The 72089-nt window shown below is 42.7% G+C and overlaps 3 protein-coding genes across 3 annotated transcripts; 1 reads left to right on the top strand and 2 right to left on the bottom strand.

Annotated features, from left to right (window-relative positions):
• Positions 1-733: 733 nt before the first annotated feature.
• On the bottom strand, positions 734-6619 carry pln2 (phospholamban 2). Its single transcript, XM_080422317.1, has 2 exons — positions 6484-6619; positions 734-1774 (listed from the first exon to the last, which is right to left on the bottom strand). Exon 2 carries the CDS (start codon positions 1338-1340, stop codon positions 1179-1181), a length of 162 nt encoding a protein of 53 aa, XP_080278443.1. The 5' UTR covers positions 1341-1774; positions 6484-6619; the 3' UTR covers positions 734-1178.
• A 29802-nt stretch (positions 6620-36421) lies between these two features.
• Positions 36422-36787, top strand: LOC308080432 (huntingtin-interacting protein K-like; the record flags this gene model as incomplete). The annotated part of the gene is made up of 1 exon (XM_080422316.1): positions 36422-36787. The coding sequence occupies one exon, from the start codon at positions 36422-36424 to the stop codon at positions 36785-36787; it is 366 nt and encodes a 121-aa protein (XP_080278442.1).
• A 6636-nt stretch (positions 36788-43423) lies between these two features.
• On the bottom strand, positions 43424-62037 carry LOC308080247 (protein NLRC3-like; the record flags this gene model as incomplete). The annotated part of the gene is made up of 6 exons (XM_080422023.1): positions 61995-62037; positions 58882-60652; positions 58617-58787; positions 58017-58169; positions 49998-50044; positions 43424-43980 (listed from the first exon to the last, which is right to left on the bottom strand). The coding sequence occupies exons 2-6, from the start codon at positions 60588-60590 to the stop codon at positions 43424-43426; spliced, it is 2637 nt and encodes an 878-aa protein (XP_080278149.1). The 5' UTR covers positions 60591-60652; positions 61995-62037.
• Between the last annotated feature and the right edge of the window lie 10052 nt (positions 62038-72089).

The raw sequence follows: 72089 nt of genomic DNA, 5'->3' as shown, positions 1-72089 counted from the left end.
ATTGGCAGGATCTGAGAAAAAATATGAATCTAATTAATCATGATAAAAATAATGAATAAAACAGTTTCCCTAATGAGTGATCATCACACCATGCAATAAAACAATCAAACTGACCTTTAGAGAGGCTAAGGTAATAAATAAAGACAAAATCCCGTATGTGGATTGGAACTCATCCAGAGTGTGTTTATCTCCAACTCTGGTGTCTTGAATGTGTTTCATTTGAAGCGGATTTGTACTTAGTTACGTGCCGACGTCACACACCAAAAATAGCAGATCTGCAAGCTTGTAGATCTGCTATTTTTGATGTGGAGCAACTGTCGTATACATAAGTAGAATTCACACTTGCATAGAAACCAAACGTCCACCATGCACTCGGCCAAAGGGAAATCCATTTTTTTTTTTTATCGTGGAAAGATTGTGCAAATCTTTGAATATATATATTTTTAAAGCGAACATTTGGTCAAATGTTTTGTTCCAGTGGACCTCCAGAAGCAAAGATTTGAGTTACGACTTTTCACGATTTTTCAAAAATAGCAGATCTACAAGCTCGTGGCGCGGCACTCGGTGCCGCGCCACGAGCTTGTAGATCTGCTATTTTTGAATAGCCAACTGAATGTGAGAAATCTAAGATGACACAGATGCTTTCCCGGTCTTAATGGGTTAACTTTCCTCATACAGGCATTTCAGGTTAAATAGGAGAGCAACAAGGCATGTTTTACTACAACGCCAACGCGGTCAAACCGTCCATTAACCACTTAAACCCTTTATATTTAGTTGAACAGAGGCGCCCCCCCCCCCCCCCCCATAGGGCTCTTTACATGGCACCTTCCTGTTTTCCCTCTACAACTAAATTATCTTTGCCAAAAATCGCCAAATCCACAAGCTCACAATGCGCTGCAACGGGATGCGCTGTGAGGATTAAAGGGACATTCCACCGCGCCTCAAGCTAAACCAGGCACATGCAACTGAATAAAGAAGGCGCTGGGCTGGAGCAACTCGGATGATTGGTGCCTTTTTTATTTTAATAGCATTAAGGGTGCAAAGCACAGAGAGAAAGAAAAAAAACGACAACTTTTCAACGTCAGATTACATCTTCGTCAGGTGACGTGAGCTTGTAGATCGGCTATTTTCGCCCCAAATGTCCCCCCCCCCCTCCCCCCTCCCCAAAGTTCACGTGCTCAGCTGCTGAGCAGGACGATGATATAAATGAGTAAGAGGCAGATGAGGATGAGGGTGAAGTTGACAAACAGCTCCTGCAGGTTCCTCTTGGTCTGAGGGCTGACCTCGATCTGGGACGCCCGGCGGATGGCGTTCTTGGTCATGTGCTGCACGCGCTCCATGTTCAACGCCTCCGCGCTCGCTCGCTTGCTCTAGCGGTGGGTGGGTGGGTCGGGGCGGTGATGCAGTTGAGTTGTACAGGAGGCGGTCGGATGGACAGGTTGAGGAAGATGAGTTGTTTCCGGGGTCACATGCACTGGGCCCTCTTTTTATTGGGTGTTCTGACGCAGGGTGATGTATATAGGATACGTTTTTTCCGGGTGCTCTGACGCAGGGTGATGTCTAGGATCGGTTTTGGCAGGTGAAGTGGGATTACTCAACGGGATTACGCTGGACTTGGCTGGTTGTTGAATGGAATGGATCCAAGACGGATTAGTGGACTTGGTTTGATAACGTGTTGTCCTGGGTGGTCGTTAAAAACAGACGTGATAAGGTGGCAGCTGGCTTGGCTTGGCTTGGCTTGGCTTGGGTTGAGTTAACTCCTTTCTCTTTCGGTCTGGGAAAGGGATAAAAGATAGAACAAGAATGAATAAATGGATGGATAAATGAATGGCTGGATGGATGGATGATACCTTATTGGTGTATAAGACACCGAAACATAATTATGCAAAATGTACTTCTCAGTAACTGAAATGTTATGTTAAATGTAAATTAACATTTAACACTTTAACAAGCATACCTGGCTGATTTAAACCACTTAAACCCTACATACTTTTTGTTCCCGCAGAGGTCTACACTTTGTGGAAAATAGCAGAAAGCATTATTAGTTTGATTATAGAACGCGTACAGAAGGTATCACAATTGCTCATGATCACGACACCAACACCAGTAGCTGTCCCATGATCATGATGAAAATAGTCAACCATTCGTCACAGATAGCAGATCAACAAGCTCACAACATGTCGCACAATGAGATTTGGTCTAGATCAAGGGTTCCCGAATTTCCAGGCCACGACTCCCCCCCAAAAAATAATCATATTTGAACTGGGGACCCCCCACCCTGACAAGCACTTGGAATTGCAGATAGATACCCTGTATACACGTATACTGTATGTTGGTTTGTTTACTGTTGGGTGAGAAAACAATGGGGACCCCCCCAAAATAATTTGGGGGCCCCGAACCCCAGTTTGGGAACCACTGGTGTAGAGGGGGGAAAAAGGAGCAGACCAAGTATAGAGCCCTGAGGCACCTCGGTCAGCTAAGTATATACTGTTTCAATGGATAATAAAAACAGGCTAATACCAGTTCTACCAAGTTATACATCAATTGACCTTATAGTAACATGAAGTACAATCTGGGAACCCAGATCCAACTGAAAATGAAAAACAGCGACCTCTGCTGTTTGTTCTATGTCTGTTCAGAATCTGTTCTTGAGAGATTACATGAAGTATAATATAGTGTCTCTAGATGTGTCCGACAATACAACCTGCCTGTTTATGACCATAAGTGGAATGACAACAGACGTTTCAGCCGCTCCACCACACGCACGATGACAGCTTCTTATCATAATGCATAGATAATAAGCATAAGAGTGGTGGGAAAAGTACTCAAATGTCTTACTTGAGTAAAAGGATCAATACTGCAATGTGAAAGCACTCTGTCGCAAGTAGAAGTCCGGAATTTAAAAATTTACTTGAGTAAAAGTACAAAAGTATTGTCATAAAAATGTACTGAAACTTAAGTATCAAAAGTAGAAGTACTAAAATGTTTGAAAATAGCCGATCTACAAGCTTGTAGATCGGCTATTTTATAATGTAATAATTTACATCTGCAAAGTAACTAGTAACTAAAGTTTTCAAATAATTGTAGTGGAGTAAAAGTACAATATTTGCCTCTTAGATGTAGTGGAGTAGAAGTAAATTAAAAGTATAGACAATTGGAAATACTCCAGTAAAGTAAAAAAAATTACCTCAAAATTGAACTTAAGTACAGTACTTGAGTAAATGTACTTAGTTACTTTACACCACTGATAAGCATAGCTCTGGTTGAGTGGACCTGTAATGAAGTGCTGAGCAACGCATAATGCATCGTTAGAGTCTCCATAAGCCTTCATAAGGTCTTGTGAAATCTCATGTCAACGGTTATCGTGCATTGCGCATGTATCTCTCCGTTTGTAGATAGGCTTACTGTACGTATAAGTCATTTTTATAAGATTAAAACAAATAATAATACATTTCTTACACATAAAAGCACTCTTACTGTACTTGAAGCTGTCATAAAGGTGTTACATACATGGCAACCACTCTCCATCCATTATGTTTACACAATGCAGTGGTGGAAGACGTACTCACATTTTCAACTGAAGTAAAAGTACCAATGCCACAATATAGAAATACTCTGATACAAGTAAAAGTTCTGTATTCACATTTTACTTGAGTAAAAGTTCAAACCAATTGAACATAAAGTATCAAAAGTAAAAGCACTCATTATGCATAAAGCCCCATTTCAGGTTTCAAAATGTATAAAAAATATGTTGAAGATAGCAGATCTACAAGCTCACGTCGTCTATTTTCAAACAGCCAAAGTTTAAATAGGGCTGAAGTGGTTAATGTATGTTTTTTTTTATAATAATCTAAATCTGCAAAGTAACTATAGTATCTAAAGCTGTCAAATAATTGTAGTGGAGTAAAAAGTACAATAGTTGCGTCTGAGATGTAGTGGAGTAGAAATATCCAAAAATTGAAATACTCAAGTAAAGTAAAAGATTCAGTATTTGAGTGAATATACTTTAAATGTTACATTACACCACTGCCATTATGTTTACAGAAGGCACCATGGTGTTCAAAAACTCTTTATAGCCTTTCATCTGAAATGGGTATATAGTGAATATGAGCAACTGTGAACCAGACCAAATAATGTCAATAATGCTTAATGAATGCATAATGAAGGCTTATAGGAACTCTTGTAACTCAATATAATAATATAATTATAATAATAATAATAATAATAAATACACTTTATTTGCTATACAAATACAGTTTATTATTTATTATTATTATTATTAATATGGCCTCTCTGTAATGATTCATGAAGGTGTCTCTAATGCATGGGCTTCATATAAAGTATGTTGTTGAAAGATTATGAATGGTCTTTCTTCTCACAATAAGATCACATACTGTTTTAGAAGTGGAAAATTCCAAACTGCTAAAAGAGACAGTTATCAATGATGGCATTTTATTTTATTTTTATATTTCCACGATGTGTTGTGAGTGTTTAGATTTAATTTATTTTCTTTCTTATTTTTTGTGAACATATTTATTTTTTATTTGCTGATGGTGGAATGGTCATGTTGCAGTCAGTACTACTGTATTACTGCAAGTGAAGCATGCGTCTAATAATTGCCTGGTGGCAAAACACCAATCCAGAAAAATTCAAAGTGAAACAGCAGAGTTTTAAAATAGCTCACAGAGCCTCGTGTTAAGCCTGTTTACAATACAGTCTGTGAGCTCTAAGCCATCTACCACTAGAGACCGCATTGTGTGTGTGTCATAAGACAGTGAGATACCAGTCATTCCATAACTGTGTGTCTAATCACTGCGCGTCAACACCAGTAGCTGTCCCTTTTAACACCGATGGAGACACATGCCACATGCACAGACGTGCGCACACACACACACACACACACACACACACACACACACACACACACACACAACCTCTTTGTTTGCAAAGAGACAGACAGACAAATTGATGTAGAAATACACAAAGATATTTGACTTCTGTTAATGAAATGTGTTCATTTTGTTGTCCATCGTCAATGACTCCTCATCTCTAGCGGTGATGACGTTCAGCTACAGGGACTTAGGTATTGTAGTTTAAATAAACTTCAATATACTACAGTAAGTTCCATTAAGCTGAATGTAAGTGCAGTCTTGGCCAACTGTCTGGTAATAATTGCATTTCATTTCTGTAGCGCCGTTCATGTTGCAACAACATTGTACGTATGTCACTCTTGGATATCTTTACTGTAAAATGTCTCTATTGATGTCCTGTGAGACTGCAAGCTGTCACCCTTCACTTGTCCCTGTTGTATACTGTCCAACTTTTTTCTTTGGAAAGAGCTAAAATAGCACATTTAAAAGCTCACAATACGTCGCATCACAATATGTTTTGAGCTTGTAGATTGGCTATTTTCTCTTAAAAATGTGTGTTTAAAATAGGAATCGCATTGAACAAATGGATAGCACAAGGTATCCCTTGTGTGTCTGCTCAGTGGTGGAAGAAGTACTCACATATTTTACTTAAGTAAAAGTAGCGATGCCGCAATAAAAACTGTTACAAGTAACAGGCCTTTGTTCAAACTGGACTTGAGTAAAAGTGCAAAAGTATTGGCATGAAAATACACTTAAAGTACCAACTGGAAATACTCCAGTAAAGTAAAAAAAAATACCTCAAAAATGCACTTAAGTAAATGTACTTAGTTACTTTACACCCACTGTGTGTAATGCATTGCTTTTAGTGGCGATGCAGTGTCTGAACCGTCTGGACTCTTTCACTTTCAACATATTCTATAACCAGATGATTAACTGACATATGAACTACACAGCCTCACTGGATGACGTTCAAAGGAACTAAACTGACCAACTAACTAACTTATTAACCACCAGTTTAGCCCATTTAGAACCGGGAACGAAGAATCAGTGTCATTTTTAGATTTCTTTGGGCTGTTAAAAAATAGCAGAACTACAAGCTCGTAGCCGCGCTATGAGCTTGTAGATCTGCATTTTTTCTTTCTTTTTTTTTATCGTGGAAAATGTGTGCAAATCTTTAAATATATATTTTTGAAAGCTAACACTTTTAACTCTGTTAAAACTTCTGAGGGTCCCTGGAACTAAATATTTTGAGATGGGGGTCCACGCGGCCAAATACATTTTAAAAATAAATAAATTGGGATTCAGAAGACGTTTCTAAAATCCCCAGAACCAAAGATTTGAGTTACAAATGTTCGCTTTGAAAAATATATATTGAAAGATTTGCACAAAATAGAAATCTAAAACATGACACACAGATGCGTTCCCGGTCTTTATGGGGTTAACAAAGAACCTAACCCAGCTCACCAACTAAGTGATAACATTACTGCACAGTCAGTTCCTATACACATCAAATCCAGAGTGTTAATGTGAACTCTGAAAAGCACGTCAGAGTTGTGTTAACACTGGATGTTTAATGTGTAACGTTAAAAAAATAATAATGGTGCTCCTTTACCTTTCAAAGTGAGAGTAGAGTTGTTTGATGACGATGAATGTATGTCAGATAGTTGATGTTGTCTGAGGGTGAATGACTCCTCTATTGAGGAGAGGAGAGGAGGAGAAACAGAAGAGGAGGAGAGGAGAGAACGAGAGAGGAGGGGAGGAAAGAAGCAAGGGAGGAAGAGAGGGAGGGAGGTCATTGCAGTGAGAGGAATGGGCAATGTGTGTGTGTGTGTGTGTGTGTGTGTGTGTGTGTGTGTGTGTGTGTGTGTGTGTGTGTGTGTGTGTGTGTCAGTGTGTGTCAGTGTGTGTGTGTGTGCGTGCGTGTGTGCGTGCGTGCGTGTGCACGCACACCCAACAAGTGAACCGATTCCATTCCAGTCTTATACAGCTTACTTTGTATTCCATTGTTAGCCTAAGCTCTCTGCATGATAAAACAAGCGCAATCACCTACAATACTGTGATATATTATTAACACAATATAGTAACACCTATAAGTAACTATTACAGCCTATGGCAGGTAGCATAATACATATACTTATGTGACTACAGTAAATATTACTAGCCCGTAGCACTTGCCGTAGCACTTGACGACCTTGCAGGCTTATGCAAAGGTTAAAATGTAATCTATGTTATATAGACAGATGCCAGGTTCATTTGTTGACCTGGCATCCTACAGTTTGTATAGTTTCAATGTACGGCATATTTATTTTTTGATATTTTTCTGTTTAGACTGATAAACGTTATTGGTTTACCTATGATCCTAGATTACCGTTATTATGCATGTGATGTATTACCTCGTGTTTACCTTGCTTACTGTAAATCGCTCTGGAATAAGAGCGTCTGCTAAATGTCTAAATTGTAAATCTAACTTGTATAATGTAGAGAACCTGACTATCAGAACTTTGACTGTGTAGATAACATTACATATGTGCTGTTGCTGCTCTCTTATTTTTAGCGGTGCCAGCCGCTCTACATTTGACTGTGTGTGTCCGTCCGTCCGTCCGTCCGTCCGACGGCCAATATGCAACACATGCGCCACTTCAAGATGTAATCGACACGGTGATAACAGCGAGAGACGTTGCGGACAAGCCGTAAAATCCAGACTGCTCACCAAAGAGCTGTGTGGAATTTCCCATTATCTCTCCCCCATCCTGACATCAAAGATGAAGACAACAGATCAGGAAAGGGGGGGGAGAAAGCCAGGCCAACCAAATGGCCACATACACACACACACACACACAACTTCCCCCCTCTCTCTCTCTCACACTCTTTCTCCCTCTTTTTGAGCGCATGGAAAATTATGTTTTCACCACAAAGAAGACATTACACGTGACCTCATGGAGAGACATGTGGACAATAATGGACAATAATGTGAAAATGTAGTACTATGCTGTATTTCCAAATGTATGCCTGGTGTTTAGAAGTGACCGGGGCCTGACCCAAGGGGGGCCCATGGCTGACCTGGGTCATAAAATTCACGGAAGGGTTCTGCTTCCCCTCCCGGTGACTCAGAGTCAGCAAATCCCACAGCAGATAAGGATTTAGCATAGTAATGACATTTGACCACACTTCAAAGACATTTTAGGGTATATAGATCCCACACTGACCACACTCTTCGCTAAAAGCCGCCAAGGGATGAACCACCCCCTGGCTCTCCCATCACCAACCAACCAGCCTTCCTAGGGCTCTTCAACACGGAACCACCAAGGAGGAGGTCGAGGTCCAGGCCACTGCAACCCGCAGCCGCGGCAAGAGCAGAGACTGATCAGAAGGCCTCCGCTCCACTCATCTCCATCGCACACGCACCCGAGCCGTGAAATGCGCCCTTCTCCAAGAGGACATCACCGCGGTCAACTCGGCGACCCGGCCTCCGCCACCGTCGACGCCAACTCAGTATTACCTTTACACTGAGATTCCCGAACTCTGAAACCACTCGCTAGAACCAGTGCCAAGTTGGGCTTAGAGCGCGGCTGTGTACCTTTCTCCCGAACCCAGAGTCTCCGGACTCAGGCCCCTATCCAGGGTCTAAAGGTGTGTTGAACCATTTTGATTTGTGCATTAATCTTAAGGCGACGTTACTGTGTTTACCAGAGAATATCTGTTATAGTTGAGCATAGCTCAGAAGGTTTTACAATAATGCATCTCCAATGCGATTCCTTCTTTTACTCTCTGTGACTTTTTCTCTCTCCTGTTTTCTTATCTCCCCACATTAACTCCATACACAACATAAGTTTCTGTTTCCCAAGCGTTGCTTTATAAATACTTGTAACGGTGAAGTCTGAATAAACCCAATTTTATTGTGACAAGGAAAGTAATGATGTGTGGTGTCTTTTGTCCGACCAGTTAAAATGTATCTCTCTCTGATTAAACAGACATTTATATAAACCTGTCCAAGAACTCACGTTACATTACAGTGACGTAAGATTCAATAATAATAATATATACATATATACCTATATGTATGTATTATTATATTGTAATTGATTCATAAATTATATTTATATGGTTTATGAGCTAATTACGTCCTGTGTTCATATGCTGCGATCTCATCCAGTGTCATGATCATTACAGGTGGTGCCCCGTTATGCGAGGCAGGTTTTTGTCTTTAAGCAGAGAGAAAATACTAGACTGTGTTGACAAATGATACCAAACATCTACGTTTGAAAACAAACGTGGGGAGCAGTAAGAGAAAAAACCAACAGAACGCGCACCGCGCTTGGATAGGATGTATGTCAGCAAAATTACCGTGCCCTCTTTTTAACTAAACCCTGAGTCCCACTGCAGGCAGTGTGTGCGTCAGGCAATAGAAAAAAATAGAGTGTTATTTCCCCCCGGAGATAATAAAAGAAAAAGTATTCTTTTAATGTGAGTCCAGCACTCAAAAGGTTGAAAAATATTCTTTTTAAACTAGCTACTTAGAAAGAGCCTTTCCCTTTTAAATTCTGACAAAGTTTTTACCAATGGCCAATTTATGAATAAACACCGACACTCGATGGTAATTAACTCGAGCCGGTAATTATAATAAGAAGAGAAAGCGAGATTAGTTAACACAAATCTAAGCTAAACCAAGGTAAAATTACGTCAAAACTGGACTGAGATTTATTAACTTTTGTAAGCTTGTTATAATCTCTAGTATCCTCTTAGACCGTTTATTAAATCGTCTATGAGACGAGGATCTCAAAGTGAACCGCTACTGTAATGCTTCAGCTCACTTAGAATCCTAAAAAGCTAACAGATCAGATAAAGAAAAAGAAAAATACTCGTACTTTTATTTTTCAAACTGGTCCGTAATTTAACTGGTTTCGTGACGATTGCTGAGTGAAAGACTGGGATCGTGTTTGGCCACAGATAGACTAAGAAGCAAAAGACAGCGACAGAGCTGTGTGTTTTTTTTTTCTCTGGTCAGAATAACAGAGCCCATTCACAAATTCTCCAGCAAACGCCATCTTGAATTACGTAAGCAGACCCCGCCCGTTGGCAACGTGACAGCACGTACCACGGACACTAGGAGCGTAGGACTCCTCCTCCACCAACTCTGAGCTCCACAGAAGCCAGGGAAAGCGGGCTCCCTTTGTGCGGGTACTTCTTGGAGTAACGCTCCAAGTATCACGCACACTGCACTGTCGATCAAGCGACAGACACCCTTATGAGTTAATAACTATAAGTAAGCCGTTGTTAATTTTGGTATCCTCTGAGACAGTTTAATACAGTCTCATGAGAAGGGGAAATTCGAGTGAATCACTATTATAGCGCTTAATAGTCACTTAAAATCCCAGTAAAAGCTTACAGATCAGACGAAGAGAAAGGGAATAACCACAGTCGTATCCTTTTTCTCTTCAAACTGATCCGTAATTTAACTTGTGCCGACATTGCTGTCTGAAGGAAAGTCGTGTTTTTAACACAAAACAGCGCCAGGCCTGTACAACCTGCTGACTGATCCTCTCGTGACAATTCAGTTGGCGCCATTTTGGATTGCGTAAACACACCCCTCCCCCGTTGATAACGTCACAGCACGGGCAGAGGCTTTGTGGAGCTAAGAACTCCACCCCCACTACAGTCGAGCTCCAGTGAGAAATTCACTTGAGATAAAGATCTGTTGTGGTGACGTTGTGTGAAGACAGACTGGTATCCAGTGTTATATTTGGAGGTTGTAGCGATAAACGGTGCGTTCGAATCGGCGAGAGTTTGACTGTGAGTTGACAAACAAAACCGGAGTGACAAAAGTTTCATCTGGGTCATTTGATTGACAAATCACAGACAGAGCCTGGTTGATCCAAACCCAACGGACCATATTAATTTTCTGAGTTAAAGTTTGAGCTCGTTTTAAAGTAAAGGGTTAATAAGTTAACTGCTTAATTCGGAAAGTTAATCTTAGTTCAGAATTGGAAACAGATTATTAATTTTTGTTCCTTTGTAAGAGGAAACACAATAAGTCTGAAGATTGCAGAGTATTTTCGGCTATAATTCCCGGAAATTTTTCAATGTTCCGGTTTCTAAAGATACTCTGCAGATTGTTCACGTTTATTCTGAAATTTCTATAAATGGATAAAATTATTTTTAAAAAAAAATAAAAAAATAAAAAATTGATTTTTTTTTTTTTTTTTTTTTTTTTTTTTAGAATTTGGATTAAACAATTTTTTTTTTGGATTAATTTTTAGAGATTGAATTTAGTTAAAGTTTAAAAAAAAAAAAAAAAAAAACTTTTTCTCACTTCTCTCTGATTAGTTTTTCCAAATTTTAAAGAAAGGTTTTGTTTCCTCTCTTCTAATCTCGGTTATTTTGGGGAAAACCCAAAGGAACCTTCAAAGACTTTTCTCTCAATCAAAGATACTTTACTATTCGAACCGAATAAACGTTTATTTAAAAAAATAAAATAAACTAAACTAAGGAACCTGGGATTAATAATCCCTCTTAAATTTGTAGGTCTCAAACAAAGCTAAACACCTCAAAATAATTATCAGGGAAACCTTGTCTCATCTTCACACGGCCTACTAAGTACAATTCCACTGTTACTTCACCAGTATTGCTGCATGTACCACTCCTTCTAGTTTTGTCCAAAGTAATAGCTAACACTAGCTGAACGTATTTGGACCAAATACCAAACCCTAGTAGTCGCTCCTTTCGCCCTGTCCATTAAGATGGCCTCTGTGAAACAGGTCGATGAGCTACAGGACAAGGTAAAGGATTTGGAAAGTAAAGCTGCTTTGCTGACAACAGCTGAGCAGGAAATAGTACAGCTAAAAAACCAAATTGCCACGATGGAATTAGCCGTAAAACAAACTCCACCTTACCCCAGCGCAGGGCCTGGACAATCAGGTCCCGCTGACGCGAGGATAATTCAGCTAGAAACAGAGGCGCTCGACCTTCAAGACCGCCTCTCTGAAGGACAATTAGTGAAAACTAGACTAACCCAAGCACTCCTGGATGTTCAAACTGATAACACTGACTTTCAAAGTCAAATTAGCAACCTGCGGAATGACGTAAACGTCGCCCAGGGTACGGTAACTGTCAGAGAACGCCTCATGGGGTCCTTAAGGGCGGAAATAGATGGTTTTACACAGGAAAGGCAGGCATGGCATAAATACATCTCAGAAACGGACAATCTAATTGCAAAATTGAGACATGATCTGGAAGTCTCCACACACCAGGTCACTAGCCTAAAAATTGAAAGCCAAATTGCCAGCCATGACTTGACTAGACTAGCACATAGGGACACTGTTCTCCCGCCAGGGAGAGAAGTACTTCCCCCGTCAGGCGGAGCCCCGACTCCCCTACCGGGGATCCACCCTATGTACACTAGCCCAGGTCACGCTCTGCTAAATGGTAGTCAAACCTTTCCAAATACGGGGAGCCACCCTCCACCCTTTGTAACACCAACTGTCCAAAGGTATGAGGCGCCCCTCCCCTCCGGGCAAGCCGGCCTGAGCCTGCCGGGGCAAACCCAGCCAGTGCCACACGGTACAGGTACTCCCCCAAGGTCAGGAAACGGAACGGTGTCACCACGCGCTAACCCAGCCGGTCGACACCTAACCACTGACAATCTGAAAAAACTTGCTAAATTTATCCCTCGCTTTAACCCCACAACAGATGGGGACGTGGATACCTACACCTATTTGGAGGACATTGACTACCATTTAGAAGAATATGCCCCTGTCACGTCTGAAACCAAATTAAGACTCATTACGCTAACCTCCAACCGAGAGGTCAGCAGTTTTGTTAGACGGCAGACAGAACAAACCCGCCAAGACTGGCAGGCTATACGTGCGGCAATTATCGAGGAATTTGCCGACCACCAAAGCAAGAGTGGTATTACCGCCGCCATAGGCGTTCGCCATTCAAAGGACGAACCTATTAACGTATACTATGCAAAACTGCGTAGAGCGTACTTTGGCGATCAAAATCTACCCAATATGGAAGAAAACGAATACTTTAAAGCCTTGTTCTTAAGTAATTTGCATCCTTCCATTAAAAAGCAAATTCCCCTTGGGGTCGAACCGAGACATACGCAAGCTAACAAGCTCCGCAACCTGGCCCGAGAAGCGTTCGATAGAGATCGCACTAAACCCCAAGACCATACGGTATGCCCAATAGAAAGCCTTGAACTTGAGGGGGGGCACCCTCGCACAGACAGGTCCAACAACGGACCGGGTGACTACCCCTCACATCAAGAGCAAAACGATTGGGAACAATATGAAAGGCAAGACGGCCGTGATCAGTATAGGAGAAGCGACCGCCAGTCTCCCTTCTGGAGCCGACCTCGCTCCCCCTCATACGACCGCGATCGTCCCTCCTCCCAAGATCGTAGTCCAGACCGCGGTCGCGCGCTCTCACGGTATAACTCTGGGACAAGACCTGGATTCCCTGAGTTGGTACAACAGCTCCCAGCTGAAGTCCCCAGAGAATCACGATGGCAAAGCCCAGCCCGTGACGACAAGAATTTGAGAGAACCTAATCACTTTGTTCCAACGTATGCTTCATATGACACCACTTCACAATAGTTCGTGTTTCATCTAAAACATCAGGGGGGTCCGGTATATTTTTAACTTTTTGCGCATAGGTTTCTCAAACTTTGTGTCAAATGTTGAATAATGGTTTGCATTATCATTCATAAAACGTGACCAACCTAAGGGGGGGCACGACGATACATACGTCAGGGTTACCACGCCAGACGTGGTGGCCCACAATGACAGCAACCCCGACCTTTATCTTGACACCAACAAGGCCCAAGCCTGTTGGACGTATGACTACCTTCCCACCACAAGGTGGGATGACCGCCGTGTGTGTTGTATTTTGTTTTGAAAAAAAAAAACCTTTATATACATTTTTGCTTTGACATTTTATTCTTACACTTTTATAGACATTTTTCTTTTGCATTTTAGTTTACTTTAAGTCAAAGGTAATTTTGGGTGCAATACCCGCCCAAACGGGCTCTTGTTTTACTGTTATAAAAATCCCAGCATGCGATCTTCCCCTTTCCTCCGGAAAGGCAAGCAAACTAAAACTTTAGCGCATACTGAGTGTGGCCCTACTCAAAACCACCTGTTAGGTTTCAAAGAAAACCCTGTAGGTTCAGTTAGATGTTGGGCTAATGTCTCATTGGCACTATGTTTTTGTTTTTTTATTCTTTCTCTGTTTTTCTCTTCTACTGGGCCCCCATAGAGATTCAGAACCCCATGTAATACCCTGTAAACACTGGCCTTGGCCAGAGTTAACTCCCCCGGTTCTAGGACACAGACGGTCCTGATATCAGCATGGTTTTATTGATTTCTTTTTGGCCCCATTAGAACCTTCTTAGCCAACAGCCAAGCCCGGCGGGCTAAGAACCCCATAGAGAAAGAACACCTTTTTTTCCCTCTCTCTCTCTCTGTCCTTTCACCTCTGTGCCTTTACGTAGGATGCATGCCACTAGACTATAGCAGTGTCGCCTTAGGGTTATTGCCAAGTCTAATGGTGGCCGCCCTAGAAGGCCAGATGGAATGTGTGCCACGCTGTGTGTTCTCTCCCTGTTATCCAGTCGCTGAAATTCTGGTACGCCAGCAGAAGACCCTGGACCTGCGGTCCGACCTTCGCTGGCCTAAATGGGGGTTTGTAATCGACACGGTGATAACAGCGAGAGACGTTGCGGACAAGCCGTAAAATCCAGACTGCTCACCAAAGAGCTGTGTGGAATTTCCCATTATCTCTCCCCCATCCTGACATCAAAGATGAAGACAACAGATCAGGAAAGGGGGGGGAGAAAGCCAGGCCAACCAAATGGCCACATACACACACACACACACACAACTTCCCCCCTCTCTCTCTCTCACACTCTTTCTCCCTCTTTTTGAGCGCATGGAAAATTATGTTTTCACCACAAAGAAGACATTACACGTGACCTCATGGAGAGACATGTGGACAATAATGGACAATAATGTGAAAATGTAGTACTATGCTGTATTTCCAAATGTATGCCTGGTGTTTAGAAGTGACCGGGGCCTGACCCAAGGGGGGCCCATGGCTGACCTGGGTCATAAAATTCACGGAAGGGTTCTGCTTCCCCTCCCGGTGACTCAGAGTCAGCAAATCCCACAGCAGATAAGGATTTAGCATAGTAATGACATTTGACCACACTTCAAAGACATTTTAGGGTATATAGATCCCACACTGACCACACTCTTCGCTAAAAGCCGCCAAGGGATGAACCACCCCCTGGCTCTCCCATCACCAACCAACCAGCCTTCCTAGGGCTCTTCAACACGGAACCACCAAGGAGGAGGTCGAGGTCCAGGCCACTGCAACCCGCAGCCGCGGCAAGAGCAGAGACTGATCAGAAGGCCTCCGCTCCACTCATCTCCATCGCACACGCACCCGAGCCGTGAAATGCGCCCTTCTCCAAGAGGACATCACCGCGGTCAACTCGGCGACCCGGCCTCCGCCACCGTCGACGCCAACTCAGTATTACCTTTACACTGAGATTCCCGAACTCTGAAACCACTCGCTAGAACCAGTGCCAAGTTGGGCTTAGAGCGCGGCTGTGTACCTTTCTCCCGAACCCAGAGTCTCCGGACTCAGGCCCCTATCCAGGGTCTAAAGGTGTGTTGAACCATTTTGATTTGTGCATTAATCTTAAGGCGACGTTACTGTGTTTACCAGAGAATATCTGTTATAGTTGAGCATAGCTCAGAAGGTTTTACAATAATGCATCTCCAATGCGATTCCTTCTTTTACTCTCTGTGACTTTTTCTCTCTCCTGTTTTCTTATCTCCCCACATTAACTCCATACACAACATAAGTTTCTGTTTCCCAAGCGTTGCTTTATAAATACTTGTAACGGTGAAGTCTGAATAAACCCAATTTTATTGTGACAAGGAAAGTAATGATGTGTGGTGTCTTTTGTCCGACCAGTTAAAATGTATCTCTCTCTGATTAAACAGACATTTATATAAACCTGTCCAAGAACTCACGTTACATTACAGTGACGTAAGATTCAATAATAATAATATATACATATATACCTATATGTATGTATTATTATATTGTAATTGATTCATAAATTATATTTATATGGTTTATGAGCTAATTACGTCCTGTGTTCATATGCTGCGATCTCATCCAGTGTCATGATCATTACAAAGACATACACACACACACACACACACACACACACACACACACACACACACACACACACACACACACACACACACACACACACAAGCCAGCACTGCACACGTGCGCGCGCACGCACACACGCACGTACACACACACACACACACACACACACACACACACACACACACACACACACACACAGAACATGCGGTCCTACAAGGCGCACCATTGCAACACATGCAGCACTTAAAGACACGCACACACACACACACACACACACAGGCTGGCGCGCACGTGTGCACGCGCGCACACACACACACACACACACACACACACACACACACACAGACACACACACACAGACACAGACACAGACACACACACACACTAAAACGACCGATCTTCAATGTGAGTAAAAATTATTAAAAGTAAATAAAGGGAGTACAAATATTTAAAAGTAAATACCTTGAGTACAAATAATTAAGAGTACTTAAATTGAGTAAAAATACTTAAAAGTACTGACAATGAGTAAAAATACTTAGAAGTTGAAAAAAAGCGTAAAAATACTTAAAAGTTGATAAAAAAGAGTAAAAATACTTAAAAGGTGTAAAAAATAGTAAAAAATACTTAAAAGTAAATAAAGTGATTAAAAATGCTTTAAAGTAAACACATTGAGTAACAATACTTAAGAGTACTTAAATTGAGTAGATTTGTACCGCCTGAATGACAGCGCACACACTCATCAAACAGAGTAGGCACCGCTTACTCACACTGGGTGTGATTTTTAACGTACTGACAGAAATCATTACTGAAATCATATGGCCACAAATTATCCATCTGTTTCATTTTAGATATGTATATAGCAACATACGTTTTTTTCAGAAAACTCTTGGGATTTAGAACAGTGGTTTAGAACAGTGGTTCTCAAAAAAAGCAGATCTACAAGCTCACAAAGCGTCACTTTGTGCTGCGCTGCGAGTTGCGCTGCGCGCTTGTACATCTGCTGTTTTTGAGGGGGAAAAAACCTTGAAAGGGTTTGAAAAATGTGGATTTCTTTAAACATAAATCTTCTCTTCTTGGGGTCCCTGGCACAAAACTGATTTAGAAGGTCTTATGGGTTGAGATAAATCTACTCAGCAGGCACTAATTCGTTCCAGTATTCTTATTTGTAATGGTATATTCTTTATTCATATAATCGTCAGCTAACTACGGTTTACAAAGCAAAATACTAAAGTGCTTGGATTCAGACCTGTCACTGTCTGTCCATGGCAGTAAATCACTTATTGAACTGAATGTGAGCTGGATGCTGCAGAATGTGGGGGCAATCTAATGTCATTTGGCAAAGTACAGCTGTGTGTGTGTGTGTGTGTGTGTGTGTGTGTGTGTGTGTGTGTGTGTGTGTGTGTGTGTGTGTGTGTGTGTGTGTGTGTGTGTGTGTGTGTGTGTGTGTGTGTGTGTGTGTGTGTGTGTGAGAGTGTGCGTGTGTGTGTGTGTGTGTGTGTGTGTGTGTGTGTGTGTGTGTCTCTCTCTCTCTCTCTCTCACTCGGGAAGGATCAAGAAAAAGCATCCAAAAAAAGTTAAACCATTTCTGAACATTATACGCCTGCCTTATATGGTGATTTAGTGTGTAAACATGCTATTAATCTGCCTTATATGGTGATTTAGTGTGTAAACATGCTATTAATCTGCCTTATATGGTGAATTAGTGTGTAAACATGCTGTCATACTATCAGAATATAGAGCTATTTAACACTTATTTTAATCAAAGAAAATCACTTACCGTACCTTTAATGTCGCAGAATGCATAGCATAACATAATATAATGCATAATAACATAACAATACATAACATCGCAACATAATATAACAATAATTGTTCGGTATTGGGTATTAGATATAGTTCATGCATGCTCATTTGCAGAAATAACAGTAGTATAACAACGTAACTTAACATAACATTGTCAATATCTGGGATGTTTCTGTATGCTGATTACATTCTTTGTTCATTATAGTCCTAATTTGACAGCCATTAAACTCCACCTACAGTATAACCAGTGTTTTACAATCACAATTTGATGTGAAAACTGAAGAATTCTCAACATGTTTAAAAACATTAAAGACAAAAGTTATACGCGTGTGACTGGAGCTGAGAACAGCAGCAGCTGTGAAATGTGTGCAACATCTTGCAGCGCAATTACAATATGGAGATGGAAATTAAAGCTGCACTTTGTAACTATCCTTGATTTGTACCCGTTTATCTGCGCAAGTGCTGCCATTTTTTTTGCATTGAGCTAATAGAGTCTGCCTGCTTGCTCAGGGGAAACATTGAATCTTGACCTTAAAGGGATAGTTCACCCAATAAATTACTTTTTTTCTATCGATTAGTCACCCCATGGAGACTTGAATTCATTGTTTTTTTTTGTTGTTTTTTTTGTCGCATTCCTAAGCCAATAATTTGATGACCAGCGGACCAGTAGGGAGCGGTTCCGGTAGGAGACACAAAGGAGACTCTTTGTGTCTCCTACCGGAACCGCTGCCGGTCATCAAATTATTGGCTTAGGAATGCGACAAAAAACTAAATAAAATCACACCCAGTGTGAAGTGGGCGGTGTGGTCACAGTGGTCATCACAGTGATGGAAGTTCACTTAAAGAAAAGTAATATTGTGGACCAACCATTGTACACCCCTAACTAAAAAAAAAACGTAAATATGTTTTTTTTAAGTGCATAGTCCTATTTATAGGGCTATGCACATGTGTCATGTTTCACTAGCCAATCACAGTCCTGAATAGACTGTGATTGGCCAATCACGGTGCAGGGTTAGGGGGGTACACTGGTGGCCAATCACAGCGCAGGGTTGGGGGGGGGTGCAATCGATGTCGATGTCCAAACCTCACATATAGGGGCGGTTTCACCGCCCAAAAATCTCCCTGAATTCAAGGCTTCATGGGGTTTGTAATTGATCGAAAATAAGTAATTTTATGGGTGAACTATTCCATAATTATGATAATCAAAATATGTCAGATTTAAAATGTAATCTATGTTATTTAGACAGATGCCAGGTTCATTTGTTACATTACAGGTGAGACAAACCTGTCAAGGTGAGACATGACCTTTGACACGATCTAAATGTCACACAACCACCTAAATGTATAAGTTATATTGTAAAACATACTGACAGATTGGACAACATTTTATTTTATTCATAAAAAAAAGTGACATAGTGCCGCTTTAACCACTTAAACCCTATATTATTGACCAGAGTCCCAGGGGGTCTAGGTCTATACATGGTCTCCTTTTTTCCCTCTGCGCCAAATATATATATATATATATATATACTATTATATACCATACCATGAATGTTCCCCCCCAGAATAGGGACAGTGTCTATAGTTAGTTTATTCCTGAGAGACATTTGAAACGCTATGCTACTGTGTTCAAGTGATGTTGAGTTGTATACAATAGTTCTAGTCTAGATCTTTTTTTATCTGTTCTGTGATGTGAAGTAGTGGTTCCACTCTCTCTCTCTCTCTCTCTCTCTCTCTCTCTCTCTCTCTCTCTCTGGGCCCCATTCTCAGGCCAAAAATTCCCCGTTAAATCGGGATAATGGACCTGCGCCGCCCCAATAGGTTATTCTAGCACCTGCTCTACCCGTCACCATTATGCCGACGCCGTTATTTGCGCGTGGAGGTGTGCCCGTGGGCGTGTTGTTGCTATATCCCCCACATTGCAATTCTACAGACACACATGGGTACGGCTTGGGGACGGGGGATAGTGGATTCTAGAAGCACCCGCTGGTTTATAAAATCACCCGTCAAGTGCACACAGACACTACAATGGCTTTGTGCGTTGGACCATGAGCCGTGTTGCCAGCCTTGGAGAGAAATAAGCAACCGCAGTCGCAGGTCTATGAAAACAAAAAGAAGCAACTCTAAGGCCACATGAGCACTTCAAACTACTAACTAGAGCTTTCATATCCCCTAAATATTTCAGCCCGGCTCGACTAATAATTGACAAATTAGACCCAGCCCAGCCCGTCAGTCATTTTTCTAAAGAAGCCTTATTTCTCATTAAATCTTGGTAATATATGAATGATCTGTGTGTGAAATGCGCTCTTTCTTTATACAAACCCATGCTCGCTCACTCTACCGCAAATGCCTCTCTCTCTTTGTACAACCCCATGCTCACTCTACCGCAAATGTGCTCTCTCTCTTCATATAAACCGATGCTCACTCTACCGCATATGCGCTATCTCTCTCTATACAACCCCATGCTCACTCTACCGCAAATGTGCTCTCTCTCTTCATATAAACCGATGCTCACTCTACCGCAAATGCGCTCTCTCTCTTCATACAAACCCATGGTCACTCTACCACAAACGCCACCACCACTCCCAGCGGGGTCATTTTGATTCTATGACGGCTGCCGTCTAGTTATCATCAGTGCCAGTGTTGTGAGGAAAAACAACTAACAAGCAACCAGGTCTAGGAAAACCAGCCCAAAAGAAGCGAGTCAAGCGACTATGGGCCACATGAGCACTCTAACATATACATCAGCTATTTGAAAATAGCAGATCTACAAGCTCACAACGCCTCCCATGCAAACGCTACGTTCATGACCCCCCAAAATAACCATATTTGAACTGGGGACCCCCCCATTTTGTTTGACTCGGTTCCACAGATAAATATTGTGAAAATAGCAGATCTACAAGCTCGCCAGGCGTTGGGTGCTCCATTGTGGTCTCGACCCACAGGTTGAGAACCACTGCATTAAAAGCTCCAAGCAAGTTACATGTCTAGTATGTTGTTGACCACGTAATGTAATGTTTTTGGTTTAGTGATAGGCTACTCCGTGGCGCGCGCGCGCCTCATTGTATGCTGCCCAAAATAACAGATCTGTAACTGTCGACACGACATGACGCAGCGCCGTTGATAGCTTGTATGTCTGTTATTTTGGGTAGGCGACGCACATACGCATCGCAGCAATGTGTCTGGGTTTGAGAGGCTTTGATTGATGTAAACTTAAAGTTTAGCTCTGTTCGGGATTACTGAACAAAGGTGGATGATGAAAGATAACGGGGACAATATGGATGTAAGTTAACTTTAACTGCGTCACTTCAGAGGAAACTATGGAGCAACTTCAGAGATGTTTACACACCCCTGGAATCCATTAGAACGGTGGAAATAGAACGATAACAGCCAACGTGAGTACATAGGCTAGACCTTTCCTAAAACTGTCCAATTTATTATACCCATGTGCTACTGTTTGTCTGTGTACCACGTAGGAGCGTTGTCGCAACATGATGTAATTAATTATTTGGGAGCAGCCAGTGTGTACCAATAGTATACATATTTTAAATGGCTTTCATATACTATTCCGGATCTGACTAATATGACAAGCTTATTGTGAACACAATAGGCTACAAATTAATATAAAAATGTATTTGGATAAAAAATTAAAAAAAAAGGAAAACAAGCCCAATGTGGCTTATAATAATCAGACCAGGCAACAGTGCAGACAGGTAGATATGCTAGAGCATATATTGGATCGGGATGACGGCTAGCGCAGTCTTCTCTTAAAGGCAATGGCTTCTGGCACGGTGATTGGTTTTATCATTGTAACGCCCAAACCACACCTATGCATAATGTAACGGGTAGCTCAGGTGTTTGGCGGGTGAGGGGGGTGCCATAGAATACCGAATTTTGTGGGGAAACGCCTCTTGCCTAGTCCGAAATCCCTAATTAGTGGTTTGTTCAAATTCCCCCGTGAATAGGGCCCTCTCTCTCTCTCTCTCTCATTGCACAGATAAACTGATCTCACACATTTATGAGTTTTGTTGAGCTAGAACACTTCTGGCAGCATTAATACAGCAATTTCCCTGCACCAAAATGAACGGTAGTGACTAGTGATATTGTTTTGTTAAAACTAAACGTTTTTTGTTCAAGTTAAAGCTCTATAGTGTTCAGAAACAGGGGGACTCCCCATCTGTCCAGCTCTTTAGTGAACAGAAAATACATTCTCAGGGCAAAATTATGCTTTTAGTTTTTAGCGCTCTTGTTCTAAATTTTGTCACTTTTCGGTGATTGCTCTGTTTTCTTTCACTTTCTTCACACCATTTGGTGCCCCCCCCCCCCCAAGGTTGGTGCCCTGTGCTTCAGCACCTAAAGCCCTTCCGTTAAGCTGGCACTGTTTATAGTGCTCCAGTTCCAATTGGCTCTATGCACACGAGCCTTTTTGGAAAGAAATTGGGCCCCTTCTTTACTTCCTGCACAGGTGTTACCAATCATAGATATATATAAGAAAGGCTAGATGGCTCAAGGGGGCGTCGCAAGCGTAGCTCAACCGCGGCCATCTTGCGACAGTCAGCTCGCTCATTCATATCATTATGTTATATACTTATAATTATAATGTATATGAAAATAAAATTAAGTATGCAGAACTACATCTTTGGTGTTTACAACACACCAAACCGTTTGAAAATCGCATGAAAATTGAGCACGCTATGGTTATTTCAATAGTACATGTACCATAGACATAATGTTATGAATGAGCGAGCTGACTGTCGCAAGATGGCCGCCATGTGGCAACGGCGTACTCCATTGGCCAGCAGCGCAGGTGAGTCATCGAGTGTTTATATATATATCTATGTTACCAATGATACTAATGAAGGCTCTGTTCCATTCTGGTCAAACAGAGTCAGGGTGCTGATATTGTGCATGTTGGCTCACTGGAAACACTCTGCTACACCAGTGGGTCTCAACGTGGAGTCCAGGGACCCTCATGGTTCCTTGGGGGAGGGTTCTAAATGTCCCCTTAAAAAAGGTGTGTAACTCTGAGAGTGTACAAATGGAACCAAATGGACCCGTAATTTGGTCCATTTGGTTCCATTTGTACACTCTCAAGAGTTAAAAGGTTTGCGAACCACTGTGCTACAGGAAATGGAACAGAGCCTTCATTAGTATATCATTGGTAAAACCTGTGAAGGAAGTAAGGAAGAGGCCCAATTTCTTTCCAATATGGCTGCTGTGCATAGAGCAGCCTATCATGTCTGCTAATGTGTTTGTTTTGTTTCAACGCTTCCAATTTCACCCTGTATGTATATTGGCGGAATCCGCTGTCTATTGAACGCGCTAAAAGTGTGATTTTAGACCCGTTTCATGCACCATGCAATGAGAATGAACGAATGCATGCTTTCTTGCTCATGGAGCACAGAGGCATCAGATGGTGATCAACAATATGTGCTATACAGTACAGATGTCCAAAACTGTTACGCTTCAGGATTCAAATGAAAAAACATCAAAAGCAGCAGATCTACAAGCTCGAAACGCGTCGCTTCGCGCCGCGTTTCGAGCTTGTAGATCTGTTACTTTTGATGCTTTTGTGTGTCGCTGTAGTGTGATCAAGATCATCAAGCAGGGTGTTAATTTACAACAAAAACACAAACAGTCAAAATATGGAGATAAGAGGATATATTGTACGGGTCACTGTACAGTAATGTACAATCCCAAAGTTCAACATTGCTCAAAATGTTCTCTGTTCATCGAATTAACGTTGATTCTGCTGAGCAGTGCTACAGCTAAGCAGGCTTTATATCATCAGAGCAGAGGCTGCTTGCATATCCAGCTAAAAATATGACCATTTTAAAAAAAAAGAAGCTGTTTAAAAGATTCCTTTTCTTTTTATTTTTTCCTTTTTTTTTTCTTTCGGAGGCTGAGAGAGCAGCTCTTCAACCTTACATGGTGATACACTGAACTACTCAGAGAGAGAGAGAGAGAGAGAGAGAGAGAGAGAGAGGGAGAGGGGGAGAGGGAGAGAATGTGTGTGAAGTTGCCAGTAGCAGCAGCAAGTGTTCCAGAGCAAACACAGCTGATAGTGGTAGACCTCATGTATTCTCTGTCTGTCTGTCTGTCTGTCTGTCTGTCTCTCTCTGTGTGCTTTTCTGTCTGTCTGTCTGTCTGTCTGTCTGTCTGTCTGTCTGTCTGTCTGTCTGTCTGTCTCTCTGTGTGTTTTTCTGTCTGTCTGTCTGTCTGTCTGTCTGTCTGTCTGTCTGTCTGTCTCTCTCTGTGTGTCTGTCTGTGTGTCTGTCTGTCTGTCTGTCTGTCTGTCTGTCTGTCTGTCTGTCTGTCTGTCTGTCTGTCTGTCTGTCTGTCTGTCTGTCTGTCTGTCTCTCTCTGTGTGTCTGTCTGTGTGTCTGTCTGTCTGTCTGTCTGTCTGTCTGTCTGTCTGTCTGTCTGTCTGTCTGTCTGTCTGTCTGTCTGTCTGTCTGTCTGTCTGTCTGTCTGTCTGTCTGTCTGTCTCTCTCTCTCTCTCTCTCTGCATCTCATTTAATCACTCTCACAAATTAACGCCCTACTACTTGATCACACTACAGCGTCACACAAAAGTAACAAAAGTAGCAGATCTACAAGCTTGTAGATCTACAACTTTTGCCATTTTTTTATTTTGAATCCTGAAAAAAAACTAAATCAGTTTTGAACATAATAAGAGGTTAATTTCCACCTGACAGAGACGATATTCTATCTTCATAACATGTCCCTGTGCACTCACAACTGTCTGTTATCCTCCAATCACATTTGTCAACGTGATATCAATCCTACACCTCATACTGCAACTCTCTCTCTCTCTCTCTCTCTCTCTCTCTGTGTGTGTGTGTGGTGTGTGTGTGGGGGGGGGTGTGGGGGGGTGTTTGTGGGTGTTGGTGAACAAGCGTCTAACACTGATAAGCTTCTGGGGAACAGACAGACAGACAGACAGATGCAGGAGTGTAACAGAACAGCTGCGTGACAGCTGCCTGTCTCACTCTCGTCAGACGTGTCTGTCTGTGCGTCCGTGTGGCTTGTCTGTCTGACGGTGTCACAAAGTGGGACTGTAGATCGGCATAAAGTTAATCTCATCAAAGACTTATCAAAGACTAATACAATGTCGTTTGATCTGCGTTTGCAATAACCACACACCATACCATTTTGTTTAATTAATCCAGAACACAAACAGATTGCTGTAATTTAAAGTTTTCTATGACCAGCAATGTGTGAGTGATAATTCTGTGTTTCAAATATAATTGTATTCCATGGCAAGTTGGCAACGTCGCTCTTCCATGGGCAGAGAGGGAGAGAGCGTAAGATTGCACCGGGGATAATGGCTTGCGCAGTCTTCTCTTAAAGGCAATGGCATCTGGCACGGTGATTGGTTTTATTATTGTAACGCCCAAACCACACCTATGCATAATGTAACGGGTAGCGCAGGTGTTTTAGGGATAAGACCGGTGTCCACGGGAACGCCCCTTGCGCAATGCTAAATCCCCAAATAGTGGGTTTAGCCACTTGGAAGTTGGGGCCAAGATAGGGCCCTAGTGTTTAAGGCAGCTTTTATGATATTTGGAATCATACACAAAGAGGCCCTTGTACGAGAGCAGCCGATGATACACACCTTCATCAACCTTTCTGATGCTGCATGAAGGACCTTGTCTCTGGTACTCTTACCTGTACCAGACCATTATGGCTGTCAAGTGTTCTGGTCTTGTACTGTACCTACCTACTCAGTCTTCTTGGTGAGACTGGTGCAGGTATTGTTTGCGCTACAGTCTACATGATAAGATATACTACCTTTTATTGTTGAAGGAAAGTATGTAATCTTTATAAAAAGACAGGGATTTATGAACATCATCATCTGTTTGTTATTTAGTATGAATTCTGCTGTGGGCTGTTTGACATATGGATATTGTTTCTTTACTTTTTCAAAATGTTTACCACAGATGATACAACGATTTTAATCCAATGTTTGTTCATCACATAACATTCTGGTAAAAAAAAAAAAAGGGGAGAGAAAGATACACTTCAGAATGTGTACAGTATCTACAGTATGTTGTACGTACACTACAGTTAGACACTACTGCTCTAGTAACCATATTGTTGCCAGTGATACTATAGGCTCCGTTCCATTCTGGTGAAACAGAGTCAGGGTGCGGCTACGGGACAGGCTCTGTTACTCTAAATGAAACTTTAAGCTAAGTCACTCCCCAGCAAGCGAATTAGCTACTTGATTTGGCAAGGTCCTTCTCATCTTTTCACATTTCAAAATATTTGCAATGATACCTGTCAGTTTATGAAGAAACCCATAGCACAGGCAATAAGATACAGATAGAGCAGGTGGAGCCAAATTAAACTAATCGGTGTGATACTGTAGATTTCATTAGGACTGTTTCATGTTTTCCCCATTTGGGACACCATATACGTTTAGTGACATAGCTCCATGAGTATTAAAGCTACACCTTTCCAACAAGATATCATAAGTCTTGCTATGACAATCCATGTCGGAGTCACTACAAAGTAAAGAAAATATTCTACATAGATTTATATTTTCCGCCCATTGTAGGTATGTTTTCAAATGGCTGTATCTCCTATTTCCATTCAGATATTGACATTTGTTTTTTTCTAGAATGTAGAGGAATGTCCTGGCTTCAAGTATTACAAGTTTTAAATCTATCTGAGCTTCCATTGTGACTCTACATGATGGCCAGGCTTTATTTTTAGTTTGGGGGTGTATAACAAATTATGTATATGTATACACATTTCAGCACTTTTGCAGTAACATATTTTTATACAAGAACCCATGTTATGTATGGGAGGCCTTAGAGATGAGGAAAAACAATGTAATATTTGGTTCTACCTCCGGTAGGGGTATCTCGAAACTAAAGCCCTTTTTGGCTGTTTTGCCCTATCTGTGTCATTTTATAGATTTTAGCGTTGGCTATTCAAAAATAGCAGATATACAAGCTCACAGCACGTCACTTCGTGCCGCGCTGTGAGCCTGTACATCTACTATTTTTGAACATTTTAGAATTTTTTTGAAGGTGTTTGAAAAATGTTGAACCATTTAGAAGGCATTTGTAGAATCGGCCTCAGGTCTTAATGAGTTAAAAGTAATGGAGAGGCACAGTGTCAACCTCTCCCCATGGCAGCCTTACACTCCTACTGAGCTGTTTCCCTTATTCACCTTGTTCTTGGCCCTTCTCCAGGGCCACGCCATTTGCCCTGTTCTGCTGCTTCAGTCAATGTCTGGTCAGTGTGTTGCCAGATTTTGCAAGAGAAAAAAACGGCAGGTCTATGAAAACAAGCCCCAAAAAGTTGTACCACTTTATATCGGCTAAATAGCAGATCTGCAAGCTCACAACGTGTCACATCGCGACACGTTGTGAGCTTGTAGACCCCCCCCCCCCGCCATACTCCCCTATGGTGGGCGTGGCCAGAAATAAGGTGAATATACTCTGCAGACTCCACCCTTCCATTTCTAATCAAGCAACCACAGTAGCCTGCAATAGCAATCCACGATCCAACGAATCAGTTAACAGGATTAACAGGCACCCCCCGCCCTCCCCCCTGTATGCTATGTAAGCATAGCATACATTTCAATATGAATGTGTACCAGTGGCGGAACAACTGAAAGTCGGGCCGGTAGGCACGGCACACTGACCAGGCCCCTGCCCTGCGTGCGCGTGTGCCCAGCCCGTGCGCGAAAATGTGCGGGTTTTGGGTGGATTGTGTTCGTTTTAGTGTTACTTTATTTCGGTTTTAGGGTTAGGATGAGCATCCAACAGTGTATTGGGGTGCCTCCAATATATTTGCAGTTCCATGTAAGCTGGTGAATCTCTGGTAAAGTTGCTGAGAGGCGGCCGCGGAGAGGCGGAGAGGCGGAGCACGCAAAGCGCGTCTAATTCTAATAAAATAAAGGTCCATGTGATCTGACGGCCCGGGCCTCCGGAGTCCCGGGCCCGTAGGTGGCAGCCTACCTGGCCTATACACGAATCCACGGAGCGCTGCCCTGGGCGCAGCCATTGCTGCGGTGTCAACGCTCCGCGGACGCGACACCGCAGCAATGGCCGCCTACAGGCAGCTACAGGCAGCGCGTCTGTGGATTCGTCTATACCGGATGCTTCGCCACTGATGTGTACTGCTGCTGAACATAGAGAAAACTAGTCTGCAAGAGGCTGCTCAGTCACTGTCTGTCTGTCTGTCTGTCTGTCTGTCTGTCTGTCTGTCTGCCTGTCTGCCTGCCTGCCTGCCTGCCTGCCTGCCTGCCTGCCTGCCTGCCTGCCTGCCTGCCTGCCTGCCTGCCTGCCTGCCTGCTTGCCTGCCTACCAGAATAGTTGTCCAGTAGTGGGGATGATAAAAGCTCTCACTCTGGTCAGCGTTTTAAAAGTATAATCCAATTTAGAAGCACTGGTTTCCAGCTGAGAGCATCGAGCTCTTTGATTCTGCTCATGATGTGGAACATCATGATATCTACGGTTAGACACGTCGTCCATTTGTGTGTCAGAGAAAGCGGGTAGTGAAGCCAGACATGTTTGAGAACCACTGTCCATAGCAGTACATCACATGTGAGTTGGTCACTGCAGACTAATGTCATTTGGCAAAGCGTATCTCTCTCTCTCTCTCTCTCTCTCTCTATCTCTCTCTCTCTATCTCTCGCTCTCTCTCTCTCTCTCTCTCTCTCTCGCTCTCGCTCTCTGTGTGTGTGTGTGTGTGTGTGTGTGTGTGTGTGTGTGTCAGGTCCGTCCATGTATGGTATAAGGTCATGATCCCATAGCTCAGGGGCATGTTGTGGAATGCACAATTGTCCGATGAACATCAGTTATGAATAGAATGAGAGGGAGGGAGAGACTGCACTGGTGAAGGTTATATTTAGCATCCTCTGCAACAACAACAACCATGGTATTCATTCATGCCTTTTAGTAACACACTGCACCAGCAAATGCTCTTATTAACCTAAGACCTGAGGCCGATTCTTCAAATGCCTTCTAGATCAGTAGTTCTCAAGGACCACAGATTTATGTATATTTGGCCGCGGACATCTGACATCTTTTTGTGCGAGGGACCCCCAGAAGAGAAGATTTGTGTTAAAAAAAAAATATATATATATTCAAACACTTTCAAGGGCTTGTAGATCTGCTATTTAAAATCTAAAATTATTCGTCCTTATTCTGGGCATGTTATTACAAAAGGGAGAATATATGTCACTTAATAACATGAACTTCTACCCATTTACATAAAGGCTTTTGCATCGCACCATACACGTTGTGAGCTTAAAGGAGGACTTATTTTCTATCAATTGCACACCCTATGAAGCCTTGAATCCATGGATTCTTTTTAGTTTTTGTCGCATTCCTAAGCTAATAATTTGATTCCCGTCTCCTACTGGCTAATGTATCCGGTAGGAGACACAAAGTAGATTTTTTTTTTTACTTTACTTGAGTATTTCCCATTTTCAGTACTTTTACTTCTACTCCACTACATCTCAGAGGCAAATATTGTACTTTTACTCCACTACAATTATTTGAAAACTTTAGTTACTTTTCAGATATAGATGATGATATTATGAAACATACATCAACCACTTTAGCCCTATTTTATACCAAGGCTATTTGAAAATAGCAGATCTACAAGCTCACAACGTGTCGCATCGCGTCGCATCGCTTGTAGATCTGCTATTTTCAAACATTTTTGTACTTTTACTTTTGGTACTTTAAGTACATTTTGATACCAATACTTTTATACTTTTACTCAAGTTCATTTTTATTTCCGGTCTTTATTTCCGGTCTTTTACTTGTAGCGGAGTACTTCTACATTGCCGTATTGATACTTTTACTTAAGTTAAACATTTTAGTACTTTTTCCACCACTCTAAGGGACAGTGCCATTATTACGCAGACCATAGTTTGCAAGTCAATAGAACACTTGTGTAGCAGAAATGTACATATTGGAACGCTTTGTCCTGCTGAAGTGTCCTTGTACAAGACAATGTCATCGTCACTGTGGCTCTGGATCAGCACCGGCTAAATGCCAGGAAATGTCAACCTACTAAATGAAGTGGCTCTAAAGCCCGCTGCGTTACATGTTTTTTTGGGGGGGTTTTTGGACACCCAGTTGTATTGTTATGAAGATATTACCAAGTCATTAAGTCATGTGTTATTTCTATCCTGTCCAGTGAGCCTGGCTTTTATTACTGCTGATTGTTTGCTAGCATGTGAGGAATGCACAGCAGGTGGGTGTGTGCCTGACTGTGTACCAGTGGTGGAAAAAGTACTTTTTTTTTTTTTACTTAAATAAAAGTATCAATACTGCAATATAAAAAGACTCTGTTACAAGTAAAAGTGTTCATTATGCAGAATGTCCCATTTCACAAGTTTTCAAATGTACAAATTGTAACGCGACTCATTGTGAGCTTGTAATCTGCTATTTTCAAATGGCCGAAATGTACATAGGGTTGAAGTGGTTAGTTAATGTATATGTTTTGTAATAATAATCAAAATCTACAAAGTAACTTGTAACTCAAGTTTTCAAATAATTGTAGTGCAGTAAAAAGTACAATATTTGCCTCTGAGATGCAGTGGAGTAGAAGTAAAAGTGCTAAAAACTGGAAATACTCCAGTAAAGTAAGTAAAAATACCTCAAAATTGTACTTAAGTGCAGTACTTGAGTAAATATACTCAGTTACTTTACACCACTGCTGTGTACTATAGTGTCCGACTCTGCCAGCAAATGCACTGGCTGCACCGTGCTGCCAGACGAACGGCCGCAAGCCCAAAGAAGAGAGCGAAACCAGTCAAAGGCGCTCGACCTCCTCAATTAGAGCATTTTAATTGCAGCTTGTTATCGTAATTTGAGCTTTTTCATTTTACGGCAACTTCTTTTGAGAAAGGCGACAGACATTGATGTTTATCAAGTGATATTAGTCACATTCCTGCTGAGCAGTGGCGTAACTAAGTATATTTACTCAAGTACTGTACTTAAGTAGAATTCCACTGCATCTCATAGGCAAATATTGCCTACTTTTACTCCACTACAATTATTTGAAAACTTTAGTTACTTTTCAGATATAAATTATTATATTATAAAACATACATTAACCACTTCAGCCCTATTTTATACCTAGGCCAATTGAAAATAGCCGATCTACAAGCTCACAACGCGTCGCGATGCGACGTGTTGTGAGCTTGTAGATCTGCTATTTTCAAACATTTTAGCACTTTTGCTTTTGGTACTTTAAGTACATTTTGATACCAATACTTTTTTTTGCTCGCATACGCGTCACCTGATGGGCAATCAGGAGAAACCAACGCAGCCAGTCTTGGTATATCAACACCACCCACATGTGTGGCATTCCCTTCTATAGCCTAATACTATGTGAGCCAAACCCCGGCTCTGGGCATTTACAGTACAGGGGCCAGCGTGGCCAGATTTTGCGAGAGAAATAAGCAACGAGGTCTATGAAAACAAGCCCAAAAAAAGAAAGCGACTATAGGCCATATGAGCACTCTAACCCGATATACATTGGCTATTTGAAAATAGCCGATCTACAAGCTCAGAACGCGTCGCGGCGCATTGTGAGCTTGTAGATCTGCTATTTTCAAAGAAAAATCTTGAAGGTGAAAATTGTGGAATATTTTTTGAAACATTTTAACAACAAATCTTGCATGGGGGTCCCTGTCACAACATATTTTCAGATGGGGGGGGGGGGGGGGTCTGTGGACAAATACATATTAATTTGGGGGGTCCTTGACATGAAAATGTTTGAGAACCACTGGTTTAAACAACATTAAACCAAAACCAAAAACTCACCTCTTCAAACTCCACCTTAGCCCGTAGCACTTACCGTAGCACTTGCCCTAGCCAGTGAGCCCTTTCAGGCTTATGCAAAGGCTAAAATGTCATTTAGATAGCATGTTATAGATGCCAGGTCATTTGTAGACCTGGCATCGTATAGTGTGTATAGTTTCAATGTACAGATCATTTTTTATATTGTACTGTTTAGACTGATGATAGGTTCTTGGTTTACCTATGATCCTCGATTACGGTTTCTATGCATTTGATGCATTACCAATACCTAGCTGTTTTCCTTGCTTACTGTAAGTCGCTCTGGATTAAGAGCGTCTGCTAAAGGCCTAAATTGTAAATGAGGAGGCAAACAAACTGCAACCCGCAACTACCACTATTTACACAAGCTACTTAAAACAAGCCCAAAGTTGCTTATAATAAGCAGACATGGCAACGCTGTACAGGGCTGTGAGCCATGAGCCACGGCGTGGCTCCCACACAGCATGCATTAGGCTTAGCAGCACAAGCACCCAATCGCCCCTGCTGCTTTGTCACGTCTCCGACAATAATCTCCCTCAAAACCACCACACCTGATTTCTAAAATAAATCAAGGTGCTAATCTCCCCAATGACATATCTCTTAAAATAAAATAAAACACCACAAAGCCACAACAACACCTGATCAGGCTCAGCTCCCAGAATGTACATACGTAAGTCCAGGCACACTTATAGTATGTATGTGTGCCTGAATGCTTAACATTTCTGTGTTTACTGCCCCCCCCCCCCCCCCTCCCCGTTAAGTCAGTGTTGACGGTTAGATTTGACGGATATGTTTAAACTGCACTTATACTATATAAACACAAAAAAACATACATCATCAATTATCTAAACCAATGGCAAACATGACTAACTGCAGTGAATATAACACAGACTCTGCGAACAGAGACCTACAGTATGGACACAGAACATGTGTTAGACTGGAAAACCAGACGAATCTGCCAGTCCTGGTGTCAGTATCCTGTATCCTTTCTTTTAGGTTAGTTTTGAGTTTGGACACCCCATAACTCTTGGACCCCCCCCCCCCCATAACTCTGAGGGCCCGTAAGGGTCTGTTTGGTTCCATTTGGTTCCAGAGTTACAGACCTTTATAAATGGGTCCATTTGTTTTTTTTAAACTACAGTATCAATAACTCAGCTGGGGACCCCCCGGAACAACCCACTTCAAGGACACCTGGGGGTCCCCGGACCCCACTTTGAGAACCGACCGGCCATTTGGGTGTACCCCTGTATAATATATCAAGTTTATTTATATAGCACTTTTCAAAAACAGGTTTACAAAGTGCTTCGCATACGATACATTAAACAGGAAATATAAAGGCGATTCAATGATGGAAATGTAAAAACAAAGGAACAATACAAAAATAATAAGACCAAAAATAAGAGTGAAAGCAGAAAACTAGCTGACCACTCCTTCTAGCTAAAAGCCAATCTATAGTAATGAGTTTTTAAAAGACTCATGGACACTGAAGTGGCCTCGTCTAATTTGCAGCGGAAGTTGTTTCCACAGAAATGGAGCCCAAGCAGCGAATGCCCTGTCACCTACTGTCACAAGCCTCGTCTGAGGGGGGGGGGGGGGTCAATATCTCCTGGTCAGTGGTGTAAAGTAACTAAGTACTTTTACTCAAGTACTGTACTTGAGTGCAATGTTGAGGTATTTTTGACTTTACTGGAGTATTTCCCATTTTCAATACTTTTACTTCAACTCCACTACATCTCAGAGGCAAATATTGTACTTTTACTCCACTACAATAATACTTAGTAACTTTAGTTACTAGTTACTTTGCAGATATACATTATTACATTATGAAACATACATTAACCACTTCAGCCCTATTTTATACCTAGGCTATTTGAAAATAGCAGATCTACAAGCTCACAACGCGTCGCCATGCGACGCGTTGTGAGCTTGTAGATCGGCTATTTTCAATCATTTTTTTGTACTTTTACTTTTGGTACTTTAAGTACATTCTGATACCAATACTTTTGTACTTTTACTCAAGTACATTTTGAATTCCGGACTTTTACTTGTAACGGAGTACTTCTAACGTGCAGCATTGCTACTTTCACTTAAGTAAAACATTTGAGTACTTTTTCCACCACTGCTCCTGGTTCTTGTAAGGACTCTAGCTGCTGTGTTTTCAATGAGTTGAAGGCGATTGACCGATTTTTTTGGGGGGAGTCCAGAAAAAAGAGAGTTACATTAGTCCAAGTGGTTTGTGACAAAGGCATGAATGTACACACGCCACCTGTTACAGAAGCAGAAAATCCAGATGGCGACGCGGTGGCTCAGACCCCCAATGCGGTGCACAAAGACCCTTGCTCTATGTCACATAACTCCACCGTATAGTGCGGTCCCCATGCATATCATGTCTCAGGCCTGGAGTAATCCCACAGAATCCCCACCCTATGGCGACATGATAAACACCATTATGCATGCTCACTGCATGATGCTACGGGTTAGATATGTGCATGGGCAGTGGTGGAAAAAGTACTCAAATGTTTTACTTAAGTAAAAGTATCAATACCGCAATGTTAGAAGTACTCTGCTTCAAGGAAAAGTCTGGAATTCAAAATTCACCTGAGTAAAAGTACAAAAGTATCGGTATCAAAATGTACTTAAAGTATCAAAAGTAAAAAGTACTAAAATGTTTGAAAATAGATCTACATGCTCACAACGCGTCGCGATGCGACGCATTGTGAACTTGTGAGCTTGTAGATCTGCTATTTTCAAATAGCCTAGGTATAAAATAGGGCTAAAGTATATAATATATATAATAATGTGTACAGTATCTGCAAAGTAACTAGTGACTAAAGTTTTCAAATAATTGTAGTGGAGTAAAAGTGCAATATTTGCCACTGAGATGTAGTGGAGTAGAAGTAAAAGTATAGACAATTGGAAATAGTCCAGGAAAGTAAAAGTACCTCAAAATTGTACTTAAGTACAGTACTGCAGGCCTGCTATTTTTTTGCCAAATGTTTCGCTCCAAAATAGGGGGCACCCATGGGAGCAGTTATAGGGCTTAGTCTCGCTCAGGGACACTTCAACACAGAAGCCAAGTTCCCATAATCTTTACTTCTGCCTCCTTGCCTACTCTCCCTCCTCTGTCCTCCAGCCGTGACCTAGAAACGGTTCGTGTCCCAAGCCAGTCATAATTCACTTCTTGAGGAGCCGAGAGAGGAGGAGAGAGGAGGCTAACCAAGGTGCTTGGGGGCGAGGATACGAGGATACGATAAGTGTATCCTGTGTGTACGTTTTTTTTTTGTCAGCAGGAGTGACATGAGAGACTCAGAGCCTGTACAGCAGGGGCGCGGCCACCGCGTTCTGATTCAAATCAACAGCCAATGAAGAAAAGGGGGCGGGATCCACATGCGGTGGGTGTTGCATGTAGATAGGAGCGACGGGAAGCAATTTCTCCTTGAGAAATTGCGGCCGCCATTGTTGTGTACTGCTGTTTGCCTCTCATCGGACTGTTTAGACGAGTTGCACAGCTCTCGGACCGGTAAGAGGCGCGTCCGCTCAGATTCTGAGCGTAAGCTACATCCCGCGCACAAATACCAAGGCTCTGGCCCAGAAGTTCCTCGCTCCTCCCGTTTGTATGCGAGAGCTGTCGAAAACTTCTGGGAACTCAGATTAAGTTATTGGATACTGCAAACAATGGTCTCCTCGGGCTGTAAACTAAACTAAACATAGCTTCAAAACGACTCTGCACTGAGTGAGGAGCGTTCTCATTCTCAGGAGTAATCCATTTTGGGCAGGAACCCCTATTTGTAACTATACGAGGACACATTTTGTGTAAGTGCAAAAGCGTATCCGTGGCAAATACTATTATTATTTTTATTTCTTTTTACACCGCCCCTCATGAATCAACACCCACTAACTACTGCCGGCAGTCCTGTTCAGATATGAACGGGTTGTATGCATGTAGGTCTTTTTGTGCTGCTGTCGTATATTCATCTGCTCAATATGTTTTCATTAAAACTAACAGTAATTGATATAGTTATGCAGCTGCAGCCCATTTGAAGTAATGAAACGTGTGTGTGTGTGTGTGTGTGTGTGTGTGTGTGTGTGTGTGTGTGTGTGTGTGTGTGTGTGTGTGTGTGTGTGTGTGTGTGTGTGTGTGTGTGTGTGTGTGTGTGTGTGTGTGTGTGTGTGTGTGTGTGTGTGTGTGTGTGGGTGGGTGGGTGGGTGGGTGGGTGGGTGGGTGGGCGGGCGGGCGGGCGTTTGTGTGTGGTGTCCTGCTACAGACTACATCATTTCATCGGTGCCAAAATTAATATAAAATGTTGATGAAAAGATACAAGAGCCAAATTATATGAAATGTTCATTATGGAAATATGGGATTTGTTTTAACAACTAACCAGCAACACTCTCAAAAGACGTGTTACAGCTGATTTTATACAGTTGTTGTTTTTTTCATGAGTTTTGAGTGAACTTTTGTTATTTTGCCCTTTGGGTGTGGATGAGGGGGGAATTTAGAAAATGATGTCCCCCGCCCCCCATCCATAATTCGTAATGACGGGCCTGACTACACCACATTGCCCAAATATGGACACATCTGCATCACAGGTGACGTCACGCCTTGACATAGTCAAGTCAAGCCCCGTCCAGTCCAGGTCCAGCCATTCCTCACTAGCACTTGCTTAGACTCAAACATCATTCAGCCATCTGCCTGATATCGACACCGTGTTTGTTCTAGACTTCAGTGGCGTAATTATGGCGGCCAAGGGAGGTCCAGACTCGGACCCGGAAGCTGAGGGACATTGCACCGGAAAACCCCCCGAGAAGCCTCGCAAACATGACAGTGGAGCCTCCGATTTGGAGAGAGTCACCGACTATGCAGAGGAGAAGGAGATCTCCAGTTCCGACTTGGAGAATGCCATGTCAGTCATTGTAGACGGGAGATCACAGGAACAGCACGCCAAACAGGAGAGGGAAAAGGAGCTGGCCAAGGTCACCGTCAGGAGAGAGGACGTAGAGCTAATGATGGCAGAGATGGCGATTTCCAGGGCCGTGGCAGAGCGCAGTCTGAGGGAGCACAGGGGGAATGCGGTGGAGGCTCTGGTTGCCCTGACAAACTGAACTCAGATATAGAACACAGCAGCCATATTGGAAAGAAATTGGGTCTCTGTGGTTTTCAAACTTTTTTAATTCAAGGACCCCCATAACCAGTGTTGTGCTAATTTTGGAAGGGGAGCGCACCTCTGAAGCCCGCAGCGCTAGGTGTAATGTATTTGACCTGTATTTGTTAAATGAGGTGAGATTAACTTTGTAAACCCCACATGGTTTTCTAAATCTCACCTGCACAACCCAATATTATGCTGTTGTTACAAATGTGTTGCTTTTAAAAGATTTAAATAATTTCTTTAAAACAATTCAAAATTCAAAATAATTTCATAAAAATATATTTTTTCAGCAGTTAGAGAAGTGAGGGAGCGCCGCTCCCCCGCGTCCCCCCTCCTCTACACCCCTGCCAGTAACTCTGAGAGTGTACAAATGGAACCAAATGGACCCATGACCATTTGGACACGCTTAGAGTAAAGGTTTCAACCTTTTAGGTGGAAACGTTTTCACCTAAAAGGTGATTATGATAAAAACAGAGAGATGTGTTGGGGTGAGCGGCGAGTCGCTTATCACCGCGGCTCAGTCACACCATGCTGTAGTTTTTCCCGCGGTGAGAGGGTGATCACCGAAAATGGTAGCATGCGGCATGCGCCCCCCTTTACACACCCGTAAGGGGACATTTGGAACTATGAGGGTACCTGGACCACACTTTGAGACCCACTGGTGTAGCCGAGTGTTTCCAGTGAGCCAACATGGCCACGCACAATATCAGCACCCTGGGGCCCTGTTTGTGTGGTGTGGCCAATGCTGTTTCGCGACTCTGTTTGACCATAATGCAACAGAGCCTTCATCATCGTAGAATTGATAAGACCTGTGAAGGAAGTGAGGAAGAGGCCCAATTTATTTCCAATATGGCTGCTGTGCATAGATCCTATTGGGCTCTGATTGGGCTGCAACTTTGCCCAAATATGGAGTCACACGTCATCAACACGTGATTGTAGTCATAGATCAAGGGTTTCCAAGCTTTTCAGGCTGTGACCCGCCAAAATAATCCTATTTGAACTGGGAACCCCCCCACCCAGACAAGCACTTGTGGAATTGTAAGAGTTGAAGGATTACATTTAGTTTGACTCGGTTCCACAGATACATGTTGTGAAAATAGCCAAGATCGGCTATTTTCACAATGTTTGCCTCAATCTTACGTAATATATGACAATTTGGTATTAAAAAGGTCTTAAACGTCCTTAAATTGTAACTTTAGAAATGTGCAGATAGCTTGTATACACTTATACTGTATGTTGGTTGAAAACAATGTTGCACATTAAGCCAATCATCTGGAGACCCCACAAAATAATTTGGGGGTCCCGACCCTCAGTTTGGGAACCACTGTCATACCTGTAGATGACTGACATCATAGATGACTGATGTCACAGGCCGTCCACATCATGTCTGAGATCCACGCTGGAGCCGCTCCATCCCGGGATCCACTTGATTCGTTTTTTTTGGCTAGTTGTCCCCGCCAGGCCGAAGGCGTGGCTGAGACTATGTTTTGCACCCTGTCCGTCCGTCCGTCCTCGTGTGTGTGTGTCTGCGTGTCTGTCTGTGGACAGCTAATCTCCGGCACCGTTGGCCTGATTGACGAGAAACTGTGCACACACACTCTCCCTGGATGCCAGAGCAGAACCTCTGCTCCAAATGTTTCACAACGGTTTGTTACAGTGCCACCGGGAGGCAGATCTGTGCTAAACTTTTTTTTTTAAATATTACTCCTGCAGATTTAGTCCAAACATCATGCAAATTGGTACACATCATCTCTATAGTCATGTGATCAAGACGAACCTGACATATTTTTAATAATTTCATCCTGATTGGCTAACATTGACATCTAAAGTTTGCAGGAGTGGCCTGTTTTGAACAAAAGGCCTCAAACCCATGAATTTTGAAAACGGATTCCACTCACCTCTATAATGACTGAATTCCGAACATTGCTGGCCCACAATAACCTACCCGACCTGGCGGAGACCTGTGCTCCGAGGAGCACTTTTTCTAGTTTGAATTAACTAATTATATCAATGGAGCAATTTTTTTTTCAAGTCTTGCCCACCTTTGGAGTTACATCATGCTACACAACCCAAACCTCTACCAAAGTGGTCTATCCCTTTAACCCATTCAAACCGGGAAAGCCTCTGTGTTGAAGACCCCTGAAGTAGGGGATTTCCTGGGTATCTTTATATGTGCATGTGGTCAAGCAGTGAAGCTCTGTCTCCACCTCTCCTAGACTGCAGTGAGAACACAGTCTGTTCTCTTTGGTCAGCCAGGTTTGACGGCCTTTCTCGATGTCCAAATGGACTCTTGCCGGTCTGTGACTCTGAGAGTGTACAAATGGAACCAAATGGGTCCATTTGTACATTCTCAGAGTTATGGGGGGGGGGGGGACTGTGTGCTAAATTCATACCATCCTGGGGGTGCTTGAAATAAAACGGTTTGAGAACCACTCATGTGGAGCTTTCTGACTGACTTTGTAAGGCTTGTTTTTGGGTTCTGGGCGCGGGGACAACTTGGACCGCAGCACTGGAAAGAAAGAAGCTATATGGTCTATTTATAAGAGGAAAGAAAGAAGCTATATGGTCTATTTATAAGAGGAAAGAAAGAAGCTATATGGTCTATTTATAAGAGGCCCATTAAGCAACAGAAGGTCGTCCTCTGTCACTGATAAAGACACAAACAGATGGGCTCTGTACGCGGCTCTCAGAGCAGAGGCTGAGATGTTGAAAATGGAGTCACGGTTGCCTTTGAGGCAATTTCAGAAATAGATTTTTTGTCTTTTTTTATTTGTTTTTAATAAATATTGCTTATTCTTGTGCAACTCAGAGTCATTGGAAATGAGGGGTTTTCCCTCAACTAAGTAGTATTTATAGAATAGAATGAAATAGAATAGAATAGACTGTCTTCGGTGTCCTGCACAAGCAAGCATTTAGAATGTCTTAGCTTTTTTTCTTGATGGCCAGTGTCAGTGATGTGGCGGATTTGTTGTGACAGTGCCTCCCTCTTGTGGCCACATAAAGGGCGACAGTTCATTTTAAGCAGCATAAAGCTGTCTCGTTCAGCTATACTATGCAGCATATTATACATACTGTAGGCTATCACATCATTCAGAGAATGAACGAACAGGTAATGGAAGGATTTTTTCTTTCTCTTTTTCAACAAAAAAAACGCTGTTCATATAATTATATTAATATTGTCATAATAACATGACGTTACTTGTCAAATGTCAATGAGTCCCCACCTCTCTCACATGAGTGCTTCTGTTTACAAGTGTGCTGCTGGTCTGGGGGCGGAAAGAGAAAGAAACCAATCGTGTCTTGATTCTTAAAAGAAAGACTTTGTTTACTGACATTTTGACCAATCGCTATTGGTGTCACCTGACAAGCTTATATTATCCTTTGTGTCTTTCCAGTGCTGCAGGCCAGCCACAGCGCTCCATGGACATGCATGGCCTGCTGCCAGCCATGCCAGGCATGTCTCATAGGGGCTGGGCCGGATCCTGAGTCTATGGCCCCTGGGCCTGAGACTGCCTCAGGGCCTCACACACACACGCACACGCACACGCACACGCACACACACACACACACACACACACAAAGCCGGCACCACTGCCAGTACCAACCTAGTACACATTGTGCAAACACTCTACAGTGGTTCTCAAACATTTTCATGTCAAGGACCCCCACATTGTGTTTGGCTGCAGACCCCCATATGAACATATTGTGTTCCAGGGACCCCCATAAGAGAGGGCGTGTGTTCAAATGGCAAATTCTGAAGATTTTTTTTTTTTTTAAATAGCCGATCTACAAGATCTGTATATCTGCTCTTTTTGAATAGCCGTAAAAGTATAAAATAGGGTTAAAGTGGTTAAACCGATGTTAATGCTATTGTAAGTCATTTAGCTGGGGACCCCCTCAAAGACCCCTGGGGGTCCCCGGACCCCACTTTGAGAACCACTGCTCTACACAACTGTCTATTCACATTCATAGGAATCCAACACACTGCGTAATGTTTTATGACTAAGGAGATAACAGCTCGTGAAGGATTTACAAAACAGTGATTATTTGCAAGGAAATCAATACAATAAAAAAAAAACTGGCCCTGGTTTTATAGAGCAGTGGTTCTCAACCAGGGGGGTCCACAAATAATTTTTTGGGGGTCCCCATGATGATTACCTTAATGTGCAACATTATCTCATTCAACGGTAAACAAACCAACATACAGTGTAAGTGTATACAGGGTATCTGCATATTTCTAAAATGACAATTTAATGACTTTTAAGACCTTTTTAATACAAAATTGTCATAATTGTCAAACATTACGTAAAAAAGAGGCAAACAATGTGTGCAAATAGCCGATCTACAAGCTGCGAGGCGTTGTGAGCTTGTAGTTCGGCTATTTTCCCAATATTTATCTGTGGAACCGAGTCAAACTAAATGTAATGCCTACAATTCCTACAAAGTGCTTGTCTGGCTGGGGGGTCCCCAGTTCAAATTAGGGGTCCATTTGGTTCCATTTGTACACTCAGAGTCATGGGGGTCCTTTGAATTAAAATAAGTTTGTGAACCACACTGTGGTACACTATGGAACAGAGCCTGAATTAGTATAAGTTGTAAGACCTGTGAAGGAAGTAAGGAAGAGGCCCACTTTCTTTCCAATATGGCTGCTGTGCATAGAGCCTATTCTCAACAGTCTCATCATAATATGATCATTGTATTGATTGTGATAATGACATCTAGACATGTTGTGTGGTTGCAGATTGTGCCAGGACAACATCACTCTATGTAAAACTATCATGTGGTTTAGTTTTTATGTTGAAAAGAAAAAAGGTCCAAATAAATTGCACTTAAGTTAAGTGCAGTACTTGAGTAAATGAACTTTATTAAGTTACTTTTCCCCACTGTTATACCACACATGTACTTAGGTCAGGGGTCTTCAAGGTTTTCCAGACCAAGGACCCCTTAGCTGAGAGAGATGAAGCAGGGACCCCCCAATACATAGTGTATACCATTGTGTTGCAGACACAATGGAAACTTTTTCATAGATTTCATAGAGAGCTTCAGACTTGTTTGACAGCACTATCATCAGTGTTTGATTGTTTGTTTGTTTGTTTACACATTATCTTTTCTATTAAATATGTTGGATTCATGTTAATGTATATTTTCAGACAGTTAACCACTTAAACTCTCAATACTTGAATAGAAAACTTGTATTTAGTCTGCTCTTTTCCCCCCTATACCAAACCTATATGCCGAAAATAGCAGATCTACAACCTCACAACGCCTCGCAGCGCAAGGCAGTGTGAGCTTGTAGATCTGCTATTTTTGGCTAATGTTCCCATCAGAATAGAGATGCTAGGGTTCAAGAGGTTAATGTTAAACAAAGTTCCAATGACACAAAGATTTCGATTTATTATTATTAAAGATTGAAGCAAAACAAGGTGACTTTCTTACAGTATGTGTTTATTAGAAAGCATGTCACATATGATACACAGGTTACTATAACATAAGAGTTAATAAGCACAACATTCTAAAACCCATGTCAATGTCCCATACAATGAATTCATAGGTCATTACATACCATTTGACCAAACACATGGCTTTGATAAGCACAATAAATCAATACAATCATAGGTCATTACATTACATTAAGAAAAGGCTGAGACTAAGGAATAAAATCAATAGAAACAGTGGAATGATGATAAAAGGAGGATGTGGGGTTGATGTTTATTCTTCTCTCTCTGTATGTATGTGTCCTTTCTCTTTGTAGAAGCCATTTGTATATTTATACCCATGTTACTTTGATGTGTTTCTCCTTTGCTATAATGTGGAATGAACTACCAAAACCCATTAAATATCTGGACTCTCTACCCAAACTCAAAGCTAAACTAAAAGAATGTCTGACCTCAAAATACAAAGTGAGCATAGTTTAACTCCTTGAACGCCTTGCAGTGGTGGAAAAAGTACTCGATGCGACGCATTGTGAGCTTGTAGATCTGCTATTTTCAAATGGGCGAAATGTTTATATGGCTGAAGTGGTTAATGTGTGTTTTGTAATAATAATCAGAATCTACAAAGTAACTAGTAACTGTTTTCAAATAATTGTAGTGGAGTAAAAGTAGAATATTTGCCTCTGAGATGTAGTGGAGTAGAAGTAAAAGTATAAACAAATTAAAATACTCCAGTAAAGTAAAAAATACCTCAAAATTGTACTTAAGTACAGTACTTGAGTAAATGTAATTAGTTACTTTACACCACTGACACCTTGGTATAGCAGCACGCGTCGCTTTGTGCCGTGTTTAGAGCTTGTAGATCTGTTACTTTTGATGCTTTTGTGTGACGCTGTAGTATGATCAAGCAGGGCGTTAATTTATGAAAAACAACACAAAGAGTTAGAATATGGAGATCAGACCCGACAACAGAGATATGTATTACTGATGAATTGAGTACAATAGACCACAATGGAAACAGGACGATCTACAAGCTCACAACGCGTTGCGCTGCATAACTGTGTGTGCCGTGTGTGTGTGTGTGTGTGTGTGTGTGTGTGTGTGTGTGTGTGTGTGTGTGTGTGTGTGTGTGTGTGTGTGCACGCGCGCAGCAGTGTCTCCTAGATCTGACACAGAGACACTGAGGAGGAACCATAATCCCAGCACGCAAACCCAGCACAGAGTGGTTCAGTGAAAGTGCACTGGTAGGTGTGTAGGTGTGTCAGTGTGCTAGATAACACTTTGTAGAAAGACAGACTTCCAGCTGAACAGTCTACATACACGGCTACTCTGTTAGAGCGACGGAGACGGAGGACAGAGGGACGGACGGAGAGTTTAGTCTCCTCCCCTTTGTGATGGACATAGTAAGAGTTGTCATCATCATTACATATCAGACTCCAGGATTTGTCATTGTATCCTAACCTACAGTCATCATCACCCTGTCCTCTCCTGATTCCTCTGTGTGTCACTGATATATGAACCCTTCCACTCCACTCTACCTCCCAGTAACAGCGGTCAGGCAGACTCTCTCTACACAGAACCTGTTCCCAGTTGTTAAATCTGTCTGGATGGTCAGGATATGGTTGCCTCTCCCTCACACGTGTCGCCTTCTTGTTGTCCTCAGACAGAGAGAGGAGTCTGTGTGCTGTGTTTGGATCCAGTGGGAGTTCACACACCCCTGATGAGAGAACAACACACAACACAACACCAGTTTACTATCATATAGAACTTCATAATAATGTACAAATGTAACTTATTAACCACTATGAGCACTGTTCCAAATGGGAACACCTTTCCATTTCGACGCACCACCACTTCGACGCACCGGGGGTCCGACCCACCGGGAGTCCGACACATCGCTAGTCCGACCCGTAATGGATATTTCACCCCCCCCACTCCGAAAGTGATTTTTCAAGTCTCTGCATATAAACTCATGCGTAAAACCGTGCGTAATATGCAGCTGTGGTGCTCATATTGACAAGCTCTACAGCAGATCTACAAGCTCATCGAATATTAATAACATATTATTATTATTAGTATTATTATTTATTATATATTATTATTATTTATTATTTGGTCCCTGAGTCGATGAGACCATAGACAAATCCACAGCGCCTATATTAATTGTATTATAATGTCAATAAAAATATGTATTCTCTAAATATTAATGTACAAATATTTCCTGAATGAATGAACTTGGTGAAGTGTCTCGTGACGTGTTGCTATAGTTGCTATTAATTACCCCAACCAACATCGAAGCACCTGCGTGCATTAATCCTTCATTAATGTCTGTCTGTCCCTCTGTCTGTCTACCAATGCTTCAGTGCGCTCCAGCGGTGCGCCCACAGCCTGGGTGTCTGTCTGTCTGTCTGTCTGTCTGTCTGTCTGTCTGTCTGTCTGTCTGTCTGTCTGTCAAAAGTCCGCGCAGCGGCCGTAACACACACACACACACACACACGCAAGCACGCACGCAGTTAACCCCGAGATCATCGCCACATGTCCCCCCCAAGGTGAATAAATAATCATTTAAGAAAACCATTATATTAAAACCCCGAAATCTATCTATCTATCTATGATCTATCTATCTATCTATCTATCTATCTATCTATCTATCTATCTATCTATCTATCTATCTATCTATCTATCTATCTATGATCTATCTATCTATCTATCTATCTATCTATCTATCTATCTATCTATCTATCTATCTATCTATCTATCTATCTATCTATCTATCTATCTATCTATCTATCTATCTATCTAAAATAGCCGATCTATGTTGTGAGCTTGTAGATCGGCTCTTTTTGGCTAAACTTCTCCTCAGAAAAGGGATGCTAGTGTTCAAGTGGTTAAAGTAAAACAATAAATCATATCACACAAAGATTCGGCGGACCCCTTTAGTAACTCTGAGGACCCCCTAGGGGTCCTGGACCCCCTGTTGAAGACCCCTGAATGATCTACCATCTAAAGAACGCTGACTGCTCTGTCTGTATAGCCAGACAGCTGTGTGTGTGTGTGTGCGTGTGCGTGTGCGTGTGCGTGTGCGTGTGTGTGTGTGTGTGTGTGTGTGTGTGTGTGTGTGTGTGGGGGGGGGGAAGCCCAGTGGTAAATTGGACACTAACGCAACCGGTTTTTGCATAAACTCTCACTGGCCCATGCAGTCCTAACCGGACTGATGTTTCTCTGGAGTGGAAAGGAGCAGACGAGCATCTCAGAGTCTGTGATGAGTCTGTCATTCAACACGCACGCAACAGTGGTCCCTCCTTTTCCTTTGGAATGCACTCCCCAAAACTTTCAGAGATGCGCCCACCTTCCAATCCTTCAAAACCACCATCAAAACCCACCTCTTCAATATCACTAAGCTAAAAGGTGTAAAACATGAATAAATAGACCGCCTATTATTATTTCGTAATATTTCAAGTAGTGGTCCAAAGGAACTGCACATGAAGTCAGTCAGTAGGCCTTATACGGTACGTTGTTTTCTTTTTTAAATCCACCTGCTCCCTGGACCCCATGCCCTACAGCCTTTTATTATTTAATTATTCTTAGTAGCAAGAAAGTCTGTACTACCACTTTAGCCCGTTTGGGTAATTTTTATTTCATTACATTTGCAAGTAGTGGTGCAAACTGTACATTTACTCACTACTCAAGTATGGTACTTAAGTACAATTTTGATTTTTTTTAATTTTATTTAGTGGAATAATTGAACCACTTTAGCCCGTTTGGGTAATTTTTATTTATATATATTAGTTGGTGGAGTGATTTGTCTTTTTGATTCCGATAACGAACGAGACTCCACCTTGTTAACTAGTTTCGCGCCCCCGTGTGGTCAGCGTTTGGCCACAGCACGAGAAGGAACAATAACAACAGGTATTTGTTTTACTTCAGTGAAGTATTTAAAATGTTCAATACTTTTATTTCGAGTACTCCACCACATCTCTGATGAGAATATTGTACTTTTACTCCAGTACAATTATTTGAAAACTGTAGTTACGAGTTGTAGTATTTTCATTATATTTTCATTATTATTACCAAACATACATTAACCACTTGAACCCCATGGAAGCTTTGGGTAATTATTTAATGTGTTCTTTAAATCCTGTAAGTTGTTATAATTTGCAATAGAGTGTCACTTGGGTGATTTATTTTTTATTTTTTTATTATTGTTGCCTTTTCTCTTGCGTGACTGTACATATTTATATTGTGCCTTTAATCTTCATCTGTACACATAATGTTTTGGGAACTACTTAGAAATGTGTTTAATACATTAACATTATCATCATTGTTATGTCAGTATCATTTTATTATCTGAAGTGTTATTTTACTTCATACTTTGTGCTGTCAAGGCTTATTGCCAGCTATATTAGGTTAATTCATTTTTATTCGACTGTATTGTTTATACTATAATTATTTTCCTGTGAAATTATCATTGCTCAGCAATCATAGTTGTTGTGTCTGCTTTGAAATAAACCCCCTCTTGCCTTTTGAAAAGGAAATGGTGTTTTGTTGCTCTGAAATGCTTGTTTCACTTAGACACTTAATCTGTTGAATATCCATATGATGGCGTGTACATCACAGGCTTGTTTAGTTCAATGTTGTACTACCTAAATGAGTCAAATGGAAATAGGCCTATTCTAAATGAATCATTTGAGTCCTTTGGCAAGGTCAATGCTGTCCTACATTGTATTAAGTTCAGAGACTATTATGCAATCTTATAATTATTATTTTTTACTTGCATTTGTTTCCTAGTTGGTTAGTTATACTTTATATATATACTTCTACTCCACTACATCTCAGAGGCAAGTATTGTACTTTTATTCCACTACAATTATTTGAAAACTTCAGTTACTTTTCAGACAGAAGTTACAACGTGCAAGCTTGAAGATAACCTTTGAGTGACACACTTAATGAGTGGCGACTGAGAACTTTAATCCATGAGAAGCAGATATACAAGCTCACATCGTGTCACTTTTTTCCCCCATACTTTTTGACTGTGTGTGTAACACGCAGTCTAGTCCACTACATCTCAGAGGATGTGGATAGTGGGATCTACAATCCCACTATGCTTCGCGATGCGACACATTGTGAGCTTGTAGATCGGCTATTTTCAAATGGCCGAAATGTATATAGGGCATTAACTGGTTTTGTAATATAATAAAAATCTACAAAGTAACAAGTAACTAAAGTTTTCAGATAATTAAAGTAGTAAAGGAGTAAAAGTACAATATTTGCCTCTGAGATGTAGTGGAATAGAAGTAAAAGTACTGAAAATTGAAAATATTGCCATTTTCAAAATATTGTTATACATTTGAAAACTTGTGAAGAGGGACATTCTGCACAATGAGTACTTTTTACTTTAGGTACTTTAACCCATTAAGGCTTTTTTGAAAAAACTTATGTTGCTATGTCAGTGGTTCTCAAACTTTTTCATGTCAAGGACCCCAAAATGTATGTATTTGGCCACGGACCCCCATCTCAAAATATTTTGTTCCAGGGACCCCCAGAAGCAAAGATTTGAGTTACAAATGTTCGCTTTAAAATATACATATTCAAAGATTAGCAAATATTTTCAAAAATAGCAAATCTACAAGCTCGTAGTGCGGCACTCGGTGCCGCGCTATGAGCTCAAATCTAAAAATGACACAGATGCGTTCCACGTCTTAATGGGTTAAGTACATTTTGATACCAATACTGTTGTACTTTTACTCAAGTAAATTTTGAATCCCTGACTTTTACTTGTGACAGAGTATTTCTAAATTGTAGTAATGGTACTTTTACTTAAGTAAAACATTTGAGTACTTTTTCCACCACTGCTGATAGCCTAGTGAAAGTGAATGAAATTCGCTCTGGTCAAACCCCATTCAGCAATGAATTAATTCTGCAGTTTAAAGGTGGCCTTACACTACGAGATAATCGGGGTCTTAAACAACCCTCCCGAGTATCGGGGGAGCGTGCCCTACCCCAGCCTATAGATCGGGAGCGAATCTCGGGCATAAATATCATCTAGTGTGAGGGTTCAAAGATCCAATCTTAACCCTCCCGAGTTGCTCACAGGACGGTCGGGGCCGCCTGACCGTTTTCAAACATGTTTATTTATCTGGATCGCTACTGTATGGAACAGCACAGTGGGGGACCGAGAGAAACACGGCCGCTGTTCAGATGCAAGGGACGGGGGCCGCTGTGCCGACAGCCCACTAATCTCTCGCACACACACACACACACACACACACACACACACACACACACACACTCTTCATACCGCCAGGTTGGTTGTTTATGTAGGCCTTTATACAAGGCCTACTTTATATCTTATCTCAGATACTCTTGTTAGATCTCCTTTCCCACTTGCCCCCCCCCCCCTCCTTCTTCTTCTTTTTCTATGGAAATAACGACACGATGGGAACCATGGACGAATTTCACCCACTTTTTTACTTCTGTAAACCATGTGATGTGACAATAAAGCTGATTCTAGGATGGACTGTATCCAATATATGGATACTGTAGCAATATGTTCTTTTTAGCAAGTGACACCCCTGCATGATCGATGAGTAGATAAATGATGCTTTATGAAACTATGGACTGACGCAGGAACAGTGCAGACACTGCATTGTGCAGTGGTGGAAAAAGTACTCAAATGTTTCACTTAAGTAAAAGTATCAATTCTGCAATGTTGAAAAAAGTTAAAAGTAAAAGTCTGGAATTCAAAATGTACTTGAGTAAAAGTACAAAAGTATTGGTATCAAAATGTACTTAAAGTAATAAAAGTAGAAAGTATACTCATTATGCAGAATGTCCCATTTCACAAGTTTTAAAATGTTTAAAATGCATGAAAATCTTTTTTAAATAGCAGATCTACGAGCTCACTCAAATAGCCAATCTACAAGCTCACAATGCGTCACGATGCGACGCATTGTGAGCTTGTAGATCGGCTATTTTCAAATGGCCAAAATGTATATAGGGCTGAAGTGGTTTTATAATAATAATCAAAACTTACAACGTAACTAGTAACTAAAGTTTTCAAATAATTGTAGTGGAGCAAAAGCACAATATCTGAGATGTAGTGGAGTAGAAGTAAAAGTACTGGAAATTGGAAGTACTCCAGTAAAGTACAAATACCTAATAATTGTACTCAAGTACAGTACTTGAGTATACATACTTAGTTACTTTACACCACTGGCATGGTGTCAATGTCCACCCTTCATAGTTCTTAAATCCATCGATTTTGCAAAATGTTGCAAGGGAAGACTCTCTGAGTCTGTGCCATGCCAACCTGGTTTATTTTTCGTTGCGTGATAGTGTCGAGCGGATAACATTATGCGATATAAAAGACCACAATGACCCACATCAACATTTGTTCAATTAGAGAGAGGCTATCTTTAATGAAATCACTCCTGTTTGGTGTGCTCTTACAGGCTAGAGCTCAAATTCAGAGAGGAAGTGCTGAAAGCTTTGAGAAGTACAGTAGGTACTTAGTGTATAATTCTAGAATCCTGGACAACATTGCTAGGCAGGGTTCACCCAAAACTAGATTGTGTTATGTAATAAACCCCAGGTAATATAATGCATGTTTTTGTTAATATAAACACATTACAGTTATGTTAAGTGAAAGTCAAATGCTGCTGTTTATATGAGCTGTTTTACATAGCAGGATGTGTGCTGCTTTGATTTCATGATTGAAACAGAATAAACACTTACACTTCCTCCAACCTGGTTTCAGCCTGCACTCTCCGCCATGGTGAACACTGGGGGTGAAGGAGAGACAAAGTCAAGCCTGTATATTCTATTTGATAATAGAACAAATGATAGATAATGCAGATTTATGCCATTAAACATTAAATACTAAAAGTCAAGCCTGTATATTCTATTTGATAATAGAAAAAATGATAGATAATGCAGATTTATGCCATTAAACATTAAATACTACTATAGTGCGTGGCAACGTGTCGTCAGCAAGGGGGCGTGGCACATAGCGTAGTAGCTGCAGCCATGTTGGGGGTCAGAGAGTACATAAATATGCACTTTAGACTAGAGAGTGACGGTGGTCTGTGTTTGTAAACTTTTACTTATTACCTCGCGCTCAATATATTATGGCAACTAAATGTACGGCAAGCTACCTAGTAATTTTTGCGAATGTGCTGGGAGAATAACATTCCCCTAAAGTGAAAACACATAGTAATTTTACCGGATAGCGTCATTACGTTGAGCATTGATTTCAACCAGAGAGAGTCAGTCCGTCACTTTGGATAGCAGCAGCTGCCAGGCAGCATATGCTTAGATTAATGTGGTGCTTAATATCGAGACGAGAGAGAGCGTGTGACAGTCAGCCCATAGCCTAAAACTGTTCAGTGACAAAATGCTTCAGAGCAATGTTGACAATTCTCTGAGAAAGGTGAAACTTATACGTGTTGCATGAAGAATATGGCTTATCCTAAGATGTAGGTTAAAGCTCTGTTTATAGGGAGAGGGGGTGACAGAGAAAAGAGAAAAGCAGGCATACTGAATGAAATGAAGGGATTGCGATTGCTTTTTATTTGTTGTGAGCTTGTATGCATATAGGTGCATATAGGTTTGTCTTCAATTCTCCGTAACATACTCACTATGGGATATCAGCGCCCCCTGGCGATGCACAGAGCTACATACAATAAACTCCCGGGCCATTCCATTGGCTGTTAAGGGTATGTCACGTGAACGGAAGGTATAAAGCCCTCCCGTGACCGTGGCTCCTCCTCTTTTAGCTTCTCTGCTCGCAGATGCACACGGCTAAAAATTACTAAACATACAGATTTCTACTATCAGGATTAAGAAAACCAGCTTTAGCCCACCGCGGGAATACTTGTATTCCCCACGGGTTTTTCTTTATTTTCTCTTAAGTAGCACGCTCCCGCGGCTAATTTTTGTTTTTTTCTTAAAAACTTATTTCCAACAGTTTCCTCGTGTTTAAGCTAGCTGTCAATTGTTTGTTAGCTTAGCCTAGCTCAGCTACAACCGCAGCTAGCCTCACGATGGAGGCTCCTCGTCAATGCAGTCTCGAAGGATGCCCACAGTACATCGCCGGCGACGATCCTCACCAGGTCTGCATAGCCTGCCTCGGATTGCGGCACGCTCTGAGAGCGGCGAGAGGCGATCCGAACGAGCCGGACTACTGCGTGGACTGCACGTTTTTCGGAGGAAAACACCTCGACGCCCGTCTGGCCAGGGCCAGAGCTCTCGCCGGATGGAACACCCAGTCGAGCGGTGAGGTTTCGTCAGCAGCAGGCCGGGCGACCGAGACGTATCGCACGGACGGGACCGGCCCAGGGAACGTGCGTGGCGGCTCACACCACGTGCAGCCTCTCACTATGGGCCCCCCGACAACCATGGCACCTCCGGATGGCGGAACCAACTCTCCGCGGCGCCATGATGCATCTTCACAGGCTACCGTGAGTGGCGGGACACACCGCTTACGGAGCGAACACAGCACACCAGCAGCCACGGCGGCTGTGTCGGGTGGAACACACCAGATGCAGCAGGCTAGCTGCTCTACCTCTCACCCTTCCTCGCTTCCCGCACCCCCACCACCACGACGCTTCAGAAGCGCGTCTCAAGCGCGTCGCAGGATGGGAGTGATTACTCCAGCGCGGACAGCATGGAGGAGGGTGAGGACGGGGACAATATCACATCTTTCCAACCGGAGTCTAGGGAAGCCGCGATGTCCAGTCCCGTCGACAACGCACCGGGGGCTTCCGCAGGTCCTCCCGCCTCCCGGGAACCGGAGGGAGAGGGCCCCGACACCACCGATCCAGAGGGCGAGCCCGTTTTGGTGATTTTCGACCGCGCTCACACCAGGTGCGGCCTCGAACGTCCAACGGAGGAACGAGCGTCCTCGGTGGCTCCCGTCCCAGGCTACCAGGGCCTGGCTCCGCAGGTCCCACGCCCAGCCAGGTCCAGGAAGATAGCGATGTGTAGCAGCTTCGATGAGGTTCTACACTTCACCTGGGAAACCCACAACGAGCCCCCCAGGCTCAACTTCACCATCGACATGGTGGGCGCTCGTGAGGTGGGTCTCGGCAGCCTTCCCCCCATGGATCCAGTGCTGGCCCAGGGCATCTCGGACCAACACCAGGGCGCCGTGGGTCTAACCCCCGAACCTTACTTCACCAACGCAAAGGAGAAGGCTATCTCCGCAGCGGTGAAGAGGGCCTACAAATCATCCGCCCTAGCAGCACGGGCACTCAACGCAGCCGGCGTGCTCCAGGGCTCTGCTGCCATTCGCCTAGCTGAGCTGCGCCAGAAATATGGAGAGGACATAGCGGAGTTGGAACAACTGCAGCAGCTCACGATCCGACTTTGCTGCCACGCAACCATGTGGAACGGTAAGGCGATGTCGGACTGTGCGGCGATTGAGCGGGCCAGATGGCTCGAGCTAGCCAAATTCAAACACGAGGTGGGCGACGCCAAGAAAACCTTGATGGCTCTTCCTCTAAGACCACACAACCTCTTCGATGGCGCCCCAGACTTCCTACGCAACTCTACTGAGTCCAGGAGAGCCCAGCAGGAAGCGGCGTCTGGCGTCTTGGAACCCACTCCTCCCCCACCTCCCAAGCCCCGCAACGAGAGACCTCAGCGTCAGTCTGCGGGGAGAGGACGCTCCTCTTCCCGCAGGTCAGCGGCCAGCAGCTCTCGCCCCTCCTCGACCCAGGCATCCTCCACAGAAGGATCCCGGGCCAGGGGAAGAGACCGGAGGGAGGCTCCCCGCCGTAACCCACCTCCCCCCGGTTCCAAACCACAACACCGTGACAGCGGAAAATCCCGTCGCGGGCGAGGTAAATGACACTTTGCCCCCAGATCACTTGTTTGTCCAGCAGCCGCACTCAGATCCCCGCGGAGGGACTGGGTGGAGGACGGGCCCCCAGACAATGTTGTTAGGGAAAAGGACAGGTTCTTTGTTAGCCCCGATGGACAGAACCTCGGGCGCCAAGAGACACAAAGTTTTTGTTGTTCCGTTTTTCAATGCAATACAAAAAGTTTTGAGTGTCACAGAAAAAGTGAGTGTTGCAGAAAATGTGTGTGTACAGTCTACTGTAATAAACATGTTGAATGTTACAAAACCTCTCATTATTCCACCTGTCTGCGAGCCACGGTGCAGGAGGGTCCCCGAGCAGCGGGCCCTCCTACATCATCGCTCAATGTCTATAAGCCCACAGCATTTGGAAAGTCCGGTTCACGACATTCCAAATGCGATGGGGTTAGCCCCGCTGAGTGTATTGAATACCATGAGCCCACAGTGCTCGGTAAGTCCTCTTCACGGCTTTCCGAACACTGCTGGGACAACTCTGTTAAGTGTATTAAATACAGTAAAGGTAATAAAACCGGTGCCACCCCGATCCATCGGGCGCTTAAGTGCCGGTGTACCGGGGTCACGTCGGTTTTGTATCCCGTTGGACGGGAGACATCATTGGGTCGATCGACACAAGATGGCCGCTCAGGTCCACAGTGGCGCCACAATGGCGGACCAGAGGCCTTGTCGTGTCATCAACCCTTTGTGTATTATGCCACGCTCGCCGCTAGAGGGCGGCAGAACGCCTCCTCCGCGGAGGGACTGTCTCCCACGGCACAAAATGGCCGCTCAGGCCCACAGTGGCGCCACAATGGCGGACCAGTGGCCTTGTCGTGTCAACAACCCTTTGTGTATTATGCCACGCTCGCCTCTAGAGAGCGACAGAACGCCTCCTCCGCAGAGGGCCTGTCTGTCGTCACTCCCAGAGCGACCGGCGGACGGGGACAAGATGGCGGCGGCCAGGGGGGCCAAGATGGCGGCGACCAAGGTAAGACGGGAGTTAACATCACGGAAGTTTTCAGTGTTCGATCACGTGACTTCCCCATGTCTCCCGCACAAGCCATCGCTACCTCCACCGCCTCTAGCGTTAGCCACGCATATGACTACGTTGGTACAAGTAGCGGCGCCAGTAATCCCCATGGTAGCGGACACACGCTCCGAGGGGACGGTGACGTCAGCAGCCCCCACCAACCCTCTCGCTCAGTGCCTAACGCAATGGAAAGTATGCAAGCCAAATCCCTGGGTTTTACGCACCATAAAAAAGGGCTACAGGCTCCAATTTTCCACAAAACCCCCCATGACAGAAAAAGTGTTGTTTTCTCATGCGAAGGGACAAGCAGCCAGCACATTGAGAGAAGAGGTTGTCTCTCTCCTGAGCAAGGGTGCAATCAGAGAATTATCTCCGGATCAGAACCGGTTGGGGTTCTATTCGAAATATTTTCTGGTGAAAAAGAAAGGGGGGGGCGTACGGCCAATTCTGAATTTGAAGGGTCTCAACAAGTACCTGAGAGTTTTCAATTTTCGAATGTTGACAACCGCTGCGCTTTTACGCACAGTGCGTTTGGGGGACTGGTGGACAAGCATCGATCTCAAAGATGCTTACTTCCACATCCCGATTTACCCGCCGCACAGGAAGTTCCTACGCTTCGGCTTCGAGGGGAAGGTGTACGAGTACACAGTCCTCCCCTTCGGCATGTCACTGAGCCCCAGGGTGTTCGTGAAGTGCACCGATGCGGCTATAGCTCCACTGAGGCGGCAGGGAATCAGACTGTCGACTTACATCGACGATTGGCTTTTGACGGCGGGCTCGAAGGAAGAGGTGATGCAACACACGAATGTGGCCATCTCTCACCTATCGTCGCTCGGTTTCACCATCAACGCCCAGAAGAGCGTTTTGGTCCCGTCCCAGCGGACCACCTTCATAGGGATCTCGCTGGACTCGAACACGCTGATGGCGCGTCTGTCCCAAGACAGGATAGACAGCTTTTTGGCCTGTGTGAGGTCTTTCCACGTGGGGCGTCAAGTCAATTACAGGCTTTGCATGCAGGCGGCGGGTCTCATGGCTTCGGCTATACACCTGATCCGTTTGGGCAGGCTCCACATGAGACCGTTTCAGAAGTGGCTGCGGGCTCTCAGGATCCCGCCCACTTTGGGTTCTCGGAAAGTTCTGGTGTCTCCTCGATGCATGGAGTCACTCAGACCGTGGTCACAAGCAGCCTTTCTGTCCGAAGGGGTCAGGGTAGGCACTGTGATGTCACGGAAGGTCATCACCACGGACGCCAGCCTCACTGGCTGGGGAGCCGTACACGAGGGCCGTCCGGCCAGGGGGGTGTGGGACCTCAGTTTCCAGTCGGCCCACATCAACTACCTGGAGTTGTTAGCGGCTTTTCTCGCTCTCAAGCACTTCGAGACCCACATCCGAGGTTGTCATGTCACACTCAGGACGGACAACACCACGACCATGTGCTACATCAACAAGCAGGGAGGGACCTCCCCGGTGTTGGACAGCCTGGCGTGCGAACTGACGCTGTGGTGCGACTCGCGTCTGGCGTCAATACGAGCTTTTCATGTACCGGGCCTCCTGAACGGCGGTGCGGACCTGCTGTCCAGGGGCAAGCTGTGGTACAGCGAATGGTCTCTCAAACCGTGGGTGGTGGACCTGATTTGGGCCAGGTTTGGCCGGGCTCAGGTCGACTTGTTTGCCTCCAAAGAGAACGCGAAGTGTTCTCGGTTTTTCTCAGTGAAGGGGGGGCACCCATCCTTGGGTCTGGATGCCTTGGCACACAGTTGGCCGCACGAACTGCTTTATGCGTTCACTGGAGCTAATTCCCCCGACGCTGGAGAGAGTCAGACTCGAGGGTCTGACGGTGCTACTGGTGGCACCGGCGTGGGGCGTGTGGAGGTCGGAGATAACTCCTCTCCTCTACGACGAGCCTTGGCCCCTTCCCCTTTACACAGACCTGCTGCGGCAGGGAGGGGATGTGATTTTCCACGAACGTCCACAGGACCTGGACCTATGGGTTTGGCCCGTGAGAGGGCGGACTTGACCTCGGGTAGTTTGCCCCGTGAGAGGGAGAACTTGTCCTCGTGTGGCCTGCCTCCTGACGTGGTAGCTACCATCCAGGGGGCGAGGGCCGCTTCCACGAGAGATGCGTACGAAGGCAGGTGGAACATGTTCGCGTCTTGGTGTCTGGGACAGTCGCCGCCAGTGGTGGCTTTCCAAGCCCCGGTGCGCAGCGTCCTTATTTTCCTGCAGGACAGGTTAAACCAAGGCCTGGCGTTTTCAACGGTTAAGGTGTACCTGGCGGCCATTTCAGCTTCTCACCAGGGTTTCGATAACGAAACGGTTGGCCAGCATCATTGGGTGCGCCGTTTTATGAACGGAGCTAGGCGGGCTAGGCCGGTCAACAGGCCTCTGTTCCCGGCCTGGGACCTGGCATTGGTGCTGGATGCACTCTGCCGTTCCCCGTTCGAGCCTTTTGAGTGTGCGGACCTGAAGGTCGTTAGTCTCAAGACAGTCCTTCTGGTGGCCTTGTCTACGGCTAAACGGGTTAGTGACATGCAGGCACTCTCGGTGAGTTCTGAATGCATGCGGTTCTCGGGTGACGACAGGAGGGTTTTGCTTAAACCTAACATGGCGTTTGTTCCCAAGAATGGGGTGGTAGCCCAAGCTCCAGTCGAGCTGGCGGCTTTCCATCCACCTCCCTTCGCTTCGGCGGAGGATAGGCGGTTGCACTGTCTCTGTCCGGTGAGGGCTTTAAAGCTCTACTGCCAGAGGACTGTGGTCGGCCGGTCGTCGTCTCAGCTTTTTGTCTCCTATGGCCCGGGTGGTCAGAGGAAGGCAGTGACTAAGGCGACGCTTTCTAGATGGATCTTGGATGCCATTAGGCTGGCCTACGTCAGTGGTGGCGCTCCAGTTCCAGAAGGAATGAAGGCCCACTCTACTAGAGGCGTGGCTGCGTCCTGGGCCCTCTCCAGGGGAGCTTCGGTCCAGGAGATATGCGCAGCGGCTAACTGGTCGTCTCCGTCGACCTTTGCGGCCTTCTACAGCCTGGATGTGGCGGCGTCTTCAGTGGCGCACGCCGTCCTGGGCGTGGCGGCTGTCTATAGTTAGGGGAGGAGATGGACAAGCTTGGTGTCTTGTTCTCTCTACGAACTTCATTCTCCTGAGTCCCCTAGGGACCACCAGTTGGTTGGGTCCCAGGGGAGGAGGCTCTGTTTCCTCGTATTTACTTATGGGACAGACTCGTGTCTGTTCATTAGTTGCATGAGGCAGACTTTGGTCTGTCAGGGTCTACCTTTCTTTCTATATCCCGCACCCTGGCCCGGAGGGCTGGGGCGCCCGTGAGGCCGGAGGTCACGCCCAGGGGGGCGGGGCCTTGGGGCTGAAGGGCGTGCGGGGCTGTGAGGGTTTTTTGTTGGTTTTTATAGCCCCAGGGGGGTTTATGAATCCCATAGTGAGTATGTTACGGAGAATTGAAGACAAACTCGAGGTTACGAAGGTAACCCCGGTTTGTTTAAATTCGGAGTAACATACTCACCTAACACCCCTTTTTGTGCGCATCTGCGTGCAGAGAGCTGGTGTCAAAGAGGAGGAGCCACGGTCACGGGAGGGCTTTATACCTTCCGTTCATGTGACATACCCTTAACAGCCAATGGAATGGCCCGGGAGTTTATTGTATGTAGCTCTGTGCATCGCCAGGGGGCGCTGATATCCCATAGTGAGTATGTTACTCCGAATTTAAACAAACCGGGGTTACCTTCGTAACCTCGAGTTTAAAGTGCTCATGTGGCCTATAATAGTCACTTCTTTTGGGCTTCTTTTCATAGACCTGGTTGCTTATTTCTCTCGCAGAATCCAGCAACACTGGTTGCGACACCTGATTGCGACACCCTACCTGAGGGTCTGCAGTTGTCCAGCAGAGCGCAGCGTGTCTTCTGATCTTCCTGGGTGATTGTAGCTTATATCCAACACTTTTAGATGGGGGTTGGATCTCAGAGCTGTGACAAGATAAGAACAGCCTTTCTCTGAGACCATGCAGCCTGACAACCTACACAGAGAGAGAGAGAGAGAGAGAGAGAGAGAGAGAGAGAGAGAGAGAGAGAGAGAGAGAGAGAGAGAGAGAGAGAGCGCCAGGGGCCCATTAAGTTTTTAAGTTGCTTGATTTAATATATATATTAATCAGACACGCCCCCTTTCTATACAAACCGAACATGTCACTACATTGCTTATTTCTAGCCTAAATGTTTTCAAATACATATTTTAGACTATTTAAGTGTAAAACTAGTAATAAGCTGTACAGAACGTCATCTTGAATGAGATTCCAAAAACGCCCTGTAATTAAAATCAGGTGTGTTTGGAGGAACATGCAGCTATGGGAATCATACAGGTGAATGAAAGCAAGATTTATTGCGCGTTTGACAGGAAGTAATCAAAATTAGCCTGTTATGGAATTATGGATATATCTCATTTATATAAAAGGTTAAGGAATACTGACCTGAGGGTCTCCAGTCTACAGTTTGGACTCGCCAGTCCAATACAAAGCTTCATTATGCCTAAATCCTGCAGATCATTATTTGTCAAGTCCAATTCTATAAGACTAGAGTTGGAGGTGAGAACTGATGATAACTCCTCACAGCATCTCTCGGAGAGGTTGCAGCCACTCAGCCTAAAGAAAAAATAGCGCTAAAATTAGATGTTTCTATTTTCTCTCCTATAAAAGAAATATGATATAATATATATCCATGTGTTAGTTCACCTACAGAACTCTTTTGGAGGCTTTAACCACTGGCAGCAGTCTTAGAAGAGCGTCTTCTGAAGCAGAGTATTTCTTCAAGTCAAACACGTCCAGCTCCTTTCCTGATGACAGCAACATGAAGGCCAAAGCTGACCACTGAGCAGGAGAGAGTTTGTCTGTGGAGATACTTCCCGAGGTCAGGTACTGTTGGATCTCTTCCTCTAGAGAATGATCATTTAGCTCATTCAGACAGTGGAGCAGACCGATTGCTTTCTCTTGAGAGAGATTCTGCCTGATCTTCTTCTTGATGTACTTGACTGTCTCTTGGTCGGTCTGTGAGCTATTTTCTGTCTGTTTGAACAACCTTTTTAAGAGAGTTTGATTGGTTTCCACTGAGAGGCCCAGCAGGAAACGTAGGAACAAGTCAAGGTGTCCGTTTGGACTCTTTAAGGCCTCATCTACAGCACTCTGGTAAAGGTTCTTCTTAGATTTGTGTCTAATTAGCTTGGAGAACTTGGAGTTTTTTTGTGACATTAGGTTGACACCATCATTCTTGAATGAGAGAAAGACATAAAGAGCAGCCAGAAACTCCTGAACACTCAGATGAACAAAGCTGAACACCTTGACTTCCTGTACCCCACCCTCTTCTTTAAACATCTGTGTGAACACTCCTGAGTACTCTGAGGCATCGCCGATATCAATGCCACTATCTTTCAGGTCTGATTCATAGAAGATGAAGTTGCCTTTCTTCAGCTGTTCAAAAGCCAGTTTTCCCAGAGCCAGAATAGCCTGAATATTCTCTGGATTCAAGTCCGATTGTCTCTGATCTTCCATCTTGGAATTCTGATGTTTGAACTGAACCACTATGAAGTGGATGAACATCGCAGTCAGGGTCTTCGGCAGTGCACCATGCTTCTCTATTCTCAAGATATTCTCTAGAACTGTAGCAGCGATCCAACAGAAGACTGGAAGGTAACACATGATGTGGAGGCTTTGTGATTTTTTGATGTGTGAGCAGATTGTTCTGGCCTTGTGCTCATCATCAATGAATCTCTTTTTGAAGTACTCCTCCTTCTGGGGGTCAGTGAACCCTCTCAGCTCTGTCACCCTGTCAACAGAAGGGATCAGATTGGCGGCTGCAGGTCGCGTGGTTATCCAGATGCGGGCAGAGGGAAGCAGGTTTCCCTTGATTAGGTTTGTCAGTAGCACGTCCACTGATGTTGGCTTTGTGACATCATTCCAGAAGGCATTGTTCTCGAAGTTTAGAGGAAGCCTACACTCATCTAATCCATCAAAGATGAACACAGTTTGGGTCTCTTTGTTCAAGATTCTTGCTGTGTTGACGTCACCAAAAAAGTGGTGAAGAAGTTGCATGAAACTGTACTTCTCATCCTTCACAAAATTCAACTTTCGGAAAGTGAATGGAAACAGGAAGTGGATATTCTGGTTGGTTTTATGTTCTGCCCAGTCCAGAGTGTACTTCTGAGCTGAGACTGTTTTACCAGTGCCAGCCACTCCCTTCGTCATCACTGTTCTGATTTCATCTTCTCCAGGTAAAGGCTTAAAGATGTCTTCAAGTTTGATTGGTGCTTCTGGTCTGAATGGTTTCCTAAACGCAGTTTCAATCTGACTGACCTCATGTTCATTACTGACCTCGCTACTCTCTTCCTTTGTGATATAGACCTCTGTGAAGATCTGATTAAGAGGAGTGCTTTTGCTTGGGGTTTTACCCATTTTTGTCCACTCTTTCAAACACTTCAACTCTTTCTGAAGATTAGACTTGAGTTGTTGAGTTTCTAAATGACAAAAAAGAAAGAAAAAAAAAAAAGTCAGTAAGTGCATCAAAATGGTAAATGTGGTCCTCAAAAGAGAGGACTTGATCATTCTGAAGTTAAAAGGACGATTGTTTGTCTGCTGTTGTTGCCATTTAACAGTGGTAGGATTATATAGCAATCTTCCATTTGAGATCAGATGAATTATTGATATATTTAAACAACAGTTCTAAAACCGACAGTTCCAATCCTTGATTCTGATTGGCTGATTCCTGTGATAAAATACGTATTCTGGATGTGCACCGTGCATGGTGTGTCTCTCTAAACATTAGAGAGACACACCATGCACGGTGCAAATCCAGAATAAGTATTTTACAAAGCATACATGGGCAACTGGCGGCCCGGGGGCCACATGCGGCCCCACCTTCACTTAATGCGGCCCGCAGGTTATACTAGTATCGGAATACTGATATATTATTGATTTCAGCTGTTACAATTCCAAACATGACCCGCTTTAATTACTTCAGTCTATATTAGTAGCTTAATGACTAGTATAAAAATGCTATTGTCTTTTTTATGTCCAATGTATTTGTATTCACTATTTAGGTTCATAAAGTTAACATAAGTATAACTAAATGCATTTTGAAATTAAATAAAACTAATCTTTTTCAGGATTCCAATTCAAAATGGCAAAAATAACAGATCTACAAGCTCAAAATGTGTCGCACTGTGACACGTTTTGAGCTTGCAGATCTGATATTTTAGCTACTTTTGCCTGACATAGAATGGCGAAGTTAAAAGAGGTGTCATTGCACAGTATGCAATGTGGCCCTTTGGAGTGAGTGTTGAAATATAGTGTATATAAATATACCCTCTCCATCATCAAAGTTGCCCACCCCTGCTCTATAGGCTCACACATCATTTAGTATAAATTGGGCCAATGAAATGTTGTATTGAAATCAAATACACTGACAAGAAATGGCTAATTATTTGTACATACAATATAACAATCAAACATTGCAGGTGGTGGGACGTTTTGTCAGAACAATTGATTGATCTAACAATTGTAAGATGTTACCAGCTTTCAATTCCATTCATAAAACCAGTTTGGAGGCCTGCTGTCCATTATCACAAAGCTGTGACTAAAGCGTTTCTTACTGCTCTCCATGTTAAAGTTGTGAATAGTTTTTCACTGCTCTCCAAGCTGTGAATAAAGATTACTGCTCTACTGAAGTTTTGAATACTTTCTTACTACTCTCTAGATTGATGGCAGTTAAACCAATCAATCAATTTACTATAGCATTTTGTTAAATGTGAATGATCATTAGTAGAACAGTTATTGTTATTTCATAGTTCTTTCATTCACCATCGGCTTCAAACTGCAGTTCAGCAGGTGGGACGGCAGCTTGATTGTTGACAATGATAGTAATCGAACCACCAATGTTACACCCAGAGATGATAGGAGCCATTACTGTGCCTCCACTCTCAGCTTGATTTGAGTTTGTCACAGAAGAACCTGCACAATACAAACATCAGTGTTAATTCAACCTTCAATGAACATGTTTATAAATCAGATAACATGAATTACATCATTAGTTTTACATAACTAATGCAAATGTACACTTTTTAAAAGTATAGCAAGCTTTAAAACAACGTATTGACACAGACTTTGAACAAGGAATAGACAAATTGATATTATTCCAGATATGTTTTTGTAACTATACAGTGTTTTAAAATGGAACCATTGACTATTCCTGAAAATAATCACAATATTTGTCATACTTGTTTCTCAAAAGTGAAACTGGAAATGAGAATTTAGAATTGGAGCTGCTTTAAATCATAATATTATCTCTACATAGTGTGATTTTTTCCAAATTGTCATTTTTACCTGGACAACGCTCAATTGACTTTTCAGAGGGCTGGTCCGGCTCCATTTTATTCAGGACCTTCCGGTGGACAAATGGAAAGAAAACTCAGCCTGGAAATTTAAACAACAGTGTATTTGTTTGTATACCGATATGTAACATCATTGAAGTAATGAAAGCATGCAGCCAAACCACATCAACCAGCTGTTGATCAGTCAGTCAGTCAGTCAGTCAGTCAGTCAGTCTATCAAATAAATACAAACTAATAGCATAAAGACTCATACAGCCTGTTTTAGAAACCATACAGTATTGAACTGCACAGGTCTATGAAACTATCTCACATTTTGACCATTCTAAGGGTGGACACTGATGAGAAAAAGGTGTGTGTGTGTGTGTGTGTGTGTGTGTGTGTGTGTCTGTGTCTGTGTCTGTGTCTGTGTCTGTGTGTGTGTGTGTGTGTGTGTGTGTGTGTGTGCGTGCGTGCGTGCGTGCGTGTGTGCGTGCGTGCGTGTGTACAGGTACTCCTGGTCCAATATTACTCCACTATCTGCTCCACTACAAGTGAACTTTGCATTACATCCTAGGCTGATTTTGTAGTTTATTTTCCAGTTCAAGTTAGAAACTACTGCAGATTAAAAACATGACTGTAAGCAACACAGCTGCCCCAAACACATTAATGAGTGTGTTAAATGTTCATAGGTGTGTCCATAGAGCCACGGGCATGCCAATGTGTAAGCATGATAAAAACTAAAGAAAGGAAGCCCTGCCTGGGTTCAATCACAGTGGCTCAAAACAGGTGTTCTTCAGTGGAACAGCTATAGGCATAGAAGCAAAGGAACCCAAAGTTCTGCTTGTGGTGAGGCAGACTGTAGGGAAAGAATACTGAGGCACTCCGTCTTCAGGTGAAAACATGTAATAATTTATTTTACAGATGAGCAAGGCAACAGCTGACCGACACGTTTACGACACTTGGGTTTTCAACAGGGTCTAACAATCAGAGAGATTAGTCACTCTTAAGTAAAGGCTGTGGGTGACAATCAAGTGATTCTGACCAACATCACACATCAGAGGATACCTTAGCATCCACAGCTGACGTCATCGTATGCAGATCAATAAATACATAATGCATAATGCACACCATAAGTGACAAAACCAACACCAATACAAACAGTTAACTGGGGAGTTAACTGTTTGTAGTCAGTTTTTTAAATATATCACCACCTCTAATAGTCTTTAGTCTTAGTTAGAAGTCATCTCTAATGACATTAGAGGTGGTGATACATTTTTTAAAAATGTTCAAAGGGAGACTTTCTGGATTGTCACTCTACAAGCTACATTTCCAGGCCTAAATGATGAAGTTGACTTGTTGCCGTTCTTATAGCTGATTCTCTGATATTGTGATGATTGGTCATTTTGTATTGGTGTTGGTTTTGTCACTTATGGTGTGCATTATGTATCGTGTATTACTTGATCTGCATACGATGCAGTCAGCTGTGGATGATGTGTGATGTTGGTCAGGATCACTTGATTGCCACCCACAGCCTTTACTTAAGAGTGACTAATCACCTGATTGTTAGACCCTGTTGAAGACCCAAGTGTTGAAACGTGTCGGTCAGCTGTTGCCTTGCTCATCTGTAAAATAAATTCATAAATGTTTTCACCTGAAGACGGAGTGCCTCAGTATTGTTTCCCTACAGTCTGCCTCACCACAAGCAGAACTTTGGCTTCCTTTGCTTCTGTGCAAGCATGATAGTCAGTATTGACACACCTATATTCTAACACATGCCATGTTTTTCCCCTGCAGTATTTTTCAAGTGGAAACCAAACAAGCTACAAAATCAGAAATGCCCCCTTAAACAGCAAAAAGAACACTAAAACTATACTAAACTAAAATATATGAGATACAGTACTTTATAGGTTGTATCAGCCAAAAACATTTTAACATGGTGAGGAGAAAGTTGTTGAAATAACCCTGTCACACCAACAGGCCCCTGGACACAAAGACTGACTGACTGACTGACTGACTGACTGACTGACTGACTGACTGACTGACTGACACCCAGAGACAGTAGCAACCATCACTGTGCCTTCCACTCTGGACTTTACAAATGACATGGACAGGAACAGCAGGGAGCACAGAAGCACCAATAATACACAATACAATCATACAATCATCAGTGAGAGGGAAAGGAAATGTAAAATGACTGTTTTACATGACTAATGCAAATTATTGCACTTTTCAAAAGCAAAGCTTTTTAAAAATAAAGTATTGGCTGAGGCAATTACAACAGCTCACACACTTTGAACAAGGAATAGACACATTCACATGTCATCTGTAAATTCTGGTATCACTTCTTTAAAAAAAAAGTTCATCAAGGTCGAGGACTTTTTCAAGTTTAAACTTAAAGAAATGATGTAGTCACTTATCAAACATACATTTCACCCTTTTGCTAATCTTCTTAATGGTGATTTAAACAATACAAAACCAACCAAAATAAGGTTTGTTATTCTGAACCTTTTAATTTAATATTTGCGATTGGTAAAACTGCAGGGAAAACTTCTCTCAGACCTGAGGCTGATTCTACAAATGTCTTCTAAAATCAGTGGTTCTCAAACTTTTTCGTGCCAAGGACCCCCAAATTAACATATTTATATGGTCGCGTACCCCCATATTGAAAATGTTTTGTGCCAGGGACCCCCCCCCCCCCTCCTCTCAAAAAGATTAAAAAATAGCAGATGTACAAGCTCGTACATCGGAGCTTGTAGATCTGCTATTTTTGGAATAGCCAATAAAAAAATCAGTGGCTGGAGCAATTGATCTGAATTTGCACACAGACATTGACCATTACCATGTGCACGGAACTGCGAAAGCACGTTTTTCGATTTCCAAATCTCAGCTGTTTATTAGCGTTTTTGTGTAAAAGAATGTCGCCATGGTTATGGCTGCCCAGCTGTGGGATGGCCCCGCGAGCTATGGGACGAACTGCCTCCCGGGTTGCCAGATCATGTGCGCATTTCCCCCCACAGGTATGGACTAGTAGGCATAGAAGCAAAGGAACCCAGAGTTCTGCTTGTGGTGAGGCAGACTGTAGGGAAAGAATACTGAGGCACTCCGTCTTCAGGTGAAAACATGTTGTAATGATGAGCAAGGCAACAGCTGACAAACGCGTTTCGACACTTGGGTTTTCAACAGGGTCTAACAATCAGGGATTAAGTAAAGGCTGTGGGTGGCAATCAAGTGATTCTGACCAACAGCATGTGCTGGTCACTAATAAACATGTGCATTATGTATTATGTATTAATTGATCTGCATACGATGACATCAGCTGTGGATGCTCTGATGTGTGATGTTAGTCAGAATAACTTGATTGCCACCCACAGCCTTTACTTAAGAGTGACTAATCACCTGATTGTTAAACCCTGTTGAAGACCCAAGTGTCGAAACGTGTCGGTCAGCTGTTGCCTTGCTCATCAGTAAAATAAATTATGAAAACATTTCACCTGAAGACGGAGTGCCTCAGTATTGTTTCCCTACAGTCTGCCTCACCACAAGCAGAACTTTGGCTTCCTTTGCTTCTGTGTAATCATGATAGTCAGTATTGACACACCTATATTCTAACACATGCCATGTTTTTCCCCTGCAGTATTTTTTAAGTGGAAAACAAACTACAAAATCAGTCATGCCCCTTATGTATTCAAAGTATTCAACAAAAGCAAAAACTGTTTGAAACAATCTGGCACAAAATATGTTCAGATGGGGGTCCATGGCCAAATGGATATTAATTTGGGGGTCCCTGACATGAAAAGGTTTGAGAACCTCTGCTGTAGACCAGTGGTTCAGAGAAATCAGATGTCTGCCCGGGCCCCAAACTAGTGAAAATCGTTTTCTGATTTAGGGATATTCTTTGATTATTGTTTTATTTTATTCATTAATTTATTTTTGAAAAATGTTTGAATTTGTTTTCAGCTCATGAAAATGTGTAACTTTTTGTGGAAATCTTTAGAAAATCTTTAAAAATTATAATAACTAATGAAAACATTTAGGGGAAAAAAATTAAGGGATATTCACTCAGTCTTTGACCCACGAAAATAGACCCGCGACCCCCAAATGGGTCCCGACCCACTGTTTGGGAAACTGTCTGTCTGACTGTCATGCTGGGGTCCTTTAAAGGTAGGGTAAGTGATTTGCAATTATTCAAATAATTGCAAAATGGGTCTATGTTCTGATAGTGCTCGTTACTATAGAGTGTCCTGTCCATATAAGGAGTCTCCATGTCTCTCCAGTTCTTCATAAAACAGAAAATGCATTTTCGTTTCAGTTTCAGTTTCATTTCCAATTTTATCCAATCAGGATAGAGAACTCAATCAGGATATAGATTAAACAAGTGAAATTGGAAGTGATGACACTAAGAAATGAGCAGGCAAAATTAGAACTGGAACACTATGAAAATGAAGCTTAAAAATTGGTACTTTCTCCTGATTGGCTGATATTTTGACACCTACCAAAAAATGTATTTTCTGTTTATTTAAGAGCTGGAGAGACGGGGAGACTCCTGTTACTGAACAAACACTCTATAGCAATGATTACTATCATAATATAGTGCTTTAACCTTTAAAAAAAATACTTTTTGTTTTAACCCAAAAATATCACTTACCCTACCTTTAAGTTACTGACACATTAAAGAGATATTTCACTTCACTTCATTTTATCGTTTCAGGCTTTTGTGATCCCCCCGGATGTTTTTTAAGTTGCTTGATTCAGTATTTAGATCTTAATTTTATCAGACACGTCCCCTTCCTATAAAACCCATTGTAACTCCAAACTCCATTTTTAACATGTTAAATTCATCAAAAACACCCGTCCTTGGTTCTGGTGACTCACCCTGCCCTCCTAATACGTGAGGGGCCCGTGTTTTTTGATTATTTTTTTCATTTATTATTTTATTTTATTGTATTGTTTTTAATGTTTATCTTTTTCCAAAATAATTGTTCAAAATAAATGAAAAAAGTAATTGAAAAAACACGGTCTCCTCACGTATTAGAAGGACAATGTCAGTCACTAGAACCAAGGACGAGTGTTCCTGATGAATCTAACATGGTTAGAATGGAGTTTGAAGTTACAATGGGTTTGTATAGGAGGGGGGTGTGTCTGATAAAATGAATATCAAATATCTAAATACTGAATCAAGCAACTTCAAAACTGTCCGGGTTGCTCCCAAAAGCTTGGGTAGACGATAAAATGACCACATTTTTTTTAAAGTGAAATACTTCTTTAATACACTAACAATATCAACAATATTATCAAATATTTAATGTTGATATCAATCAACATAAAAAAAAAATATATATATATATATATATATATATATATATATATATATATATATATATATATATATATATATATATATACATATATATATATATATATATATATACATATATATATATATATATATATATATATATCAAACTATAACAACCTCAAAGTTGTTCTTTCATCAGAAGGGATGAAACCCACCTAAATTCTATTCTCCTTTTAAAATGGTAAAGAAAGTTCACATGTCTTTTGTAAGTCCATTAATGAGATACACCATATATTCTGTTCCAAGGACATCAAGGGCTTACCTGTCGTTGTTCTGTAGCTGTTGTCTAAGAAGTCTGTCGTGGCTCAGTGCAAGTTGGCAGGTTTGAACTGGACCAAATGGAGCCTCTTTGTAGACAGCCGGTGGCGTGGTGTAGTAGTAACTGTTGGTGGAGTGTAGAGAAGTTCAGGATGTGTGACTCAAAAGATGTGGAATAATGCATTGTACTTGTGGAATTCAAAATCAGGTGTTTACAAAAAGAATTAAAACAAACAAAAATCCTAGAGAGAATTAGTTTTAGTCTTTGTCAATATCCAACATTGTTCTCACAAAATATTGCAAAAAAAGAGCTGATATACAAGCCCACTACGACGCATTGTGAGTTTGTATGGCTATTTTCAAAACATTTCTGAGCTATCTGAATCACTGAATCGCCTCTGACAAGCGATACAAAACTAAAAAGAACACTAAAACTAAAAAACTAAATGATATGGTAAAGAAAGTTCACATGTCTTTTGTAAGTCCATTAATGAGATACAGTACTTTATAGGTTGTATCAGCCAAAGGCATATTAACATGGTGAGGAGAAAGTTGTTGAACTAACCCTGTCACACCAACAGGCTCCTGGACACAAAGACTGACTGACTGACTGACTGACTGACTTATTGACTGACTGACTGACTGACTGACTGACTGACTGACTGACTGACTGACTGACTGACTGACTGACTGACTGACTGACTGACTGACACCCAGAGACAGTAGCAACTATCACTGTGACTTCCACTCTTCCACAAAAGACATGGACTGGAACAGCAGGGAGCACAAAAGCACCAATAATACACATTACAATCATACAATCATCAGTGAGAGAGGGAAAGGAAATGTAAAATGACTGTTTTACATTACTAATGCAAATTATTGCACTTTTCAAAAGTAAAGCTCACTTTAAAATAAAGTATTGGCTGAGGCAATTACAACAGCTCACACACTTTGAACAAGGAATAGACACATTCACATGTCATGTGTAAATTCAGGTAAGTGGTACAGTATTTGGGGGGGGGGTTGGTCAGGTACATGCTAGCAAAGCGAGTAAACAGATAATATTCTCTGTGGTGGCCACTGAGAGTTGTCCAGTGCCTTATAGCCTGGAGCTGTTGGTCTGTGAATGTCTCCACTGAATGTCTGACTATAAATTAGTGTTCATCATTTGTTAACAGCTCATGCACGTCTGTTATATATATGGTCACTGTCGGGTGGAAACCTTTTATGTCCAATATTGTTCAGTTACACCACTTTAACCATATATAGGGAGAACGGGGTAAGCCATGTTTCACTTAAGTTATCCTTAACGTAAGGCAACATGAGATAGAAGTACAATCTAAACATCTACCCTTATTTCAGGATGTGAAATCATGTGTATAAGTATCTATGACAAGGAGCCATAAAAATATCACTTCTTTAAAAAAAGTTGATCAAGGTCGAGGGCTTTTTCAAGTTTAACTTAAAGAAATGATGTAGTCACTTATCAAACATACATTTCACCCTTTTGCTTATCTTCTTAATGGTGATTTAAACAATACAAAACCAACCAAATAAGGTTTGTTATTCTGAACCTTTTAATTTAATATTTGCAATTGGTACAACTGCAGGGAAAACTTCTCTCAGACCTGAGGCTGATTCTACAAATGTCTTCTAAAATCAGTGGTTCTCAAACTTTTTCGTGCCAAGGACCCCCAAATTAATATATTTATATGGTCGCGCACCCCATAATGAAAATGTTTTGTGCCAGGGACCCCCCCCCCCCCCCTCCTCTCAAAAATTTTCAAAAATAGCAGATGTACAAGCTCGTAGATGGAGCTTGTAGATCTGCTATTTTTGGAATAGCCAATAAAGAAATCAGTAGCAGGAGCAATTGATCTGAATTTGCACACAGACATTGACCATTACCATGTGCACGGAACTGCAACGCACGTTTTTTGGTTTCCAAATCTCAGCTGTTTATTAGCGTTTTTGTGTAAAAGAATGTCGCCATGGTTATGGCTGCCCAGCTGTGGGATGGCCCCGCGAGCTATGGGACGAACTGCCTCCCGGGTTGCCAGATCATGTGCGCATTTCCCCCCACAGGTATGGACTAGTAGGCATAGAAGCAAAGGAACCCAGAGTTCTGCTTGTGGTGAGGCAGACTGTAGGGAAAGAATACTGAGGCACTCCGTCTTCAGGTGAAAACATGTTGTAATGTATTCTACAGATGAGCAAGGCAACAGCTGACAAACGCGTTTCGACACTTGGGTTTTCAACAGGGTCTAACAATCAGGGATTAAGTAAAGGCTGTGGGTGGCAATCAAGTGATTCTGACCAACAGCATGTGCTGGTCACTAATAAACATGTGCATTATGTATTATGTATTAATTGATCTGCATACGATGACATCAGCTGTGGATGCTCTGATGTGTGATGTTAGTCAGAATAACTTGATTGCCACCCACAGCCTTTACTTAAGAGTGACTAATCACCTGATTGTTAAACCCTGTTGAAGACCCAAGTGTCGAAACGTGTCGGTCAGCTGTTGCCTTGCTCATCAGTAAAATAAATTATGAAAACATTTCACCTGAAGACGGAGTGCCTCAGTATTGTTTCCCTACAGTCTGCCTCACCACAAGCAGAACTTTGGCTTCCTTTGCTTCTGTGTAATCATGATAGTCAGTATTGACACACCTATATTCTAACACATGCCATGTTTTTCCCCTGCAGTATTTTTTAAGTGGAAAACAAACTACAAAATCAGTCATGCCCCTTATGTATTCAAAGTATTCAACAAAAGCAAAAACTGTTTGAAACAATCTGGCACAAAATATGTTCAGATGGGGGTCCATGGCCAAATGGATATTAATTTGGGGGTCCCTGACATGAAAAGGTTTGAGAACCTCTGCTGTAGACCAGTGGTTCAGAGAAATCAGATGTCTGCCCGGGCCCCAAACTAGTGAAAATAGCAGATCTACAAGCTCACAAGGTGTCGCGTTGCAAGCTTGCAGATCTGCTATTTTCTTAAACAATTCGTTTTCTGATTTAGGGATATTCTTTGATTATTGTTTTATTTTATTCATTAATTTTTTTTTGAAAAATGTTTGAATTTGTTTTCAGCTCATGAAAATGTGTAACTTTTTGTGGAAATCTTTAGAAAATCTTTAAAAATTATAATAACTAATGAAAACATTTAGGGGAAAAAAATTAAGGGATATTCACTCAGGGCCCCATTCTCAGGCCAAAAATTCCCCGTTAAATCGGGATAATGGACCTGCGCCGCCCCAATAGGTTATTCTAGCACCTGCTCTACCCGTCACCATTATGCCGACGCCGTTATTTGCGCGTGGAGGTGTGCCCGTGGGCGTGTTGTTGCTATATCCCCCACATTGCAATTCTACAGACACACATGGGTACGGCTTGGGGACGGGGGATAGTGGATTCTAGAAGCACCCGCTGGTTTATAAAATCACCCGTCAAGTGCACACAGACACTACAATGGCTTTGTGCGTTGGACCATGAGCCGTGTTGCCAGCCTTGGAGAGAAATAAGCAACGCAGTCCGCAGGTCTATGAAAACAAAAAGAAGCAACTCTAAGGCCACATGAGCACTTCAAACTACTAACTAGAGCTTTCATATCCCCTAAATATTTCAGCCCGGCTCGACTAATAATTGACAAATTAGACCCAGCCCAGCCCGTCAGTCATTTTTCTAAAGAAGCCTTATTTCTCATTAAATCTTGGTAATATATGAATGATCTGTGTGTGAAATGCGCTCTTTCTTTATACAAACCCATGCTCGCTCACTCTACCGCAAATGCCTCTCTCTCTTTGTACAACCCCATGCTCACTCTACCGCAAATGTGCTCTCTCTCTTCATATAAACCGATGCTCACTCTACCGCATATGCGCTATCTCTCTCTATACAACCCCATGCTCACTCTACCGCAAATGTGCTCTCTCTCTTCATATAAACCGATGCTCACTC

Source organism: Gymnoscopelus braueri (assembly GCF_963280865.1).
Source record: "Gymnoscopelus braueri genome assembly, chromosome: 24".
Classification (NCBI taxonomy): Eukaryota; Metazoa; Chordata; class Actinopteri; order Myctophiformes; family Myctophidae; genus Gymnoscopelus; species Gymnoscopelus braueri.
The sequence above is the reverse complement of the archived record's forward strand: the minus strand, read 5'-3'. Positions and strand labels throughout refer to the sequence as shown.

What these genes read in the sequence shown, in the direction of transcription:
- pln2 (XM_080422317.1), bottom strand. Translation starts at nt 1,340, where the DNA reads ATGGAGCGCGTGCAGCACATGACCAAGAACGCCATCCGCCGGGCGTCC.